At 46.7% G+C, this 72,089-nt stretch overlaps 1 long non-coding RNA gene across 1 annotated transcript; it reads left to right on the forward strand.

The window, feature by feature from the left end:
- Window positions 1-24,393: 24,393 nt before the first annotated feature.
- Window positions 24,394-42,767, forward strand: LOC119544425. The gene is made up of 3 exons (XR_005218834.1): window positions 24,394-24,529; window positions 33,360-33,448; window positions 42,641-42,767. It is a non-coding gene; the product is annotated as an uncharacterized LOC119544425 (long non-coding RNA).
- The last annotated feature ends 29,322 nt before the right edge of the window (window positions 42,768-72,089 follow it).

Raw genomic sequence — 72,089 nt, forward strand, 5'->3', positions numbered from 1 at the left:
GGCAGAGTGGTCTCCATCGAAAGGGGTCCGTCCTCTGAAAAAGACTTGCAGGTATGAATGATTGGAGGTGAAAACACAAAGCAGCTGGGGGAGGTGTGCACCGAAAAGGGAAGGTGGGGTTCTGGGTGGACCAATGACAGCATCTGCTACAGTGCTTGTGTCAATTCATGCTCCTACAAGCAATTGTGCCACATCCTTGTCAACACTTGATATGTCTGTTTTCAATTAAGTCATTCTGGTGGGACAACAGAAAGGGGCTTCCTTAACTTGATAGAGCTTATAAACCAAACCTACAGCAAATATCATACTGAGTGGAGAAATTTTAGATGCATCCCTTTTAAAATCCAGAACAAATGCCTTTCTCACTAGCAGGTTTTATGTGGTACTTTTATGTGATACAGGTAATTGTATCACCTGTAAAATTATCTAGATACAGTTTCCTGGAACTGTATGTACCCCAGGAAATCATGTTGTTAAAGCTAATCCATTCCTGTAGGTACAAACCTATTGTAGGTACATTTTCATGAAGTTACTTCAGTTAAGGCATGGCCGAGGGTGGATCTTAATCTTCTTACTGGAGTCCTTTATAAACAGGATGAAGAGGGAGGGAGGGAGGGGGAGAGAGAGAGAGAGAGAGTGAGAGAGAAAGAGAGAGCCACAGAAGCAAGAAGCTGAAAGCGATGAAACCCAGGAGGGAAGGGAAAAACCAGTAGATGCCACCGTGTGCCTTGCCATGTGGTAGATGAGCCAAGGGTTGCCTGCAGCAGGTTTTCAGGAGAAAAGCATTGCCCTGATGATGCCTTGATTTGAACATTTTTCTCAGCCTCAAAGCTGTAAGCTAATAAATTCCCATTGTTAAGCCAACCCATTTCATAGTACCTGTTTTCAGTAGCCTAGCAAACTAAAGCAGTACTGATGGTGCTCGAAAATGCTATAAGACAAGAAAAGGAATAAAAGAGATAAGAATTGGAAAGAGATAAAACATTATTTATTTATAGATGATTTTATACATAGAAACTCCAACAGAATCACTAAGAAACAATGAAATAAGAACAGTTGTCAGGGTTGCATTTACCAAAGACATCAGTGACCATCCCAAAATACAGTAGAAAATAAGATATCATTCAAGATAGTTAAAAAAGCTATAGACAGTTAAAAAGACTATAAAGTATCAAGGAATTGACAGATACTATACCAAATGCCAATAGAGAAAAATGTAAAACCTAATTAAAGGGCATAAAAACATTTGAATAAATGCTCAGGATTGAATAAGTTAATGTCATAAAGATGTTAATATTCTCTCCATTAATCTGTGAATTCAATAAAAACCCAACCAAAATTCTAGTTTGATATTCTGAGGACTTCAACAGAATTATTTTTAAATTATAGGGAAGATTAAATGTTCATAAATAGTTAAGATGATTTGGGGAAAGAAGAGCAAGGAGGAAGACTTGTCCTGCCAGATGTGAAGAGATATTACAATGTCATCATAATAAAAAGTGTGTGTTACTGGTGGAGGCACAGACAATAAACCAATGCTATAGAGGGGAAATTTTCAGGAACAAACCCATGCATATGTGGGATATACAGGACCCTGATATTTAATACACATAAAGCAACAAGTAGATACTGTTGGAAAAACCAGCTACCTTCCTTAACCCTTATACAAATGGGGAATCCAGTTATATTAAAGACCTAACTGTGAAAAGTGAAATGGTAAAGCTATAGAGGAAATCAAAGAAGAGAGTAACTATCACCAATGGGTCATGAAACAATTTCTTAAAAAGAACAGAATGCTTACAGAGAAGGAAATACAAATGCCTCTTAAGCTGAGAAAAAGACTGTCAATTTCAATCATGTTGAGAAAAATTCAAACTGGAACTATAATGAAATACGTTTTTTTTTTTTTCTCACCTATGAGGTTGGCAAAGATGCCAACACTCAATAAAGCTTAAGTTGCAGACAACAGAATTCACCTAGCTGGTTTAAGCAGTCAGTTTTAATGCAGGGAATTGAATGCTTACAAAATAGTTGGAAGGGCTGCAGGAGGAAAATCTGGATCAATTTCCCAGGAAAAACTCCCAGCCCTTAGAAGCACTCTGCCAGGATGGAGAAGGCTGTGGCCATGAAGCACATCCCCTTGTTATAATATGGAAGGCTGCCACTGTGGCTGCAGAAGTTGCTGAATCAGGGAATCATGTAGCAAATTAGGAAGCTGCCCCCTACAGCAGCCGGCTCTAGTACCCGCCCCTCTGTCATAATCTACTCCAGCCCAATGGATGCCTCATGCTTTGATTCTCTGCTGGTGGGACTCTGGATCAAACCAGTCTTGTGGCAGTGTGTCTGATTGGCAGAAACTAAATGATGTCCAGAGGCCAAGCCACTAGGGCATCTGGGAGGCAGTGTTTTAGTGCTCTAGCCTCGGTGTGCTGCAGTGGGGCAGGACTGATGTTGAACAAGCCAGTCAATGGGTCTGCCATTGCAAGTGGATGGGGAAGCAAGCACTCCATGCCCCACCTGAGGAGCTCCCTCTTGCACGTTGCGTGCACAGGGTGGACTGTGGGGTTGGGTATTTGCAAAGGGGCTGAGTTATCTCTTCCGATCCGTCTGTCCCAAATAGAGTGTTTTATGTTTGCACATAAATGTTGTGCTTGTGGAAATCTTCCAAAACGTCCTTTTCTTTGCCAGAGAGTTTGCTTTGCTTGCTTGCTCTGGAGCTTGGAGAGATGTGAGCAGTGAGAACTACGGTGTCACAGCAACTGCCAGTGCACACATACCTTTCCTTATGCTTTCTACTCCTCTTGGGAAAAAGTAACAGGAGTCCTGGGTTCTGGTCCAGACTCTGTTGCCTTTCCCCAGGGCAGGACTGACATTTCCCAGTCCCCATCTATAAAATGAGATGGTTGGCCTGGGCTGGTATTTTCGTATATTTTTTTAAGTCACAGAGTTCTGTGGTGGTGAATGGGATTTTAGGGACAATACTTACACAGAACATAAAAGCAGAACAGCCCTAGATGGGGTAAAGGGGGAGTAGGGTGTGGAGGGGGAGCCGTGTCTTTTCTGCCCCTGCAGAAACTCTGAGGAAGCTTTGCAGAGCTCACTTTGAAAACCATGGGAACTGCTGCTTTCCAAGTTGCCTTCAGGCTTTAGCTGTTGTTTAAACCTCTCTTGCAGTCAAGAATCCAAAGGCCGATTCCATCAGGGGCAGCAGCATAGAACATCCAGCCAAACAGATACACTAAAGAGCACACAGTTCCAAACATGCAGGTGGGAATTTGCTCTAAACCCTCAAGCACGGAAGCCATCAGTTTGTTTTATTTTCCTATATTGGATGAAATCGTCATGGTTGGAGATCCCTGCTTCTCTCCAGGGCTCCCATGACAGGTGTTTTTCCAGGAGCCTCTGAGGTCTGCACTGCTCCCCTGGCTCCCTGATCTGGGGTTTTGAGATGCCTGGTGAGGTTCTGCAGACAGCCCAGGCTACCAGGTCCTACCTGCAGCCAAATGGAGCAGCAGTGGGGGGTGTCTCTGCTCTTGTGGGAACCCCTGAACTCCATCCCCTTCTCCCCACCCCTCCAACCCCCCGATACACACACACCAGCCCCCACCCCACCACCCCAGCTTAGTCCCCTGCTTTAATGGGCCTGGGCTCTCCACATAAGTCAAGATAGAGGTTGTCTGCAGGGTTCCGGAAACTACTGATTTTTGGCTATTTAAAACTAAAAGGCTTTCAGGACCCTCAAGGTGAGAGAAGCTAGATGGTGGAGCTCCAAGAGGACTGGGGGGAAGGGAGGGATTGGGGTTGGAGAGGTGAATAGGGACGCCCAGGGATTCACATTTTCATTCTTCAAAATACCTCATAAGAGAAAATCTGATTGTACTATCCTGCTATATGTGCTTTATTTAAAGTTTGTACAATAAAGTGAAGTTCAATAATAAAACCAAAACCACCCATAACTCCACATCCAGGAAATAACCTACTGCCAACATTTTGGTGTGTTTCCTTCGAATTTTTTTCCTAAACATGTCTTTCCATCATTAAGATCATGCTTTGTAGGCACTTTGCAAAATTTTTTTCTCTGTCTTTTAAAAATAGTTAAAATCCCTCTTTTATCATTTTAGGGGTGTTCCCTGGGTTCTTCTAGTGTAGGTGCTGGGGATTCAGAGGGGAGTAATAACCCCACTGGCCTCCAGGGCTTGCAGTTGGGGGACAGGGGTGGGTGCTAGAGGGAGGGTGAGGAGCTGGGAATCAGTGGCCTAAGACTGGGGTTTGCAATCCCCAGTTAATGTCCCTCTTGAATTGAATGCAAAGTTTTGTGTGGGGGTATGTGCAATTTTTTTTCCTGAAGATTCCCAGCTTTCATCAAAATTTCAAAGGGACCCCAAAAGTTCAGAGCCACTGATTGATGTTCAGTGGAAGGCATGGATATGATGACCCAGGCCAAGAGGGACATGCTGGGGACATTTTGAGGGGCAGGTGGTAGAAAAGAAGACCAAAAAGGACTGTGAGAATGGCTGGTTGAAGAGGCAGGAGGCATTCGATGCTTCACCCCACATCTGGCATGAAAAGTGGGCCACGGGAGTGAAGGAAGCAGAAAATGTCAAGAAGAAATCAAATTAAACAAAGGACTGAAAGGCATTTGGATTCCGCCTGTGCTATTGCTTTTCCAAAGGGCATCCCACAGGGTCACGTGGCTTGTTGTGGATACCAACTCTGCTTGCCCTGGGGACTGACAAGTCTCATTTCTCACTGGTTGAGGACCCCATGTCCACCCCTGGGCTTGACCAGCAGAGGCTAGCCAGGACACTCAGTTTTGCAGCAAAGGCACCTGCCAATATTTCCCACAATGTTTTCAGGGCTTTTCAAAACAGGGTTACCTTAGCCACGGACTGCATCTGTCATCTGGAATCTTGTTCTGGGCCAAAAGACTGAGTGTCCCTTCTGGTCTGCAGTGAAGTAACTCTCTGCTAGTCACGCAGATAATCAAAGGAGCTGTCTCATCTTTCTTTTCGACTTTATGATGCTTGTAGGTCACCTTTGATCAGCCAGGGCTTGGGATCTGTGCCTTTCTTTGAATGTGTTGATAAATGCCCAGATTTAAAATGGGGCCTTGGAAAAACCTGCACAATAAATGCTTAATTCAAGCTGGGGCTCAGGCATCAAAATGTATGTACCCAGGCAGTGGAATATTTAATTGTCATGTTGCTGAATCGCTGGTGTGCATAGATGACGTATTTATTTGTGTCTATTAAAAAAAAAAAAAACTGACCCCAACCACCTTAAATTGATCTTTTAACCTCAGCCGAGAAGAGTGAAGATGGGTTGAGCAAAACCTCTGTGAGCTTCTGCAATTGTCCCTAAGGATAGTAAAGGGATCTATACAGCTCATACTGCCTTCTCAAAATGCACCTGTTTAGGGGTGAGGCTCAACTAATGAATGGGGAGAGAAATCTCACATGCTGGGGAAGCCTCAGCCACTGCTAAGTTGCTCAGATCACAAGTGCTGGAGCTTTGGACTGGTTCATGATTAGCCTTAATTACTAACCTTCTTTAATATTTCAGAGGGTCTATAATAAAAGGCCTGGTGCATTTAATTTGTCGTTATACAGTCAGAGATTGTTAAAGCTGAAAGATTCCTAGCTCATTGCGGATGGCTGGTGGTTCTGAAGCTTTCATCTTCTCCAGCATACATGAGAGATCCCACCCAGCTTGTCTTGGTCATGCAGGCACTGGAAGGCACTGATTCCTGTGGTTGAAGAGTGTAAGTGAGAAATGGGGAAGGGGCTGCTTGGGAGAAATAAAATCTCTAGGTTTGTGTATAGTTTGAAAAATTCTCCATTTAGGAGCTTCTAAACTTAAAAAAGAAATCATTTGGAATACATTCATCATTTATTTTAGGTATTCATTTATCTCAGTTTATAAACAAGCCATACACCAAAGACTTCTACCTTTTATTTTCATTATTAACCCCATCCCTGAATTCCAGACTCACAGTGGATGCATAATAGACATCTGAAGATTATATTGGCTGAAAATGGACTTGATTTCTTTCTCCCACTTCTTCAATCTAATTATCCCCAAGTTTTCATCATTGCAGGAGAGGGCACTCCAAGGCACACTGGAGACTGGAAAGATGGTGGTCTGTGATAGGTGGTGGGGAAACATTTGATGGTATCACTACCTGTGGTATCTTGCAAATGAGAAAATGTACCCAGTGAACTCATAGTTAAAGGTGAAGGGATTGCAAAACAGAATGGCAGTAGTGTATGTTATCTGCTGTTGGCTTAGAATAAAAGAGAATAGAGAGTCAAGAAATCTGGGGACTTAAATAGTTGGAAAAAACAACTGCTCCTCAATTCCAAACTACAAACAAATAACAACAAGAAATGCTTGCTCGAGAAGGCCAGTTAAAACTCAAACTTGTGGCCAGGACCAAATCAAGGGTTTGCTTGTCACACCCATTGCATAAAACCTCTGAATGGATAAGATGATCATCAACAGATCCTTTTAGTTCAAGAGAGACCTGAAATGAAAGAGAGACAGAGACAGAGAGAGACACAGAGAAGCATTTCTCTAGAACTGCAGCATGACAATGCACATGAAGTTGATTAGAATATAACAGGTAAGATGCTGACTGGGTTTCTGAGAGAGATGTTCCATCAAAGAAATCAAAAGTCTGGACTAAAATGGTTTGAGGCTGAGTCTTAAATAGATCATTGGATTCACTTCTTCCTACAGGAAAGAAATAGGATGAGATGCTCAGCCTTCAGAAAGGACAAATCCTCTAATGCCCTCATCAGATGTGGCCAAGGAGAATAGTAGAAAAGCAGGGTCCTCCCCAATAAGCATCTCTATCTCTTGGGGAATGGGTTCCCGTTAAGTCTTCCCAGCAGGATTTCAGAGTCCCAGTGGACCAGGGTGGCTGTAGTCTCCCATTTCCTCCTTTTCTACTGGCTGCATGTATTTTGGCTGTCCCATCTCTATTCCTCTATTGTATGTGTGTGTGTGGGGTGAGTGGGGGTGGGAGGCCAACGTTTACTCTGGGCCCTTGGGTCTCTGCACCAAGAGCAACCACACCTGGACTCAACACACAGACAGCCCTACCTCATCACCTGGCCAGATATGCTCCCTGGGGCATCTCTTGGATGCACAGCAAGTGCTCAAGACTTGACTGTGAATAAGTGAATGCAGGGCTGAATGGGCAAGGAAATGAATGAATGAATACATGCCTGCATGAATGAATGCACTTGCTTTTCCAGAGCGAATCGGGCATTGTCCTCCTTATATAGTATCTTACGGTGGCCGGTTTCCTCCCACCTTTTAAAAATAATGCATTTCTACTTAGCTTGCGCTGTCTTCTGGGATTAATTAGCGAGTGCACATGCTGCATGAGGTTTAGGTGGCCAAGTTCCTTTTGACAGCTGGCAGCTGGAAAAAAATGGGAAATGATCGTGGAGACGGTAATTATGATTTTCTGGATGTGAGAAGTATATGAAATACCTCCAGGGTTGAAGCTCCCACACAAGTTCTTGGGGCCGCTGAGCTCCATGCTTGGGCAGCAGCCATTTATTTTCCATCCTCAACGCTGGTTGGAAATGGCATTTCCTATTGCACTAAAGGAAGAAAAAAAGGAAAGGAAAAAAAAAAGTTGATTTATACAAAAGACTCCTGCTCCATAATTACGGTCTAGAATTAATTGAATACCCTGTAGCTTTCTGTACTGTATATGCTAATGATGACCAAAAATGGATTCTCTCCTATATTTCTTTATTAACTTATCTCAAAGTGACATATTGTGAATAACAACCTTCTGTACTGCTGGACTAGGCAACTTTATAATTTGCAATTCAAGCTGTTTATTCTTTTCAATTTGTTTAGGTAATTTATTTTTGTAGGAAAGGAAAAAAAATAAAAGGCTAAATTATAGGAACTAACAGTCCCCATTGGCTGTAAAGTGCGGGGTGTCTGGAGTGAATAAATATTCCTGAAATGAAATCACGACCTTGTACATTGGAGTGTGGCTAGTGGTCATGCTGGTTTTATTTTATAGACCATACTGGATTAATTTAATTATGGAATATCAGTGCTCTGCCTGGTAATTAACACTGCGGAGAATTCTCCAAGGTGGCATTCCGACGACAGGCGGGGCTGTGTGCTCGCCACGCTGCTGCCTGGCGCAGAGGTGGGATAAGATGGGGGTGTAGGTGCCGAGGCAGGAGGCAAGTTTGTCAGGTCTCCCCAGAGTGACAGTTTGGGGGTTTTGTCTTGGACTCTGATTGTTCACACTCTTGGAATTTCAGCCCCATGGACCCAAATCTCCCCTAGATGAGGAGGGTGAAGGGTGAGTCATTCCCCAGCTAGCAAACTCTCTCTGTCCCCACAGTGAGCCTTTCAAACCTGCTTCAGCTACCACCCACAACCTCCCACTTCTTTATGTTACCACTTCATCTCAGCTGATGGATGGCTTTTTCTTTTGCAGAGTAATTAGAAGACATTATCAGAAAAAAATTCCCCTGCTTCTCCAGAAAGTCTACAAAATGCCCTATGTTGACTTGCCTTGGTTCCCAGCTTCCCTCCCTCTCCCTCCCTCTGTCCTTCCTCCTTCTCTTTCTCCTTCCCTCCAAGGTGGGCTGCTGCACAGGATCCATTCATAGACCTTGCTCTGGATTCCAGCCTTTCCTGTCTCCTTGGGGATTTGACCCCATCGACTGTCCCTTCTCTATCCTGCATCTCCAGGTCTTTCCAAGTTGGTTCCTTCCCAACAGCACTTAAATACACATGAAGAAAATTCCACTCTGACTTGGGTTCTCCAGCTCCCACCTTCTGTCTTGCATGCATTTCAGAGCTGTGGACTTCTCTTCTTCCTTTGTTTCTTGCACCCACTGAAGTAGGGCATCCGGCCACCTCCTCCACCAAACCTGCTCCGGCCAAGGGCACTGGGACCTTCTGGTTGTCAGACGGGCCCCTTCCAACCTGCTTCTTCATGAATTATAGTGGTTAAGAGATGGGGGTCATAATCCCAGTGCCAGCCTCACTGCACTTCTGTTTTCCATCTGTAAAAAGGGAATAGTAAAGTATACATGAAAATACTTAGAAGGGTGTCTGGCATCCAATAAGCCCTCAGTAAAGACTATTGATTACTACCATTATTGACCACTCCCTCCTAAACTCCAGACTTGTATACACACCTGCCTCTTGGATGATTCTGGATATGATCTTAAGCATCAATGACAGTGTCGCCACCGTCCACATGCGCCTCCTTCAGACACCAGGAGGATACAGCCCGGATCCTAGGCCTGGTTCTCGATCCCACCTTCTCCGTTAGCACCCAGAGCTGATCAATAGCCAGGTCCCATTGCTGCAACTTTTTTAATATTTCTCAACTATGTCTGCATTTCCTCGTCTTCACTGCCATACCTAAGACCATGCTACTGGGGAGGGTGTCTTGAATGGCCTCTTGATTTTGAATCCATTTTCTGAAATGTAGGAGGTATATGTCAACGCCCCACAGGAAATCCTTCAGTGGTTCCCCATGGCTCCCAAAACCAAAATGGAAATGCTTTCAGAGGCCACACAATGCTGGCTGTGACCCGGCCTCTGTCTGCTTCTCCAGCCTCACACTTTTCCATTTGTCCCTCACACCCTGCTCTGGGCAGTCACATGAGTGTAGTTTGTTCCTGCAAATGACCTTAGAATCAGGGAGTGACAAAGACCTGGGGTGAATATGCAGTAGACCAAGTGGGAAATTGTCCAGAGGAAGTAGAATTAGAGAAGATACTTGCCCTGGCTTCCTTTTAAGGAGTTTCCTGAAAGTCTCACACACCATTTCCACACAACTGGTATCCAGACTCACTCATGCAGTCACATCTAGCTGCAAGGGAAGGGGCTGTGGTGGTTTGGAGCTTTATGTACCCCAGAAAAGCGTGTTCTTAAATTTAATCCATTTCTGTGGGTGTGAACCCATTGTAAGTAGGACCTTTTGACGAGGTTACTTCAGTTAAGGTGTGGCCCACCTCAATCAGGATGGGTCTTAATCCTATTACTGGAGTCCTTCATAAGCAGAATGAAGTTCAGACAGAGAGAAAGAAAACCAGAGAGCGTAACCAGAAGCTGAAGGTCAACAGAATCCAGAATAGAAGGGAGAGGGCAGGAGAGGCCGCCATGTGCATTGCTGTGTGACAGAGAAGCCCAGGACCAAGGATCACCGGCAGGCAGCCCCAGAACACCAGTCTTCAGGAAGAAAGCATCGCCTTGATGACACTTGATTTGGACTTTTCTTGGCCTCAAAACTGTGGGTTAATAAATTCCTATTGTTTAAGCCAAACATTGCATGGTGTTTACTTGAGTAGCCAAGGAAATTAAAGCAGGGTGCGTGTGTGTGATTATAGTGGGGGTGAGGGGTGGGGGAGGGTTGACCATGAGCCGGCTAGCAGTCAGAGTCATCTCATGGAGGTCAAAGGGAGAGAGGGTATTGGGGGTCCCAGCAGCCCCTGACAATGGCACTGGGACAGTGCACTATGACCCTCCCTACCACACACACACATGGAGTGAGTCCTGTCCGGGGGGAACATTTGGGGTCTCATCCTCTGTGGAGCCCCAGGGCTAGTGGGGAATTGGGATCACTCTGTCTTCTTGACTTCTTGTCTAAATGTCCCTTGACTGGCTTCTATGGTCCACCCCACACAGGTCCCTTCCATGGGATGCACTCCCCTCACCCTTTGGAAGCTCCTCGGGTCCCCTCATGTGGACATCCTTCATGATGACCCTTGTTGGACCTCCCCGGGTGGGACCCACATCCAGACCATGGGAAAGGCCTCTTGGTGTTGGGTGGGAGTTAGGGGCTGGTCCCTGTGTCCTCCTGGGGTATACGCCAAGCTCCCAAGGGGGGTCTCATGAAGCCCCTTTCACTCAGCTTAAGGCTTTCTTTAGAGAAATCTTCCAAATCTCTCGCATCTCTCGTGCTAGCGCCTGGAAAGGCCGCCATGTTTTTGGCCACCCCTTCTTGAACAGCAGTGCACCAAAGGATGGAGCATTCAAGCCTGCTGGGCCTGTTACAATAAAATCATCCTCCCCAGTGTTCGGGCCAGCGCTGTATCACCTTCCCTGGCTGGCAAAGCAGGTGCCGGTGGAGGAGGAGGGATCAGGCTGGATCACGACTCGTGGTGGTGTTGAGGAAGGATTGTCCAGCTCAGCGTAGCCAGCGGAAATAGAATTTGAGCCTCATGTGTGTGTTTAACTTTTCTTGTAGGCACGTTGAGCAAAGTAGAAACAGATGAGATTCTGTTCAGCAATATATTTTATTCAACCCAATAGATCAAAACTACTATTTCAAAGTACAATCCATGTAGAAGATATTAATGGGATATTTTATATCCTTTTTTTTCATAAGTCATTTAAATCCAGCCTGTATCTTATAGTGAATCTCGATTCACACCAGCCACCCTCCAGGGCTCATCAGCCACATGTGGATTGTGTCTGGGGTTGGTCCACACAGCTCTAGCTGGCTGGCAACTGGATTTCTGTTCATGGAGAGGGGCATCACTCTCTCAGACCCCATTCCCAGGTCTCTGAAGTGAGGGCAATGATACTTGCCCTTGGGATTGCTGGGAGGAATAAAGTAGGATGACACTGGAGAAAATAACTGAGGCGTCCGTCACCACATTTTGTGGAGTCCTGGAAGCCCTGGGTCCGCGTCCATCCTCTTTAGGAACTTTATTGCCCCCAGAGCATTCAGGGATCCAGAGAACTTATGCCAGAGGAAACTCAGAGAGAGCAGAGGACTCAATGGCAGTTCTAAATCTTAAAAGCTGACAGTTTTAGTGCCTGCTTGGTGCCTGGCACATTTGAGCACTTCACTGTGTTAACGTCCCCCGTTAACCCTCATTTGTGGAGGTGAACATTGAGACTCAGAGGTCAACAGGCCTCCCTGAGAACCTTGGAATCTGGCCCAGGGCCTCTGCTTCTTCCCAAATGCCTCTATCAATTTTTTTAAAAAAGAGTCTTAAAAAGATAATCCTCTTCCTGGTCAAAGCTCTTGGGTTGTACAAGCGCTGGGCGTTTGGAGGGAGAAAAGAGTTTTGAGTTCCCTGCTTTTGGACCTCTATAAAGGGTTCCAAGATGTAATGGCCCCAAAGATGCTGAGTCTAGACCATAGAAAACAGTGGAGGGAAGAATGCAGGATGGCAACAGGGTCTTCTTTCCCTCCAAGAAGGAGAAAATTGAGAGGCTGGAAAATCGGGCAGGGTAGGGTGAGAGAAACCTGGGTGAGATGTGCTTTGTCTATGCAGCCCCAGGCAAGGCAGGACTCAGGGTGCATCTGGCTGGGCTGGATGAACGTCCTGTGGACCTGGGGCAGGACTGGGGGTGCAGTGGTCCAGGAAGCTGCAGCGGCACCTGATGTCCAGGAGATGCTCTGACGGTGCTGGACCCGGGTGGGCCAGAAGCCCTGGCTCTCCCCAGCTTGCAGCAGAGTGGCCCAGGATGCAGAGGCTGCCCCTGTGTAGAAGGGATCCCTGGGGGCCTCCATCTCACCTCCCAGCTCACGACTGACCCTGAAGAAGGGCAGGGGGTGGGGAGGAAGGAAGGGAGGGAGGGAGAGTAAGTTTTTTCTCTCTTTAAAGGGGCAATCAACTGAATAACACTTGGGCCAGACAAGGGCAGTTATGGAGAAAAACATTTCGGATGCTTGTTCATCCAGAAATACCTGGGTCAGAAGGCTGACTCTGTGGATGCCGCCAGAATTCATCTTGGAGAGAGGCAGGTACAGAGAAATATTCCAGCTGATCGGAGCCATCGGGGTACGTGCACTCAGCTGATTAGGACTACAGAGTGTGCATGTGTGTGTGTGCATGTGTGATTACATGTGCATGTGTATGTGTGTGCAGGTGTGTACATGTGAGTGTGTGACTGTATGAATGCATATGAGCATGTCACTGCATGTGTGTGCATGCACTGTGTGTGAGGATTGTGTGTACATGCATGTGTGTTTATGTGTATATGTATGCATGTGAGATTGTGTGACCACACATGTATGTGTGCATGCCCACATGTGCACGTGTGTGCATTGTGCATGCATGTAAACACACACATGTTCATGTGTGCACACATGTATGTGCATTTGTGTGTGCATGCATATGTGTGTTTATTTGTGGGTGTGCATGTGTGCACATGTGTGGTGTGCCTATGTGTGTGCTTGTAGCATTCCCTTCAGTGATCCAGTGGCCCTGGGATAGCTTCACCCTGAGTCTGCCCAGGTTCCCGATGCTCCTTGAACAGGATGCCGCTGGCAATAAATCTGCAGATGTGACAGCTCTTGGGCCAGGCCCCATGCAGGTACCTCGCCTCTTGATCTGCAAAGCAAGTACTGCAGCTCCCATTTTATAGATGAAGAAACCAAGGCTCAGAGAGACAAACCATTTATGAGGGTCAGTGGTAGTCATTGCGGCTGTCAGTGTTTGAGCTCAGATTTTCCTGCAAAGCCTGTGCCTTTCTTACTGCTTCTCACCATCACCCAAGTCCAAAAACCGAAAGACTTAGAGCCATAATGGTGCAATCCTCAGAAATGGAAAGGCTCTTTTTGTTCAGGGTCCAGATTCAGACACCCCTCCTACGAGCAGTTCATTTCTTTGGCTGACCCTGGAGCCAACAGGGATAGAGACAGGGCTGTGTACTCCTGGTTTTGTCCAGGGCTCTGACAGCTCGAGTGGCCTGATACGCTCTCAGTCCAGGGCAGCAGGGGAGCCGGGTGGGGGTGTGGGATCCCCAGAACCCCTGGGTGGTGCTGAGACAATGCCCTCCCTGTCCTCCCTGGGCTGTTGGTGAAGGAGAGCGTGAAGGGCTAATTTCATGGGTGATAAAACCCTCTGTACGTGGGACTTCACAGACAAATGAGAACACTGCTCTTGCCTTTTGTAATATTGCATTTATTTTCTCCTTTCATTGCAGAGGGGCATGTAGTTCTCTGCTCCATCCTGTCTCAGTCCTGGTTGCCCAACCATGCCAGGAAGGAGAGGGGCTTCTGTGATAAAAATGATGTTGCACGAGAGGAGAAACCGCTGCCAGAGGTTGCCCGACCTGAGGAAGCCAAGCTGGCTCTGCACTGCCCAGAGCACACGGGGCTGCCTGGGGACGCTGTGGGGAGGTCCCGGGGTGACCTTCAGAGTACATCGTCACCCCGAAGGGCTGTGTTCTGATTGGGGTTTGCATCAAAGGGGCTTGGTTGAATGGAGAAAAGAACTCATTGGCCCATGTTGTCTCACACACTGCTTTGCAACCAACTCTGCAGGAGCCAACCCCAGCCCAATCTGATCCTCCAGGCCTTCCCTGAGTGTTGCAGCTCACAGCCGTCTCCCTTTTCCCAAATCCATAGCTGGTGCTGACTCTTCTAATCCTGCAGGTTGTCTCTCATGGCCAGGTGCTGCCACTGCAGTGTGTTTTCATTTGACACCTGTTACGGATTGAATCAGTTCTCCTGCAAAAACATGTTCAAGTCAACCCCTGGTCCTGTGGGTGTGAGTGAACCCATTTGTAAATAGGATCTCTGAAACTCCTTGTGGTTGAAGTTGTATGTTCCCCAGAAATGCATGTTCTTAAAGTTAACCCATTCCTGTGGGTGTGAACCCATTGTAAGTAGGTCATTTCAGTTAAGGTATGATCCACCTCATTCAGGATGGGTCTTAATCCTATTGATGGAGTCCTTTATAAATGGAATGAATACAGAGATAGATAAACAGATAGATAGATAGATAGACAGACAGATAGATGGATAGACAGATAGATAGACTGATAGACTGGTAGATAGATAGATAGATAGATAGATAGATAGATAGATAGACTGATAGACAGATAGATAGATAGACTGATAGACTGATAGAGAGACAGATAGACAGATAGATAGATAGATAGATAGTGTGCCAGTCTGAATGTATTGTGTCCCCCAAACACCATTATCTTTGATGTAGTCTTGTGGGGCAGACATTTTGGTGCTGATTAGATTTGCTTGGAATGTGCCCCACCCAGCTGTGGTGATGACTCTGCTGAGATATTCCCATGGAGACATGGCCCCACCCATTCAGGGTGGGCCTTGATCAGTGGAGCCATATAAATGAGCTGACTCAAAGAGAAGGAACTCAGTGCAGCTGTGAGTGACGTTCTGAAGAGGAGCAAGCTTGCTGGAGAGGAACATCCTGGGAAAAAGCCATTTTGAAACCAGAACTTTGGAGCAGACGCCAGCTGTGTACCTTCCCAGCTAACAGAGGTTTTCCGGATACCCTTGGCCATCCTCCAGTGAAGGTACCTGATTGCTGATGTGTTACCTTGGACACTTTATGGCCTTAAGACTGTATCTGTGTAAGCAAATAAACCCCCTTTTATAAAAGCCAATCCATCTCTGGTGTTTTGCATTCAAGCAGCATTGGCAAACTAGAATAGATAGATAGATAGATAGATAGATAGATAGATAGATAGATAGATAGAAAGAAAGAAAGCCATGGGAGCAAGAAGCTGAAATCAACAAAACTCAGAAGAGAGTGGACCCACCCATGTGTGTGGAGATGTGTCTGCCATGGCGCTTGGAGAGGGAGGACCTTCCAACCACTGTTCAGGAAGTGTTACCACCCCAGGTCTCTCAGATGCCTGGGAGATTGAGGAGAGCTTGGCCACCCAGTTCATAAAGAGTTCTGCCTCCCCAGGCTTCAGAGAGGGTGCAACATATTCCCTGGGGATGGAGGAGAGCCAGGCCATCACCCCAGGGTTCTTAGAGGGTGACACGTAGACACACAGACACACATAGACACACACACACCACACAAGCACAGACAGCCACATGCAGTTAAACACGTACAGCACATGGATATGCCCATGTACACCCCCCCGAGCAATGCAGGTGTGACAGGGAGTGAGGCTGTAAAAGGGGCTTTGGCAGAAGGCAGGACCAGGGATGTCCCTCCAGGCCCTCTCCACCTCGGCTCCAGAATCACCACTCGCTGGCCTGTGCAACTGGACAAGTGCCCGCAACTCTGCCAGCCTCAGTTTCCCCTTATGCCCAGTGTGGGCAGCTTGCCCTGCTCACAGGGTTACTGTGAGAACTGGATGAGAGAACAAATGCTGACGTGCTGGTTCCCCAGAAATGCACCGTCCCTTTCCCCCAAGCACGGGTCATGAAAGACACACCTCGTTTCATTGAGCTTTGCTTTGTTGCGCTTCACAGATACTGCATTTTTTTTTTTTTTTTTTTTTTACAAATTGAAGGTTTGTGGCAACCCTGTGCTGGGCAAGTCTATCGGCACCATGTTTCCAACAGCCTGTGCTGTTGTCATATTTTAATTAAATAACATTGTTTTATTATTTGAGATGTTGTACATTCACAAAAAAATCAGGCATAAAGTGCAGAGTTCCCATATATATCCTATTATGAACACCTTGCATTAGTGTGGAACATTAGTTCCATTTAATGAAAGAAGACTTTTATAATCATGCTACTAAAATGGGTTTTGCTGTTTGCATTATACAGTCCTGTACATTTAAAAAATTTTTATTATAGTAACATATATACAACCTGATGTTTTATAGATAAAATGCTGTTGCATACTTACTAGACTACAGTCTTAAGAGACTACAGTAACTTTTATATCTACTAGGAAACCAGAAACTTCGTATGACTTGCTTTATTGCAATATTTGCTTTATTGCAGTCTGGAAGTGAACATGCAAAATCTTTGAGATACGCCTGTGTTCAGAAAGCTGCTACTGTGGCCCACGCTGGGGGCAGTTGGCTAAGAAAGGGAAAACATTGGCAGGAAAGGGGATCCAGAGCTTTCCACAAATTAGCATTTAAAAAAAAAGCAAATTGTGTCATTTATTATATTTTTTTCTTATTTCGCAGGTCAAATTCAATCCATTTAAGACATTTTGGACAATACAGAAGAATATTAAGAACATTTTGAAAAATCACCCAGGAGTACTTCACTAATGCAAGTTGTTAATAATAGGGTAGTATACAGGAACTCTGTATTTCATGCCCAATTTTTCTGTAAACCTACGACTTCTCTAACAGTTATAATAAAAAGCACCCAGGGTCCTAGTACCCTGGGCCATCGTGCATTTATTCACTCAACACAGCTTCCGAGCACCTCCAATGGGCTGGTCCCATTTCAGGCCGTTGTGTCACCAGGAGTGATGCAGGAGAAGCACCTGCCCTCGGGGACTCAGGTTCTGGTGGGGTCAGACAGGCTGCAGGCAGGCAAAATAAATATTGCTTCATTTCTAAGTGCTTCCCCCATGGTAGGTGCAGGGTGGGGAGCATTTCCATAAAAGCTGGTACCAGGCCTGTGGGGTGGGCTTGTCTTTTTCAGGGAATAATCACTTGGGCACATGGGAAGGGCCAGGAGCCTGGTGGGCAGGTCTGAGGCCATGAGGAGGGTCCAGACAGCCCCCATTAGTAGGGGGAGGGGTCTTGGAGGGGGCACAGTGGCTCCTTCCCCAACAGCTCCCCATTGCCAAGCTGCAAGACTGCATTAGCTCTAAGAGAGCCAAGATTCGGTTCTTTTCTGGCCACTGGTTGACCCTGGAGTTGTTGATGAGCAGCAGAAGGCAGCGAGGGCCCCACCGCCCCACCAAGGGGAAGCAAATGCATGACTATCTCTCTGGGGCATGGGGTGGAGATAATGGCTCTGGGTCCCACTCAGGGTGATCACTCCTTAGGAACATGGAAATTGTCAGGTTGCACCTTTAAGTGGTGGCAAGATCAATTATTGGCATCAGCCTCCTGAGAAGTGACACCCTGGGGACCATCTGGGGTCTGGACTGGTGGGGTCAGCCCCCCATTCTTCTTCCCCAAGGTTGGCTGTGGGGAGAGAGTGTTCAGGAAAGGCCTGCAGGGCTTTATGATGCCTCCTTAGGTGATGCAGATGTTGTAAAAGAGAACAGGGGCCTCCAAAGTATTATCTGAAGGGTGCGGAGTGGTGTGGTGGATTGAGTTCTGAACTCCAGAAAATACATGTCATAATCTTAATCCCATTCCTGTGGGTGTGAACCCATTGTAAATAGGACCTTTGAAAGATGTCATTTTAGTTAAGGTGTCACCAGATGAATCAGGATGGGTCTTAATCCTATTACTGGTAGAGAGGAAGCCATAGGGATGAGCTAGTGGCTGGAAGTCAATGGAACCCAGAAGAGAAAGGAGAAGACATTGCCACTTGATGGGAAAGCCAAGGAACCCAAGGATTGCCAGCCTGCCAGCATGCTACCGACCCCAGGAGGAAGCCAGCCTTCCAGCCACTGAACCCCTGAGCTGATTGTTAAGCTAACCCATAATGTGTTATCTCTCATGGCAGCTGGGAAACTGAGACCAGTGGCGAGGAGGAGGAGCTTCTGTGTTTGGAAAACACCCCAGGTGCTGTGTGGCCTTGGGCACATCTCTTCACCTCTGCCTGCCTGTGATGACTCAGTGCTGGATAGATGAGGCTGAGCTGGGACCTCAATCACGGGGCCAAGCCCTGACCCACCCATATTCCCAACCACCTTTTCAGTGTCACCCATCAGGAGGTCTGACGTGCAGGTTACACAAAATCGCCATGTTCCCAGAATGCACTGTGCCCTCCTAACCTCCCCCACCTTTTCTAGGGCCATTTCCTCTGCCTGAGAGCCCTCCCGCCTACAACCACCTGGCGTCCTTGCCTTTCCCACATGGTATCATTCCTTTTATTTATTTATGGGTGTGTCCATGTCAGATCCATATTCACAGCTTTGTTGGATCACCGACTACTTACAATGCCCGCCGAGCCTTGTATGTCTGTTTCCTTTAGCAGTTTTCACCCTGCACTGCAGTCATTTCCCCTTTTTGGGCTTCTCCAACTAGATGGTGAGCATCCTTTGGTCAGGGTGGGGCTGTGACTTCCCTGTTGCTGAGGGGGCTGCAGTAGGCATGCACGGGTGGGTCCTGGCTTTCTGCAAACCTGAGGATCCATGTTGAAGCCAAGGGGCCCCGTGGCCTTAGGGGTTTCCCTGAAACCTAGCTCAGATCCCTCCAGCTCCTGCAGAGGGCCCTGCTGCTTTCTTCTTGGAAGGACACCTAAGAGAAAATAAACACAGCCACTAAGTCAATTGTTTGGCAGCCCCACTGTAAAAAGCACTTATTCGTGAGCCAAGGAGCACATGCAACTAACTGCAACCAAGTTTCACAGCCAGTACTTACCGTCCCTCCTGCTGGTAGTTTCTATTCTACCTTTTCTATTTTTTTTCTTCTTCCTTTTTTAAAGCACAAGGTCATGACCCACTAATTTAATTTTAGGGCCACTAGTGGGCACTGGCATTAACTGGCAGAACCCCTTCCTCTTGAACCTCTCTAAGGACTGTCCTTGTGCTTAGCCCCCTCTCCCGAATCAGTAGGGTGAGAGCTTGCAAATTTGTGGGTGAGTGTGGATATTCATGAGTGTGAAGTTGTCTTTCTAAGTGTGTGCTGTTAAGCCTGAGTGTGTGTGAGCTGGTGAGTGTGCAAGTTAGTGCTTCCCTCACAGCAGAACAGGTCTGAGACCTTTCCAATCAACCATTCATTCATTCACTCATTCATTCATCTGTTCATTTGCTCATTCATTCATTCACCCATCTGTTCATTCATTCAGTCATTCATTCCACAGTAGCTGAGCCCCTGCTCCATGCCTGGCTGGGTGCTGGGTGCTGGGAGCAGAGTGAAGGGCAAAACAGACACCCTTTGACACCATCTCCAATCTGAGCCCCTGCCCTGCTTCTGACCCCTTAATTTGGTTGGTGAGAGACGCACCCAAGGTCAGATCACCTCTTCTGCAGCTGAGCAGTTTGAAGCCCACACTTGAGTCCTGGGGCTGGGAGGAAGGGTAGTGAGTGGGGGGAAACCACTTGCAAGGCCCTTTGGGCCTCCTGGCCCCCAGCAGCACCAGCCACCTGCCCCAGGGGACTGAGCACCAGCATCCCATCCTGGAAAGCCTCACTTCTGCTTGCCAGCCTCACCTGCCTGCAAGCAGACACCCCCTTCCTTGGCTTCTTGTCGGGGTTCCTGGTGGCACACCCAGCCTGGCCCTCCCTGCACCAGCCCCTTTGTCTCCCCCATACTTTGAGGGCCCCATTCATGTTGACAGCTCTGGATGCCTCCTCTCCGCCTCTGTGCACCTCTGGAATTGCACTTGTATCTCCCTCAGCTTGGAAGGCTCCGTCCCTTCTGGTACATGGCAAGAGGCTCTTTATTCTTTAAAGCCAGCACACCTATCAGCTCTGCAGAAAGCCTTGGCTGTACTCCTCTTCAGAAAATTATTTACCCCCATCTCTGCAGGACACACCTGCATTGTTGCATGAGCCCCCAGTGTGTATCCCCCCCACCTGCACCCTGGTGGTGTAGAAAAGCAGGATCAGCTGTAAGTACCACCCAGGCATGCAGCACACGCTTATCTAATTGGATTAACGCCCATCAGAGTTTGCCCAGGAGCCCTAACACAGGGATTTCCAGCGTCTCTCAGCAGGCAAGGGGGTCTTGGGGGTCTGGGCCTCAGCAAACTTCAAATCATGCCAGGAAGGAAGGGCCATGGCCCAAGGCTGTACCCGGTGGATGCTGCAGTCCCTGAGGTCGGCCAGCCCTGCGTGCCTCAGCTGTGTCTCCCTAGGCAAGTCGTCCCCCTGCCCTGCCCGGCTGTCATGGACAAATCAAGCCAGTCCTTAACAATGCGGGGTACTGGGGACCCCCACTCCTCCAGCATCCGGTCTCCTCACATTTCCCACAGTCACTTCTCCTCGCCCAGCCCTTGGACACAAATCACCGCCTTGCTCTCGGAATCCTGTGTTTCTCCTTGGGCAGAAAGGACAAAGCCGATTTAAGTGCAGGGAGCCTGTCAGAGGAGCAGAAGCGGGAAATGAGGAGGGAGACCATTACAAATTAAAGCTTGTCACTTCAGCCGAGTCCGCTGCTCCCCTTCCATCAGGATTAGTCAGCCCTGTTCTGAGAGGCCTGCTGGGGGGTGTCGGGGTGCCGTTCCACTCCCACCCTGGCTTCCTGTCCTCGTTCCTTCCTTCCTACACTCATTCATTTACTAAACAGGTATTGGTGGAGGGCCTAAGGTGGTGTTTGGTGGTGTCCCAGGGCCTGGAGATAGAGCTGTGCAGAAGACACAGGTTAGCTTCATTGGGGACAGTGACAGTTGGACCCTTTTGGCACATGGGCATTGGTCGCGCCAGGTGCTAGGAGAGCGGGAGGAGGCAGTCTGCAGAGAGAGGGTGAAGGGGGTGAGTGGCCCAGCATGTCCAACATCTGGGGTGACTGGGCTGAATGCAGGGGAGAGGACAGACGGACAGCCAGGCAGGGGTTCCCAAAGGACAGGTTCATCCGATGCATGCAGCTGGGAGAGCAAAAGGTCTGCTGGGGAAGGACACACATGGAAGAAGAAAAGTGGAAGCAAGATAGAGCAGGGGGTGGCCGCCGAGCTGATGGAGTCCCTGCCAGCCTCCTGGGAGGGTCCCGAGTAACACCCGCCTGCCAGAGGCGCTGGTTTGGGTAGGAAGGACCAGGCCCTCCCACCCAGCTGTGCTCTCTTATTGGCTGGGATGGGAAGAGCAGGACTTTGCCTCAAATGCTGAGACCTGAATCAGTTAGTGTCCAGGCCACCAGCTCCTGGGGCAGCCCAGCCAGTCCTTCTTGAAGCAATCTGAGTCATGCATTGCTGCGTTTGCCCCAAAAGAAGCAGACTTTATTGTCCAAAAAGAGGTGACATGCCCTGACCCCTCTGCCCAGAGCCCCAGAAGGTTCTGGCAAGGAGGGAAGGCTGGGCAGGAGCACAGTGGCTGGGAAGCCCTGGGCTTCCCAAAGATGGACTGTCAGGGTCCTCACCCCACAGAGCAGTCCCTGCTGGGGGCTTGCTGGGCTGGAGCTGGGAGAGAAACCCTGGAGGCCTCTCTGACTCAGGGCCTGCTGCGGAGGATGGGGACAGTGGAGTTGGACAGGGAAACAGTAGCTCCAAGGTTAGGGATGTAGGTTGGGGATGAGGGCACAAGATTTTCCAGGCTGAGGACCCTTGGGATTTTCTCATTACCCTAGAGCAGCTGTACAAAGACCATACCATGGGTTGGCTCTGCCAGTTTGAAGTCTAGAAGTCCAAAACCAAGATGTCAGCATGGCCAAGCTTTGGCCTGACGTCTGCAGCGATCTGGGGCTGGCAGGCCCCTGTCACGTGGGCAGCTGTCTCTCCTTGCATCTGCTCTTCCATTTCTGCTGGCTTCTGGCTTCTTCCTGGGGCTTCCTGTGACTAAATTTCCTCTCTTTTAAGTCCTCCAGTTGTACAGATGAAGGTCCACCCTGATTCACATAGGCCTCTCTTTAACTGTTTAATAATATCTTCAAAGTTCCTATTTATAGATGGGCTCACGCTCATAGGAAGGCAGGTTGGGACTTGAACAATGTCTTTTGGGAGGTCCATAATTCAATCCCCAGTACCCATGTTGAGATACTTTTTGGTTGGCATAGATGCTCCCTTGCAGTTTTTGTTCATTACATTTTAAAGTGTAGCAACAGGGAAAGTGCTTGGTTCTTCTTTTAGATACGGGGAAGAGGGCAGAAAATAAACTGCTGCCTGTCATGTCTCTCTGAAATTAATGACCTTGTCAGCTGAGGTGGTGGGACCCAGGACCACCCCAGCTGCTGGAGAGTGGGGGGTCAGAGGGGAGAAAGCCCCAATGGGGGAGGCCTGATTCCTGTGGATAAACCTGCCCAGATCTACCCATTGAACCCTGAAGCACGGGAAGAGCCCAGCTGAGGCTAAACGGAGATTCCAACAGCCCCTAGTGCAGGGGAGATGGCATTTCCAGTGTGAGTCTGGCCAAGTCAACTCCAGGGAGAAACTGGGTGCAACCTTTTCATCTGGAAAAAGAGAAGTGTCCTTCCTGGGACATGCCATTGTAACACACATAGGGTCACAGAATTGGTAAGAAATCTGCCTGGTGCATAGAAGGTTCACTGAGGGCCCAATGGAGGGGCTGGCTCCCTGGGGGCTTGGACAGCCCCTCCTCTGTCTGCGCTCTGGTTCCTAGCTGGCAGGTGAGCTTGTTGGTATCAACTCTGGGAGCTCCCTGGGCTGGGGGTGAGGTCACCTCTGAGGACCCCTGACCAGGCACAGGCCCCGGGCTCCGGCCTCCTAGCCTACCTGCTTTTCCCATGGCCGGTGGCCACCCCACAGAGGCCCTTCCCCAAGGTCACTGCCATGCTGGGTTAAATGAGGTGGAGGATGTTCAGCTTGGCCTTTCCCTCCTGGGCACAAACTCAGAAAGGGCAGACTGTCCAGAAAATTGGAAAATTGGATAGTCAAGCTGACGGGTGGTGCGTGGACATCAAGGATGAACCAAATCTGACCACACAGACAAGGAAGAGAAATCTACGGGCCCTTCCTGGGTTTTGCTTTGATTAGAGGAGATGGTGCCCCAGGCAGGAGCTCTTTTGGAATCAGGTGCTATTTTTATCCCATCAGAACCCTTTAATTGGGTCACACTGAAATCTGCCAGGCTCCCTGGGATACAGGGAGTGGGGAAATAGATCGAGGGGACTGGGGGTGATGGGGTCATTCTCTTATCCCTAGAGGCTGAAGGAAGCATCAAAGCCAATTACTAGGGTTCCTTGATCCTTGAACCTGGGGGATGCCAGGTGAGGCCAGGCTGCGGGGAGGCGGTGAGGAATGGACTGGTGTTTAACCCATGCCCCCCAGGCCCTGTACCCAGTGTTGGGGGCCTGCCAAGCTGCCTACCCCTTGAGGCCCGGACTGGCCTCTCCTGGCTCTGGTCCTTGCCTCCAGGTCCCTTTGCACAGCAGACGGGAGGGAGCAGTTTAAGCCACAGTGCTGGGCGCCTGGCAGGCCCCAAGGAAGTCAAGTGGCAGCCCCGAGAGCTAGGGTAGGAAGCTTCCAGCAGAAGACATAGCAAGTGCAGAGGTGCTAAGAGGGGAAGGACTCCAGGCTTTGGGGAACCTAGAGGAGCTTCACCCCAGGGCATAAACAGGTAAGACAGGCTGGAGGCAGCAATCCACTCACAAGGCCCAAGGGCTGCATATAGAATTTTTTTTTTTTTTTTTTTTTTTTAAGTTCCAAGTGACATGTTTGAAAATGGTCACCCACAGAGCCACTAATTGACTTGGCCCCTCTGCTCCTTTACTGGCTTGGTGCATGCATTCACCGTGATCCATTCTTCACTGTGCACTTTTCACTCACCTGTTTTCCATTCTGGGCTGCATCAGGCTGACAACTGTCCTCTCCCGCCTCTGTGCCCCCGGTCTCCTTCCTCCTGGCCCTCTGGGCACAGGGCGGGGCCTGCGCCGCGAGGACCCTGCAGCGCCTGGGATCGGGCACTAGAGGGCGCGCGCGGCACGCGCATCGCGGCGGACCCGCTGCTTCGCCCTGCGGAGCTGGAGCGAGAGGAGCCCGAGCATCCGCGCCGCCAGGGCCCTTAGCGACCCGGCCCTTCTGTCCCTGCGCTGCACGACTGGGGAACCCGAGACTCAGAGCAGGAGCGTGGCTGGCCAGGGTCACCCCGTGAGTAAGGGGCTGATCCGGGAGATAAAAAGAGATGGGGGCTCCTGCGCAGTGCACGGTGGCCGCGGAGTGGGGAGGGACGTCGCTGCGGTGAAAAGGCCACCTGCCTCGCGTCCTGAACCAACCCGAGGAGGGTGGCCGGGCACCGCCTGCAGCCGGCTGCTGTCTGCAGGGACAGGGCCAGAGCGCCCCCGAACGCACGTCCCCGGAGCGGGCTGCACGCAGTCCTATGGAACCCAGGGTCCAGCGGTGGCTGTTCCAGCCGGGATGGACCCCTCCGGGAAGGGGCAATAATCAGTGACGACCTCCCCGGTGGGGAGCCATCCACTTTTTCCTCTCCAGTAAACACTACTACCTCTACTAAAGGCCCTGAGAGGTCAAGCAATTAGCCCATAGCTGCACAGCATGTAAGCAGCAAGCAGCCAAATCTTTCCTGGGCCCAGAGCTTTCCCAGCCACTCAGCCAGGACTTGGAAGGAGAAGCAAGCGCAGATGGGGGTGCAGGATCAGACATGTTTGGTCCTGGCAGCAGTGACTTACTGTCCTGAGCTTCCTGGCTGGTCTTTCCCATCCTGAAGTCTCCAAACTCCCAGCTCTGGGAATCCCAAAGCCTGGTTGGATATCATGGGGAGGGTGGAAGGGCAGTTGCTTGTGGGTCACAGGGGTGGTTGGCAAAGGCCCCCCAGGAAGACAGGGATGGTGATGGGGGTCTCTGTGTGTGACCTTAGCCCCCTCCTGTGCTGGGAAATGGCTCTGGGTATACTGCCCTGGGGTGACCAGACTTCAGAGAACTGAAAGCAGCACCCCCACTTGTTTTTGTCTGGGGAAATCTAAACTTCGGGGGGAAGGGTGGCTGGATAGCTCTAAGCCAGGTGGCTCTGCAACGGGGTTCTTCTCACTGCCTTGCTGGGATGCTGCTGAATCCAGGTGGGAGCTGACTCAGCTCTTGATTTTCCCCAATCCTGCCCTTCTCTGATCTACACTGGTCCCCCAGACACCCCACCTTCAGACACCAGCCACCTGCCCAGCAACACACCCCCATAACCTCATCTTGTTCCAACCACCTTCTAGGCTGTTCCAACCACCTTCCAACTCTGACCTCTGCCTCCATCCCAGCCTGGCACATCTGTCCACTTCACAGAGGCCAGGGGGCTCTTCATAAAGCAGAAAGCTAAGGTGGGCGCTCATCCTGCCTAAAACCTTCTGTGACTCCTCAGTGCCTGCAGGGATCAAGTTAATCCCCTTAGCCTTAATTCTGGAGACCACCCCCCCCATTGCAAAGCACTCACACATGCCCACCCATGCCCCCATACATGTGCACACATGTACAGTACACACTCATGTTTACCACCATGTGCACATACAACGCAATGCCCATATACATGCACAATGCACACACTCATATGGGCACACACGTGCACTATATGCGTCTACTCCCACACATGACATACACGTACACACACACATACATACACACATGTGCTCCCATAATTTGCCATCTTCTCTCCCCTGAGCCTTTCCTCTTGCCTGGCACACACTTTACCTCCCCTTTTTAGTGTCCAATTCCTTCTTGAATTGACAGGAGACATTGGCTGAGGATGGACACACAGCAGGGACCAGTCAGAGACGAGGCCGTTGCAGGGCAGGTGTCCAGACTTGCCTCTGGGGTCTGTGGCTGTGGCTCTAGGAGTTGGGGCTTTATCCTCTAGGTGAGACCCCAAGCCTGGCACATGAGAAGCATTTTCTGCTGCAAATGAAGTGGTGGTCATGAACCAGGGCCTGGCCAGGAAGACCCCAGATTGAGAATGATGCCCTGGGTGGGTTCGTGGGGGGTGGGGGGATTTTGAGGGAGCCCAGTAGGAAGTAGAGGTGATAATCCAAGCCAGCCGTCTTGTAGGAGGAAGACTGAGGAGGGGAGGATCCAGAGCAGTGATTAGGCAGCAATGAGTGGATTCTTGGAATGTGGGGTGTGACAGACTGGGGGAATCAAGAATGATCTCACATTCTAGCTTGGGTGGATTTGCAAGGAGGCACGGAGGAGGAGCTGCTGTGGGTTTCTTGGGGGACACCAAATTTGAGGGGCAGGTGGTGGAGAAGTTCTGGAGGCAAGAAGAGTTAGAAACAAGAATGGATGAGACTGTCTTAAGAAAATCTGAGCAGAAAGAAGAGAAGTATGTCCCTGAAATCCCAACATTGAAGAAGAGGCTAGAGGTAGGATGGCCAGAGATGCCCATAAAGCCAGGAGAGAGAAGGAGGGTACTTGGCAGTTCATCACCCATTAGCCTCAGATGAAAATACCCATTTCCCCGATTCCCAGAACATAGGGATGGCTGATAAGATGTGAACAGAGCCATTAGGTGGGGTTTCTGGGAAAGCTTGCTTTTGCTTCTTTCCCCTCTTTCTTCTTCCTACTGCCTGGAATTTGGATATGATGTCTGGAGCTCCAGCAGCCACATTGAACCACTTGGTTACTAGAGGACCCAAAGCATATGCTAACAAGGGCAGAGCAGAAAGGTAGAGGAAAGCTGAGTCCATGGGGACACCACAGGAGATGTGGGGAGCTCAGCCCTGGGACTACTTTTATGTGAGAGAGGAATGATTCTCTGCCTTGTTTAAACACTGGATGTGGACTCTTCCTAGCAGTTGCGGACATGGCCCAGAGCAGTGGAAAGGTCCAGGCCAATGGGCTATGATCACTATGATCACTAGGAGGTGGTGGGAGGCCTTGCCAGAGCTGTGGGAGATGGATCAGAAGAAGGAGGGGGTGTGGCTTCTGAATGTCTTCCACCTTTGTCACGTCACTGAGATCTTGCTCACCCCCCTAATTTGTGGGAGCACCTTTCCACCACATGCAGAGGCTCTGAGGGTAACACAAGATAATGCGTATGGAATGTTCGTCTCTGTGCCCTGCACTTTCTCCATCTCTGACCTGGTCCCCCGAGGGTGTGCTCCAGACAGATAAAAGGCTAGACAGAGGAGGGGGCTCACACTGTGACAGTGGACAGGCTTGGGAGACAGGCTGACCCGCTTTCCAGCCCTCAGAGGGACCCTGGGCCAATCCCTCCACTTTCTGAGCCTCAGTCCCCATATCTGTAAAATGGGGTAATGCCTCAAAATATCTGCACAGGACTAAACAAGGTAGTACTGGCCATGCCTCCACCAGAATGCTTTCCAACAGGAACTTGACTGTGCTTGGGTGGCTGGAAAAGGGGACTCCACAGTGCGATGCCCTAGGAGACACCCGTTTCCTCTGGGCCTCACCAGCCCCCCAGCACCTGCTGTGACAGTCTGGAGGCCCCCAGTTCTGAACTGGCTGCTGAGGAATTCTTCAAAGGAAATTTGTTGAATTCATTTTCTGAAAAAGCCTGGGTTCTCAGTTAGAACAAGAATCGTTCCGGAGGTGACCGTGCCTTTGAACCTCACCCTCTTTGAAGGCTTGGTAGAAGGAAGAAGCAAGAACCGGCGGAGCCAGGTTCTCCTCACCTCGGGAGGACGCGGAGCTGGAAGGGCCCCCGCGAGAGGGTTAGCGTGACCATGCCCAGCACCTCGGGGTCTGCGTCAAGAGGAAACTGGCCAGACCCTTTATGTTCTCCTCCTCCTCCAGAACAAAAGGACCAAAGGAGAAGGACCGAGAAGGGAAAGGCGATCCTCTGCTCGGGCTCCGGGCGCGCTCCCCGGGGCTCCCCGCGCGCACCGCGGCGCGCTTGCCGTGGAGCTGCCTGGCCTTCCTGGGCCTTCTGGTCACCCCGCGAGGCTGCGGCTTGGCTGTAATTAGACAGGGCAAATCACTGGATCGACCAGGACGGGAGCCCCCATCCGCCGCCAGGTCGCGGTGCTTCCCCAGCTGAGCGTCGCCGCGCGTGCGCAGCATCCCTGGGAAAACGCGCCCAGGGCCCCGGCAGAGGCATCTTCCACCCAGGCGGGAGCCCCCGCAGCGGGGGAGACCCCAGGACCGCTGCCACCGCGTGTAAAAGAGAATCACGGAGGTCCAGCCGAGGGCGAGTGAAGCAGGAGGAATCACTGCTGCGAAGGGAAAAGTTGTCATTTAATTTTCCCACCGAATAGTCAGTCGCCGTGCGGAGATTGCTCCGGGAAAGCGGGGCAAACCGACATCACACCGTGGGCGATCTGCAGGGACTGCTGTCTCTTCAAGTTATGTTGGCAAATGCGATGGAGCTGCTAGGAGTCCGGCTCCACGTGTGTGGGAGCCGCTGGTCCTCCTCCTGGGCGCGGCTGATCCCACGGCCTCCTGGGGCTTCCCGGCTGAACTGTGCATCTCCTCCTTGGGGACTGGGGAGGGGCGGGAGCGATATCTAGCAGAGGACCAAGCCCTCGGCGCTAAGAATCTCTTCCAAGCTTTTTGCATCAGAGAACCCAGAGGTCCAGGGAGCTTCGCTTCGCGGAGTGTTCAGTGATCCACTTGAGCCAGTACCTAGAGAAACCTCACGCATCTTGCAATGCGTGGGAGGGGGGCAGTGAGGAGGTTTTCCAGGAAATTGAAGCCTCTAAGCACAGAGTTGCATCCTTGCCTGCCCTTATGTCTTTGGAATGGGTGGCCATATATTTTTTTTTTTTCGTGGTAATTCCTCTGCTAACCCCACTGCTTTTAAATTTAGAACACTACCCTTATCCCATTAAAACTAGCCCTGAAAACTGAAGCCTTTTGGACTCACTACTTGGGTGAAAGGAGGCTACCAGAGGCCAAAGGAGGCAAGGCTTACCTCTGGGCTTCTAAGATTAAAGGGACAGCAGGAGCTCCTGATAGATTTGGAATCTCAGGCTGTAGAAGGACTTGGTCCTCATCCAGGGGTTGGGGCTGGGAAGGCTTGGGGAGGGAGAAGTCCCTGGAGGCCCCCTGCCTTCCTGCCACCCCCCAGCCTGATACAGCAGCAGCGCAGTGAGGCTGGTCTAGGATGGAAGGACCCCAAAGCCCCCTGGAACATTCTGTAATGGGGCTGCCAGGGATCCAAGGGCTGCCTTGCATGGGGGTGGGGGGCTCACTCGTGAGAGAGAGGACAGTACTGGAAAGGACAGGCTGGAGGGGGTGGGAGCTCATCTTCTTGGTGGTCTCCAGAGTAGAAGACCCAGAGTCAAGTATGGGTCATCTAAGCAAGGTCCCCCAGAGCACCGAGGGCAGGGGCCGAGGACCACATGCCTGTCCACTCAGCCTTAAAGTTATTTACGTCCCTCCAGAGCTCAGATTCCACCCTGGTGAGAAAGGCCAAGAAGGAAACCCTGAGCTGCCTGGAGGAAAATGCCTCCCACACAGGAAATATATCTGATTGAATTTTCTGTGATCAGCAGAATGGGAGTTTGAGACAGAAATACTATTCAATTATGGGAAAAATATAGAAAATGTCTACTGTTTTTTTTTGCACACTCAAGTTTGAAGAACTGCCCCCCCCCGCAATACTTGCCACATCTTATGGTTATATCCCAGATGTCAGCTGGGGCCCTCCTGACCCTTGGAGGTCAAGGTCAACTTGGCTTAATCCCCCAATGCCAGAACCCAGCAGCTTAGTGAGTACTCTTGGAGCTTTGCCAGGTGTTTGGAGTTCAGTCTTGACTCTTACGTTGTATCCTAAAGCATTTCTTCAAATATCAACAGTGCTTTCCAGTGGAATTAAGCAGCATCCATTTTTTTCTACCTTATTTTCTATAGCCCTACACTCTTATGCAAACGATGTGCTCATTTCACATGGCAATGTTGTCTTAACTGCATTACACTCTTCCTGTTTCAATGGACAAGAGCTGCCCCACCAGGACTGCCTCTCTCCTGAATGCCTTGCTCAGCATAGTCTTGCCCACTGCTGCTTGGCTCTGCCCCTGGTCCCTGATGCTAGCTGAGTGCACAATGGCTTGCTTGCAGATGGGAAGTCCTGGTGCTGTCAGTGATTCTGCTTGGTTAGGTGGAAACAGAGCAGAGCACTCGAGAGCCCAGAGAGTAATTAGGGTGAATTCCAGGTCTGTAACCACAGGCAAGTCCTGGTACTGCTCGTAGACTCAAGCTCTCCTCCAGTAAACAGGCTCTGGATCTCACCCATCTCAGGGCTCCTTGAAAGGTTGCATGAAACGATGCATGTGCAGTACTTGTCTCGATGCTGGTCCAGAACGCATGCTCGATACATGGTGACCGGCTTTATTCTTACTTATTGTTACAAAGGAAAAAACTGCAGCCTCTCCAAAGAGATTAAATAAGCAAGAGCTTTTCAAGTTTAAAGGAGAGAGAGATGATGAAAATCATTAAGAAGTTGAAATCATTTTTAGAGATGTTTTTTCAATTTTATAGAGTATTGATTGACTCCCTGCTATGAAAAATGGAAGCTTTCGGGGCTATTTACATTATTTTTCTAGATGCCGTCTAAACACCTTCCCACTGTCATTTGTTACATTAGTAGTTTTATTTTAGCTGGACATGCAACATTCTTATTCTAGACTATAAGCAGAATTCCTATAGTTGTTTCATATTAGTTATCAATGTAAACAGATTCATTACCAACTATTGGTCTTCTTGTCATTTTCCCATCCCCGAACTCTTTATTTTGATTTCTTTCTTAATTGCCTACATTATTATTATTATTATTATTTTGGAAATTATAAGGAAAGACTCTTGGATTTGGTAATCTCTGAGTTTTTTTTTTCTTCATGTTTTTGTGTGTTGATCTACTGCCTGATTGATGTTAAATGATATCTTGGCCTTTCCGTGTAAGCATTGCCTTGGATAGGTATTTCTATTCCATTTTCTTTCCCCTAGGACTTGTTGATTTTGCTCCATTGTCTTTTTAGTTTTTAGAATTGTGGTAAAATACACATAACATAAAATTTAACATTAGTGACATTTAGTACATTCCACTCTCTAGTTCCAGAAAATTTTATCACTCCCAAAGGAAACCCCACCTCCATTAAATAGTCACTTTCCATTCTCCCTTCCTTCAGCCCTTGGCAACTTGTCTGTTTTTTGACTCTAAGGATTTGCCAACTCCGGACATTTCATGTAAATGGAGTCATTCAATATGTAGCCTTTTACATCTGGCTTCTTTCACTTAGCGCAATGTTTCCATGTTGTAGCATGTATTAGTACTTCTTTCCTTTTCATTGCCTAATAATATTCCATTGCACAGATAGACCACGTTTTTTTATCCATTCATCAGCAGATGGATATTTGGGTTGTTTCCTTCTTTTAGCTGTTGTGAATAGTGCTGCTGTGAACATTTGTGTATGAGGTTTTGTTTTTCTATTGTTTGCTATTGCTTTTTGTTTGTATTGCTTCTTTTGTTTCTAGTCTTTCATCTATCTCTGCTCTAATCTTTATTATTTCCTTCCTCCTGCTAGCTTTGGGTTTAGTTTTCTTTTCCTTTTTTTTAGTTCCTTAAGCTGTAAAGTTAGGTAATTGGTTTAATATCTTTCTTTTTAATGTAGGTGTTTATAGCTATAAATTTCCTTCTGAACATTGCTTTAACTGCATCACTTACATTTTATTACACTGTGTCTTCATTTCCATTCATGTCAAAGTGTTTTCCAATTCCTCTTTTGATTTCTTCTTTGACTCCATTGGTGGTTTCAGAGTGTATTGCTTAATTTCCATGTTTGTGAAATTTCCTGTTTTCCTTCTGTTATTGATTTCTAGTTTCATTCCATTGTGGTTGGAGAATAGACTTGGTATTATTTTAATGTTTTAAGATGTGTCAAAACTTGTTTTGTGGCCCAGGATATATGATCTAGTCTGGAGAATGTTCCATGTGCATTTGGGAAGAACATTTATTTATGCTATTGTTGGGTGGAGTGTTCTGTATATATTTGGTAGGTCAAGTTGTTTTATAGTGTGGGTCAAGTCCTCTGTTCCTATTGATTTTTGGTCTGTATCTTCCATCCGTTATTAAAAGAGGGGTACTGAATTCTCCAACTATTATCATAGAACTGTGTGTTTCTCCCTTCAGTTCTGTCAGTGTCTGCTTCATATATACTGGGTATCTGTGATTAGGTGTGTGAGTGTGTGTGTGTGTGTGTATAATAACTGGTATCTCTTTTTGATGAATTGACCTTTTCTCAATATATATGTAAGTCATTCTCTATGTCATGTAACAATTTTTGATTTAAGGTCTATTTTGTCTGATTCTGGAATAGCTACCCCTGCTTTTTTTGGTTACAATTTGCATGTAATATTTCCCATCCTTTCACCCTAATTTTGTCGTTGGATCTAAAGAGAGTCTCTAACTGACAACTATTTGGATATGGATATGTTTTATTTTTATTTTTAAATTTTTTAACCCTTCTGTCAATCTTTGTTTTTTAATGGTGACCTTAATCCACTTACATTTAAAGTGGTTCCTGATAAGCAAGGACTTATTCTACCATTTTGCTATTTGTGTTCTATATGTCTTCTATGTTTTCCTTCCTCAGTTCCTCCATTTCTGCCTCATTTGTATTTGATGGATTTATCTAGTGTACCATTTTGATTTCTTCCTTATTTCCATATACTTTTACTGGTATTCCATATATATTTACTGGTATTCTTTATTTTTTTGTATGGCTTCAAGTTACTATCTATTGTCCTTTCCTTTTAGCCTGAAGGACTCCTTTTAGCATTACTTGTGGGGTGGATCTACTAGTAGCAAACTTGCTCAACTTCTGTTTATCTGGGAATTCTTAATTTCTCCTTCATTTTTGCCCTATTCTCTGACCCTTGCCTCAGGTGTCTGTAGACTGTATATGACTTTAAATGACTTGAACAGAAGCTTCTCCAGCCTGAGTGGGCAAAACAAAAGCAAGTCTCAGGGAACAGGCAGAGAAAATGCACAAGTACAATTTTTTTTTTTTTTTTTTGAAACAAGGTCTGTATTGTCTCTACTGGCACCAGAAAGCTGCACCAGGAACACAAAGTTCCCTCTCCCAGCCATCGCTGAATTGGGTATGTAGAATGGTAAGTGGGTTAGCAGAAATGCTATAATGCTCTCTTACCAAAATTTAGTGACTTCTTTCTTAAGTAAGCACTCCCCTGGTTACTGTAAGCTTTTGATTCATTTAGAGATGTGGGGAAAAGCTGATTCTGTCTGTTTTTTTCCATCTTAATGGTTACTTCACTGGGAAGACCAATCTCGGAGCCCCCTACCCCACTGTTTTCGATGACATACCATTCTTTCATCTTTGACATTGCTATTGGGGTAGAGAAATTTGTAGCCAGACTGATATTTTTTTCACCCTTGTAGGTTATTTACTTTGTCTTCAAGGGTGCCTGAAAAAGTCTTTCTTTATCCTTTAATTTTAATAGCTAATAGGAAATAAGACATTTCAATATTATTTGATTTACTTAAGTTTTCCTTGATCAGAGTGTTTTTTTTTTTTAACTAAGGATTATTTCCTCCTCAATTTCAGAAACTTTTGCTTGTTTGTTTTTGGAAGACATTATCTGTTCCTTATGTTGGAACATGCTTTGATTGTTTGTTTTTAATCTGTTTTCCCTAGTTATTACCACTCTAATCTCCTACTCTCTTTCTCTTTTTCATCATGCCCATTGTCCAGCAATATCACCTAACTAAGCCTCAGTTTTCTGCATTATTTATTTGGGATAATATACCTATCTCACAGGTCAGTTCCCAGGATTAAAAGACTTAATTATATGTAAAGTTCCTAAACAGTGCATCACCCAAAAGATGGTAACAATGATTATTATCATGGATTTTTAATTGTTATTATTAATAGAATAGTGCTTAACAGTGAGGGTGCTGGAGTCAGATTGCCACCTATGTGTGACCATGGGCAAGAAACTTAGCTTTTCTGTGACCTGCTTTCCTCATTTCTAAAATCCCTATCAGATAGGATTATTATGAGGATTAAATTGGTTAATATTCATAAGGCTCTTAGCACCGTGTTGGCAACATCATAAGTGCCACGTGTGTTTGTTAAACACCTTCTCAAGTCTTTCCTGCATGGGAGAAATAATTTTCAGTGGTGTTTATTCTGTTTCTTGCTGCTTGTAATGATGTAATGATGTTGTTTTGTCTATTACTTTGCTTCCATATGCCCGTAATCTCCGTTTTCATTTCATTCTGTTGCGTCCTCCTGTCATTCAACTCTCTTGTTATATACTTTAGCTCTTTTTAAGTTTTTGTCTAATTGAAAGCAATTGTGAGGCATTTATTTTAGTTCCCTGAATTACGCTTTCTTCTAGGTCAGGTTCTTTGTTCTCAAATGCTGTGTCCCTTTTCCTCCTCCTCCTCATTATTTATTATTGTTATTATTGGTGGGGAATGGGTGTGTCTGTTGCTTTTGTGTGGTTGAATCTCTTCATCTTGGCTCCTGCTCAGGCGACAGTGCCCTGAGCTCCTGCCAGCCTTCCTCAGCACCACGCCACGTCTCCATTATCCGAGGCCTGTTTATGCCACGTTCTCCTTATCCAAGGCCCGTTTACGCCATGTTCTCCATTATCCGAGGCTCGTTTATGCCACGTTCTCCATTATCTGAGGCCCGTTTACTTTACCCCTCAGGGCGACTATGCTACAAGCTTTCTTGGGCTTTTGCAGCCTGAGGACCTAACAGAGGGGCAGCCTGCAGTGTAGACTCTGAGAATATGCATGTCCACGGCCAGCCTCAGATTGCTAAAGTATCTGATCCTCGAGTAAACGCCCAGCAATGAGCGAGTTCCCCATTACTGGGGGTAGGGGTGGTGGTGGTGGGACCTCAGATCTCACTTCGTGTGTCTCCCCTGCCCGCAGGGACAGTCCAGCCCCAGGCTCATCCCTTCTCCCCAGGAGCCCCCAACCACTTCCACTTTTCCTCAGTAAGAAAAGGGAAGGGTGAGTACCCCCTCCCAGTTTGCCTCACTCTGGGTTTGGGGGTGTTTGTGACAAGCCTCAGAGTTTTGTAGAATCATCAGTGTGTTCTTTGGGGTCAGATGTGGGGTGGAGGGGCCCCACCTCCTGTGTCACTTGCCTTGGCTTCCTGTTTGGGAATGCATCACCCTAGGTTATAACCCACTCCTCACTTCGTTCTTGTTGGAGAAAGTTTTTTGGAGAGGTAGGAGGCCTTTCATTCAAAGGTTCACTGTTTTTTGCTAATGTTGTTAGGCATTGAGCAGGGAAGATCTGTGATGCAGTTCTGTCAGCCAATAGAATGGGACCCCCTGAGTGTCTTTTGGTTAATACTTTGCCTTTCCTGTCACTACCTCCCCAGTAATCTTCAAAAGACTAATACATTATCAAATATATGAAGTGAGCCAAAAAAGTGCCTCTGAAACTTGAATAAGGGCTTTAAAATATGGCTAATATATGCTCTTCCCATCTTCTCCCCTGACTGAATGAAGCAAAACAATCACCCTGAAACTGGGTTGATTCCAAAGCACTCCCAGGTTTGCAGAGAAACATAAATTCTCTTAACTGTCTTACAGGCTTGAGTACAGCAAGGGCCAGGCTGGCTAATATTTTTTTTAACAGTTGTTTTTATTTTTTTTTCACAATGCTAAAAGGGCCATTCAGAATTTTCAATCTATAAATAGAAGACACTCCTATGCATACATAGTGATATGGTATGTTACCTTTTTTTTGTTTTTTTGTTTTTAAAATTTTAATTTTTATTGAGGTTGTTCATATACCACACAATTATCCAAAGATCCTAAGTGTGCAATCAATTGCCCCTGGTACCCTCATATAGCTGTGCATCCATCACCGCAATTAATTTTTGTTCAACTTTTCATTACTCCAGACAAGAAATAAAGACAAAGAAGTGGAAAAAAAAAAAAAAAAGAAAAAAGAAGAAAAGGAAACTCAAATCTTCCTATACCCCTAACCACCCCACCTCCATTGTTGACTCATAGTATTGGTATAGAACATTTGTTACTGTTTATGGAAGAATGTTGAAATACTACTGACAGTAGTACATAGTTTGCAATAGGTATATATTTTTTCCCTATATGTCTCTCTATTATTAACTTCTAGTTGTATTGTCATACATTTGTTCTGGTTCATGGAAGCGATTTCTAGTATTTGTACAGTTGATCATGGACATTGCCCACCATAGGATTCAGTTTTATACATCCCCATCTTTTGACCTCCAGCTTTCCTTCTGGTGACATCTATGACTCTGAGCTTCCCCTTTCCACCTCATTCATACACCATTCAGCACTGTTAGTTATTCTCACATCTTGCTACTGACATGTCTGTTCATTTCTAAACATTTAAGTTCATCCTACTTGAATATTCTGCTCATACTAAGCAACCGCTCCCCATTCTTAAGCCTCGTCCTATATCTTGGTAATTTATATTTCATTTCTCTGAGTTTACATATAATAATTAGTTCCTATCAGTGAGACCCTGCAATAATTGTCCTTTTGTGTCTGGCTTATTTCTCTCAGTATACTGCCCTCGAGGTTTTGTCATCAACCCATTTTTTTTTTAATATGGTTTGTTCACTCACCATATATTCCATCCTAAGTAAATAATCAGTGGTTCTCCGTATGGTCATATATTTATGTGTTCACTACATTCACCACTATCAATATAAGGGCATCTAAATTTCTTCCACAAGGCATGAGGGAGAGTCAAAGAAGGTAGAGAGGCAAAAGAAAGAGGAAAAAAAAATGACAGCTAGGAAGCAGCAAAAGGAAAAATAACCTTAAATCAAAGTAGAGTAAAGAATCAGACAATACCACCAATGTCAAGTGTCTAACATGCCTCCCCTATCCCCCCCTCTTATCTGCATTCACCTTGGTATATCACCTTTGTTACATTAAAGGAAGCATAATACAATGATTCTATTAGTTATAGTCTCTAGTTTATGTTGCTTTCATCCCTCCCCCAATGCCTCCCCATTTTTAACACCTTGCAAGGTTGACATTTGCTTGTTCTCCCTCGTAAAAGAACATATTTGTACATTTTATCACAATTGTTGAACACTCTAGGTTTCACCGAGTTACACAGTCCCAGTCTTTATCTTTCCTCCTTTCTTCTGGTGTCTCACATGCTCTCAACCCTCCTCTCTCAACCGTATTCATAGTTACCTTTGTTCAGTGTACTTACATTGCTGTGCTATCATCTCCCAAAATTGTGTTCCAAACCACACACTCCTGTCTTCTATCACCCTGTAGTGCTCCCTTTAGTATTTCCTGTAGGGCGGGTGCCCTGTTCACAAAGTCTCTCATTGTCTGTTTGTCAGAAAATATTTTGAGCTCTCCCTCATATTTGAAGGACAGTTTTGCTGGATATAGGATTCTTGGTTGGTGGTTTTTCTCTTTCAGTATCTTAAATATATCACACCACTTCCTTCTTGCCTCCATGGTTTCTGCTGAGAGATCCACATATAGTCTTATTAAGCTTCCTTTGTATGTGATGGATTGCTTTTCTCTTGTTGCTTTCAGGATTCTCTCTTTGTCTTTGATGTTTGATAATCTGATTTTTACGTGTCTTGGCATAGGCCTATTCAGATCTATTCTGTTTGGAGTACGCTGTGCTTCTTGGGTCTGTAATTTTATGCCTCTCATAAGAGATGGGAAATTTTCATTGATTATTTCCTATATTATTGCTTCTGCCCCTTTTCCCTTCTCTTCTCCTTCTGGTGTCCTCCCCCAGGCTCTGGGGTCTGGCCCTGAATGTAAGGCAGGTAGTGGAGCTGGGCCCTTCCTCTTTCCTCTTGGGAAGCTATGGCCCCTCCAGAGTGGTCATTTGCATATACATAGATTCTTTGTTTCTCTGACTCTGCTACCTCCACCCTTGTCTGTGTCTGTGCTGTGATTAAAATGGCTGAGGCTTTCTCTACTGCAAAGCTCTGTGAGCTGAAGGTGGCTGAGGCTTTCTCCACTGAGTCACCCAGGTTGACAGAGAGAGAAAGGAACAGAAAGCTCCTAGATTCACCCATCGGCCAGAGATAGCACCCAATCCTCTGGGCTCCCCATTCTGAGAAAGATATGTCCCCTGTCTCTCCCAAGGTCAGTCGTCACCAAAAGCTTCTGGCTGCTTGTTGGGGATTCGCAGTCTGTATTGAGTGGTTAATATTAAAACCCCAGTTGGAGCTGGGCTGAGGTACACTAGCTTGGTTGGAGAGTGCTGCTCTTTAGCACTGTGAGGCTTCCACGAGGAAGGGGCTCTCAGCTCTCTTTGTGGGTCTGCAGTTTTTACAGATTTTATGCTGTGATCTCGGGCATTTCTCCCAGTTCAGGTTGGTGTATGATGAGTGAACAGTCACATTTGTCTCCCCGCAGTTATTCCAGGTTATTTACTAATTTTTCTATCATCTATGAATTGTTCCAGGGGGGAGTAACTAGCTTCCACTCCTCTCTATGCTGCCATCTTAGCTCCTCCACATTACTGTTTTTTACAGAGACTCGGATAAGTCCTTTAACTTAAAAACAGAACCAAAACACAAAAAATCGCTAACATTGAAAACTGAAATTGACTTGATGGGTCAGATAACACTTAGTTCTTGATGGACAGCTAAAGTTGCATGGTAGCTTGGTGGCCCATAGTTTAGCATTTAATTGCCACTAAAGTCCAATAGCAAGCAAAATCTGCTACTCCAAGGGAGAGTAATTACCTGCTGAGGATGGCAGGGATTTATTCCAAAATCCTAAGGGTCAGAGCTGTGATTCACCTATAGGGGCCTGCCAAAGACTCTAATTGGAATCTCTATTTGCCGCTGACACTTCAGGTACCATTGGATCTGCTGGATCATATGGCCCAACTGGCAGAGCAGCTTGCACAGCAGCCTGGACCTGTTGCTGAGCCTTCTGTTATTCTGGGACCTACACAAACTAGCAGCTTTTAGGATCATTTGGTAAATGGGCTGGCATAGTACACCAAATGGTATATATTGCCTTCAAAATCCAAAGAGACCCACTAGGCTTTGTGTCTCTTTTTGGTAGTAGTAGGAAGGACCAGATGCAAAATGAGTCTTTCACATTAGAATGTATATCTCAGCATTCCCTAGACCACTGGATCTTTAGAACTTTTGCTGAGGTGGAAGGCCTCTGAATTTTTGTGGGATTTATTTCCTACCCTCTGGACATAAATGTTTTACCAATGTGTCCAGAGTGGATGCTATTTTATATTCCCTAGGTTCAATAAGCATAATATCATCAATGTAATGGGCTGGAATGATGTCTTGTGGCATGGAAAGAATATCAATTTCCTGGCGTATTAAATTATGACATAAGGCTGAAGAGTTGATGTATCTGAGGTAGGATAGTGAGGACGTAGTGGCCTTGCCAACTGAAAGCAGATCACTTCTGGTGGTCTTTACTGATAGGTATTGAGAAAAAAAGCATTCACCAGCTCTAGAATGGCATACTAGGTACCAGGGGATGTGTAAATTTGCTAAATCTGGAAGAGCAGCTGCAAGTGGAGTCACAGCCTGTAAGGTTTACAATAAACCACTGCCAATCTCCAAGATTCATCTGTTTTCTACACAGGCCAAATAGGCGTGTAGAATGAGGATGTGCCTTTGATGGTGGCACTGATCTCTGTAATCCCTGCAGGAATGCAGCACTACTTTAGGTTTGCCATTAGGAAAGGCAGTTATAGCGGCTTCCACTTATCCTTTCTTACTGCAATAATCCTCACAAGATAGGTCAGGAATGGGAAGTGGGGTCTCTGCCAGTTGCTGAGTGTTGCTATGACCAATACTATACACTGTTGGCTTAAACAACAGGCATTTATTGTTTCACAGTTTTTGAGGCTCAAAGACCAAATCAAGGTGTCAGCAAGGCCGTGCTTCCTCCAAGTCTGTAGCATTCCTCCTTCAAATGGTGATCACTCTTGCTGGCTTCTCCTACTTCTGGCTTCTTACTGTTGTGCCCAATTTCCTCTGTTTATAAGGACTTCAGCCATACTGGATTAAGGCTCATCTCATTCAGTTTGGCATCATCCAGACAGGATCTTCAAAGGTCCTATTTACAAATGGGTTCACACCCACAGCCCACAGAAACAACCCTCAGTTCTTGGGGCATCAAGATTAAGACTTGAGCATGACTTTATGGGGGGCATGATGCAGTCACCAACACTGAGTATATCTATTCCAATTAGGCATTCTGTAATTGGAGAAAAAAACATAGGGTAGGTTCAGGGACCCACGGGGCCAGCTGGGAGATAGCGGGCATCTGACTTCCAAAATCCCCTACTCTGAATGGTGGACTGTGCTCATGTTTTGGGTCTTGAGGAATTGTGTCAGTTCAGAGCTGGGGCCCAGTTTTCCCCCCAAATTCTGATGATTTCCCATTTCCACCACATCCAGTCACCCTGGTAAAAGGCATTTGGGGAAAGCTGGGAGGAAGATGAGCAGTATAAATTTTTAGCAGTGTGGCAGGGTCCTTCCTTAATGGGACCTGGCTCTTCTTCATTCTAGAGCCTCTGGGCCTGTAAACTGGCTCAAATCTGGGAATTGTTTGGGGAGGTCACAGCTCTCTGTTTTGGTAATTCAGGTTAGACTCTGTCTGCGAGCCTTACGACTCTTCTGCTTCTGCAGATCCAAGAAGATGTTAGGAGGCTGCCCACCTATTTCTTTCCCAGGACACTATGTCAACTAGCCAACGCCATAGGCCTCTGTGAGTCAGACTATACTGATTACTGCTTTGGCTCTGCTGTCCAATGAGGTCCATTACTCAGCCTGGAATGCACGTTGTCCATGAGCTGGCCCCCATCCTCCCTTTCCAGCCTCATCTCTCTCCTCTCCCTGTCTTGAACTCTGGGTTCCAGCACTGAAGAATGCAGACCTACACACTTCCTCAGTCAGGCTAGTTCTCACCTCTGGGCCTTGACTGGTGCTGTCTTCTATGCCGAGAATGTTCTCTCCTGCCTGGTTCTCTGCCACCCACCCTCTAGGAGTCCACCCAGGAAGTCACTCCTCTGTGCTCCTAGAGCCCCTTTACATTTCTGACCCATGTTTCACCCAGTGTGTGGTGCTTGCCTCTTCATCTCTTCATTCATCTCTTTCTGCAAGTTCCCTGAGGGGAAGGCTGTGTGTGTCTTACTTTTGTGTCCTTCTTACTCATTGGCACTCAGCCAGCATACCACGAATGCTTGTTTATGGTAGCATGATGGGGTAAATGATTTTAAACTCATGCTGAAAGCATCTGGAAGATGCATCTCACCACTCTACTGACCTGTCCAGGTGAGAGATGCAGACACTAGAGCAATTCTCATGGATTTAACTGGGATGTAAGTCACATTACCAAATTTCACTTAAACTCTGCAAATCCTGTCAGTGAAGATGGAGACTTAACACACCTGGCATGATTTTTTTTCTTTTCTTTCTTTTTTTTTTTTTTTTTTTTGCTTTTGACAGCTTTTGCTGTCTGTCAGCATAATTTCCCATAACTCATTCTAATTTATAAGGCATTTCACAGTACAGGAGACTAACAGAGCAGGAGCATGGGGGGTGAGGGGAGAGGGGGAGCCAGCTCTGGGTTCATAGAGCTGTTTGTGTTCATGTAGAGTGTTGGAGAGGCAGCTGCTCCCCTGACTGGGCTGGGGGATCAGTGCTGGCCAGGAACTTTAATTAAAGGCAAAAATTTGGCACTTCAGGTCTTCACCACTTCCACTAGCTCCCAGCTCTGCTCAGCAGCCCTTGGAAATTCCTGCACCAGGCAGTGAATTATTCAACAAGATAAGGCAGGTAAACAAAGAGGTAGAAGTGTTCTCCGTAGCCGGGTGTGCGGAGGTGAGCACAGAAATTCCACACTGGCAAGAAGAATAAACCTAGTATGGAGAAAATGAGAATATTTACAATGCAAATGATTTTTAACCAGCCATATCCAACCAGAAGCAAAAACTTTGTGCATGGCTTTTCGACTACTTTTGTTAGTCTACTGATATTTTATCTGTCTGTCCTCATTAAGGGCTGCTAATGTAGCATATATATGTTTATTTGTTTACATACCACTATTATATTTTTAGAGATTTAGCAATTTGTTGTTATTTTAAGGTCAGACATTGAAGGTTATTGCACAAAACAAATGAGGCTTTATTTATATGGTTCCCAGAAATTAAACTGATAAAATTTGCATTCATCATATAATGAAATTGTCTTCAATATTTAATTGTAACAGGTCAAGGTTGCAAGAATCATTTATTAGGCTTTTGGTGGAGTGGTGGTGGTGGTGGTAGTGTGCAATATGATATTCTTATTTCAGGGTTTTAAAAAAGCAGCAACAGATGTGGCCCTCTCTCTCTGGTTAAGCCAACTTGAAAGGAGAAATCACTGCCCTCCCCCCTACGTGGGATCAGACACCCAGGGGAGTGAATCTTCCTGGCAACGTGGAATATGACTCCCGGGGAGGAATGTAGACCCGGCATCGTGGGATGGAGAACATCTTCTTGACCAAAAGGGGGATGTGAAAGGAAATGAAATAAGCTTCAGTGGCAGAGAGATTCCAAAAGGAGCCGAGAGGTCACTCTGGTGGGCACTCTTATGCACACTTTAGACAACCCTTTTTAGGTTCTAAAGAATTGGGGTAGCTGGTGGTGGATACCTGAAACTATCAAACTACAACCCAGAACCCATGAATCTCAAAGACAGTTGTATAAAAATGTAGCTTATGAGGGGTGACAATGGGATTGGGAAAGCCATAAGGACCACACTCCACTTTGTCTAGTTTATGGATGGATGTGTAGAAAAGTAGGGGAAAGAAACAAACAGACAAAGGTACCCAGTGTTCTTTTTTACTTCAATTGCTCTTTTTCACTCTAATTATTATTCTTGTTATTTTTGTGTGTGTGCTAATGAAGGTGTCAGGGATTGATTTAGGTGATGAATGTACAACTATGTAATGGTACTGTAAACAATCGAAAGTACAATTTGTTTTGTATGACTGCGTGGTATGTGAATATATCTCAATAAAATGATGATTAAAAAAAAAAAAAGCAGCAAATTCATTTCTGAGATCATTTTGGTAAGGTGATCTAGCAGCTTGTTGAGGGAAGGGTCATTTTCCACACTAGATCTTCTCTCCCCTTGTCGGTACCCGCCCCCCCCCACCCCCCCCCGCCACAGGTCCCCAAGGAGCTTGGGATCCACCCTACCACCTCATATAAATGAAAACCTCACTGAGCCACAGTGTGCACGAGTGGTAGGCTGGGGGCAGGCACCATATGTTTTGGTACTTACAGGAAGAACAGTGGACAAATGGATCGCTTCAGACGCTTTACATTTCTGTATTGTCTCCTCGATTAGCATAAACTTCTCGCTCTTCCTTTCAACTTTTCACCTTTGTTCATGCTGTTTGTTCTACTTCCAAGGCTCTTGAGCAAACAGATCCTCTCAATTAGAGACAGCCTTTTCTCAAACGCTTGGCTCTCTCCCTTACACCATTTATCTCATTCTTTATTTTAATTTTTTCACATACTTTCTCTCTCCAGGCAGACCATAAGCTAACTGCCTGCAGAATTCATAGCTGATTCATTTGTATATTACCCATGAAATTATTTCTAATAATAATAACCAGAGGTCTTCTATGTGTACAATGAGTGAGTGAATGAATGAACAGATGAAATCTTAGATGTTAATATTTGGAAAAAATCTTATCTGTTACAAATTTATTTTTAAGTTAATAATTGGCTCAGGGATAAAGAAGTAGATGGGCATATTTATTACTCTGTTTTCCATTTTTTTACATGCAATTTTATTGAGATATATTCACACACCATACAAACCATCCGAAGATATTTACTGCTTTTTATTAAAGAAGTTGTAGGTTTACAGAAAAATCATGCATAAAATACAGAGTTATATATCACCCTTTTATTAACACCTTGCATTAACAGGATACATTTGTTACAGTTGATGAAAGAATGTTATTATAATTGCACTATTAACTATATGGTCCCTGGTTTACATTAGGGTTTACTGTTTGTGTTCTACAGTCCTATGTGTTTTTTTAAATTTTTATTCTGGTGACATATAGGTAACCTAAAATTTCCCATTTCAACTACATTCAAATATATAATGCAGTACTGTTAATTATATTTACAATGTTGTGCGACCATCACCACCATATTTATTACTTCTGTTGGGAATAACTGACATTGTTTTAATGTGCAGGAGCTCTTTTAAAGGATGACCACTGTCAATTAAATGTGTGAGGCATCACACTGAGATGTGGAAAATAAGATGTGTGGCTTTGTCCAAGGCTAGTCACATGCATTTTGGGAGCCTGGTGACAAGAAGAGGGTGTGAGGACAGACAGCTCAGAGCTTCTGGAAGGTGCTATAGGGGCCCAAAGGCCTGACAGATCATGGAACTAGAAATCTGAATCGACCAGCAGCATTTGTAAGGTGTTGGGGATGCTATTGAGAAGGCTCCAGAAATACAGAATAGATTCAGGATTGAAATAGATTTGGCAAACACTCCATGAGTAGGAAATGGCCCCTCATCCTGGGAGCTCAACCCAGCAAGGGCCCATCTGCAAGGAACTCAAAGGGGTCCCTTAGCTGTAGGGACAGGGGTTCTGGGAGTCACGGAGGTGGCTGAGGGGGTCAGGGATCACTTTTTAAAGTGGGCAGCATCTGAGTTGAGAGGTGAAGGGGAGGTTAAGAGTTTGTTGGAGGACTAGGGAGAAGGAGGGCTTCCTGGGAGGAGGAAATGGCACAGGAAAAGTCAAGAATGTGTATGTGTGTTTGCGTGTATTTGCATGTGCATGTATAGTTTATGTGTGTTTTCATTATTTGCATGTGTGTTCATTTGTGTGTGTATATGTATTTGTGTGTGTTTGTGTGTTTATGTTTCAGTGTTTGTGTATGTGTATGTTTTTGTGTGCATGTTTATGTTTGTACTTGTGTGTGTGCTGTGTGTACAAGTGTTTCTGTGTGCATGTGTTTCTGTGTATGTGTTGTGTGTATACCTGTGTATGGGGGTGCAGGAGAGGCAGAGAGAGAGAAAATGGATCATTTGAGAACTCACGTTAAGTTTCAACTTGTTGGAGTATGATATGGGCTGTATTTATATTTCACCCTCAAAGAGAACGCACTCACTTACACAGCTGTTTTCAGAAGACACTGCCTGAGGCTTACAATGGTGCATCAAGCTTAATACATGGGTTGTCTCATCCAGCACATTTATAGTACGCAGGCTGCCACACACCAGGCAGTGCTCTAAAGACCAGGGCTACATTTGTGGACAAAGCAGTGGGAAATCCCAAATGGCATGGGACTACATGTCATGGGAAAGAAAAACGATAAACAATACAAAATAAGTAAAATCTGTACAAAGTCAGATGGCAGTAGGTGCTCAGGAGAAAAACCCAGCAGGAAGGAAGATGGAGGAGGGGAGGTGTGAAGGGCGGGCTGGGGTGACATTGGAGTCAGGAGCTGAAGGAAATGATGCCCCCAGGTGCCCTGTCCCTGACAAGCAAATGACATTGGCTTAAGCCCCATCCCTGTGAGAGGGGAGCCCCACACCTCCCGCCGCTCCCCAGGGACTTGCTGGGGGCTGAGCTCCCTGGCCGCATCATCTGGTTACCCTGCAGGCCTCTCTCCATATCACTTCTCTCTTGAGACCCATCTTGCAGACTCCCCCTCCCTAATAGTCTTTACAAGCAGCTTTCCTGTGTGGGGCAAACATTACTGCAAGCGAGGACAAGAGCAGTGTTTTACCTGGCTGGGTTACCTGGCCTCCTGCCCCCCTCTAGAGGCTCCGGCCACTCTTCGCCTCAGGCTCACGGTCATTACAGGACGTGTCCTCCTTCAACTCTCCAAAGGGTCCAGGCACCGTGGAAAACCCATTCCTGACCCACAGTGTGACCCCCTCCCCAGGCCCACGAGGTGGTCCGCCGTGTTCCGTCCCCCAGCAGTCTGAGCGCTGCAGTCCACAGCAGCATGGCCCAATCAAACTTTCCAGGATGATATTCTATATCTGAAAGGTGGCTAGGGTGACTGAGGACCTAAATTTTTAATTCTAACTGAAAGGCCAAGGTTTGCAACTCCACGTCTGATTCCCTTCAAGGGATCCTCACTGAGTCAGATGTCCCTCTAAGTGTCTTAACTACTGAATCAAACAGACAGACAGACACACACACATCCTTCCAGTTCATGCACTAATTCTCCGAGTGATTTCAGTGTAACATCCCATAAGGTGGAAGGCTGCCTCTCCCGCAGTGGAATTGCACTGAGCATTCATTCATTTATTCATTCATTCTCTCCCCTACCTTCACAGGTACTCCTTTGGTCCTTCTGGGAAATGGGGATTTGCCCTTTTTGTGACCTAATACCTCTTAATGACCTCTTCCTTGGCCACACAGGGCCAACAGGAGCTCGGAGGCAAGGCTTTGACTGCATTTAGGGATAGAGTGGTGGGCTGCTTAAAATAACGGAGGAGCTGGTTAGAAGAGGCAAAGAAGAAAGACAAGGGCCAGGAAAAACCAAGCCAGGAATAGGACTCAAAATGCAAGCAGTGCCACAAATGGGACTGTAGGTCGTCCAGGTGTCCCCATGAGAAGGGGACCCGGGCAGGTAACTCACAGCTTGCTCAGCAGGATGGCATAGCAGGTAGAAGCAGAGCCTACCAAGCAATGAGACCCAGCAGAAGCAACAAGCTCATTGGGTGCCCAGGTCTTGGTTTCCAAATACTGTTCTCCACTAAAAGGAACCAGGGCTCCTTGGAGAAATGGAGATTCGAGGCTGGGACAGGGAAAGTACAAGATGAGCCTGGAATAGCTTTTATGTTCAAGAGAAAATGTTCAAAGAATGATAGGACATGTCAACCACAAGAGCCATGTGTGGGGCAATTTGAGCATCAAAATAAATAATGTAAGTAATGGATTATAACACATTGGGAAAGATAAGAATCTGTGATAAATAAATAAAAGCAAGAAAAATAATTAATTACAGTAGGAAGTCAACCAATAAATGTAGAAAGCCACCTTTTACCAACCATCTGCCTGTCACTTGATTTGGGTAAGAATTGTCAACAGATGCCGTTCTGGCTTGCTAATGCTGCCATTATGCAAAACACCAGAAATGGATTGGCTTTTATAAAGGGGATTTATTCGTTTGCAAATGTACAGCTCTACAGCCATGAAAATGTCCAAACTAAGGCATCAACAAGAGGATACATTTACTGAAGAAATTCTGACGGTGTCCAGAACACCTCTGTCAGCTGGGAAGGCAAGTGGCTGGCATCTGCTGGTCCTTTGCTCCTGGGGTTATGGTTTCAAAATGGCTTTCTCCAAAATGTCTCTGGGCTTGTCTTTCTTAGCTTCTTCAGCTCCTGTGCATCTAAGCATCTGGGTTACTCTCTTAGTTTCTCCAGAGCAAACTCTGGGCTAGCATCTCCAAATGTCTCCAAGCACCTCTTAGCATCTCCAAGTGTCAGCTTTTAATGGCCATCTCCAAAATGTCTCTCTCAGCTTCTCCTGGGGTGTTTTTTCTATCTGCTCTTTATGTGAGCTCTCTTTAAAGGACTCCAGTGATCTAATTAAGAGCCACCCTGAATGGGTGGAGCCACACCTCCATGGAAACATCTAATCAAAATGTTTCACTTACAGTTGGGTGAGTCACATCTCCATGGAAACAACCTAATCCAAATATCCCACAAGATTGGGTTAAAACATGACTTTTGGGGAGACATAATATATCCAAACTGGCAGATTGCTGTCATGCAAAATACCAGAAATGAACTGGCTTTTATAAAGGGGGTTTATTTGGTTACAAATTTACAGTCTGAAAGCCATAAAAATGTCCAATTTAAGGCATCAACATGAGCATACTTTCACCGAAGGAAGGCCAATGGCATCTGGAAAACTTTGTTAGGTGGGAAGGCATGTGGCTGGCATCTGCTGATCCAGAGTTGTGTTCCAGCTCCTCTACATTCTTCAAAATGTTGCTCTTTGGGTGTTTTGTCCTCTCTTAGCTTCTCCACAGCAAACACTGGGCTAGCATCCCCAAAGTGTCAGCAAAAGTCTGCTTTCAGCAGCCATCTCCAAAATGTCTCTCTGAGGTGCTCTGAGGTCTTTCTGTTTGTGAGCTCTTTTATAGGACTCCTGAATGGGCAGGGTCCATATCACCATGGAAATAATCCAATCAAAAGTTTCACTCATAGCTGGAATCCGAACCCTGTCACTTATGGGCTGTGTGCCCGTGGGCAAGTGACTCAGCCTCAGCTTCTCCAGCTGTAATGTGAGGATAATACAGTCCCTTCCTCCGGGCTGTGATGAGGTGAAAAGGCACTTTAAATGGTGTCCAGCACACGACAAACACAAGCCGGGCCATTGTCGCTGTTCGTGAGTGTCTAAAAGATGAAATCACTGCAACTCCTTGGGGTGGGTGCAGTGCAGAGCGGCTGCTTTTGGTCGGAAGGTGAGGCAAGGGTTTCTCCTGGAGGTTCTCAGAGCGAGGGTACCAGAGGAGGTGAGCACCCTGATGCTTCCAACTCAGGCCCTGGAGCCACCCGAAGCTCAGTCTGGGCATGGAAGTGGGGTCCGGAGCCTGATCAGGGTCCCGGGTGTGCCCCTGTGTTTATTTCAGAGCCTCAGCGACGGAGGAGCACAGCTGGGGAAAGCTAGGCCTCTGTATGCCCTGCGTCAGCTTCTTGACGACACCTGAGCAGACACAGTTGTATCTGCTGAGGGTACCTGTGGCAGCCCCGGCCATCGGGTGGCCAGTCGACCCTCATGGCTGCTGACCTGCCTCTTCCGAGCTTCATTTCAACGTCTCTACAATCAGGGCTGCAATGCCCACCTCCAGTGGTGCGCTGCAGCTGGTAATAAACAGGTGATGTTTATTGAGAACGTCGGACGTGCCAGGCATTGGGTGGGGACGATCATTTCATCCTCTGAGGGACATACTGTCATTATCTCAATTCGAGACACCAGGCGTGGAGGCTTGGGGTCGTTAATCAAATGGCCCAAGGTCACACAGCTAGAAAGTGAGGAAGTGGATTCACCCTTGCCTGTTGGGGGGTAACCGCTGTGCTCTTATTACTGATAATAACCTTTTCTAGGTTTTGAATATTTTATTTCCCCACCTCCCCCCACCCCCCCAACTTTTTTTTTTTTTTGTGAAAAGGAGCAAAAGCGCCCAGGGAGGTTAAAGCCCTTGGTTAAGGACGCAGAGCATGCATGTTCAGCTCAGGAGACTCAGCCTCCAGCTGCCTGATCCTGCAGGGGCTCAGGGAGGTGTCTTCTGACTTGCACCCCGGACTCAGTTTCCCCTTTGGCAGGGAGCGACCGAGATCCCCCTGGAGACCTTCAGAGCAGGCTGGAGCTGCCTCTGGGTGCAGTTTCCCCTGAAGCGCCTGGTGACAGGCAGGGCTTAGCCCCTGGGCAGGGGTCTGGGAGGCGGAGGGACCCGCTTTGCCCTGCTCTGCTGACTCATCTGAAGAAGGGAGCACTATGAAGCCCGGTTCCTCGCTCCCCAAATCCTGGCAAACAGCGTAAGCAGGGCTAACAGCTCTCGAATTTCGCAGACCTGAGAAAGGATGCTGGCTCCAAGCTGCGCGCCCCCGGGGTCTCTTGTGGCTCGGGAGCAGCCCCGAAAGGCAGAGAGTCTGGGCGGTGTGGGTGTGCGCGCAGGCCCGGCACCTCTCCACACCCCCAGCCCCATGCTCACACACCCTGCATCCACCCACCCACCCACCCACGGACCCACGGAGGCCGGGACGAATGTGCCCAGCTGGGAACCTCGTCGCCCCTGCTCCTAGACCAAGTGGCAAAGTGGAAGGTTGCTGCCCGGCCCGGGGCGGGGAAGAGCGCAGGTGAGCCTGGTGCCCCCCTCCACCATTTGCACTTAGGAACCAATCGCCCCTGCCTCGTAGGCCTGTGGGGAAAGGAGGCGAAAGCAGCCGGCGGCTGCAAGGGGGAGGCACTCTTTTCGGCCTGGGCACTCCTCCCCTGAGCGCGCAGGGATCCGGAGCGGGGGTGGGGTGGGGACTTGCAGACATGCTCAGGCAGACGGATCCTTGCTGCCCCCCGAGTCAGAGATCTGCCCAGCTAGTCAGCCCTCTGTGGACCCCTCGACATGGCTCTCCTCTGCCAGCCTCCCCCTACCCCACCCAGTGCCCCATGTTCGTGTCGCGCGAGGCCAAGTCCCTGGCTGCTGCCGAGCCTGGTGCTCGTGAACCACGGGGAGAGGCCCGGGCAGGCAAAAAGTAGGAGGCCGGGTGGGGAGCCGGCGGCCCGCGAGCAGGAGCACCCTCCTGTCTTCCTCCCCTTGAGCCAGGGCTCTCGATCCAAAATGGATGGCTTCCCCTGCTCCCCTCAGCCTCACTTACCCCAAGGTTTGGGGGTAGCCTGCGTGTTGTGGTTTGCAAAGCTCTGGTTTGGGCTCCTGCGCTGGGGTGAATTGTGCTCCCTCAATATTCATGTCCGTCCAGAACCTGTGCATGGGACCTTACTTGGAAAGAGGAGCTTGGCTGGGGTGATTAGTTAAGCTGAGGTCATGCTGGATGAAGGCAGCCCCCAAATCCAATGACTGGGGTCCTTATGAGAAGAGGGGAATTGGGATGCAGAGATACAAACACAGAGAGCTTCTCTCTCTCCTTGGAAGACAGAGTCAGGTATTGGAGTGATGAAGACAGGAGTCAAGGATCGCCAAGGATTGCCGGAAGCTACCGGAAGTGGGGAGAGAGGCCTGGGAGAGAGTCCTTCCTAGAGGACATGGAGGGAGCATGATTCTACCTACACCTGATTTCAGACTTCTGGCTTCCAGGATGGTGAGAGAATAAATGTCGTCGTTTAAAGCCACTTGGTTGGTATACTCTGTTTTGGTAGCCACAGCTCCCTGTCCCCAACACTCTCCTCTGCTGCTTTGCCATGGCCTCCAGTGCCTCCATTTGTCCTCAGTCCTTTAACAGTGTCTGCCCATTGGCCACGTGTTGGCTGGAGCAATCAAGGCAGCTGGAGCAGTGGCCTCTTGCTTGCTGACCCTGTGTCTATGTGTAACACATGCTTCAGCATCCAGGTCTACCCACGAGGCTGGTCACACTGCCCTCTACTTTCCTGGCCCTGCCCTGGCTTCAGCTGCCCATGGCCCCCCTAAGGGCTGCCTCTTGGCTGCTGCTCACTAGAGCCTCTCAGGCTGGGGCAGGGTCTAAGAGGAGCATTCTCGAAGCTGGAAGATGTCCACTGAGGAGTAAAAAAGTATTTACACTCAGTGCTTGTGCCATGAGAGGCATGAGCAGGGAAGCTGCAGGCATTCCTGCTTCTTAAGAGCTATGGAGTGCAGGGCCCTTTTATCTCGGCTAGCCCCTTTAACCCTCACACCCTTCTTGTGTGTTGGCTGCTTCTTTGATTTTACATGTGAGGTGATCTGCCGAAGGTCAACCACTAGTAAGGGAGACCCCAAAGTCCATGCTCTTTCCAGAACCTGACTTGCTGGGGGGCTGGGAGGTGGGGTATGGGTGAGGTCTGTAGGAGACCCAAGAGATAGACATTACAGGGAAGAAGAGCTTAACTTACAAGAAGGAAGATGGTTCCCGCGTTTAGAACTTTCCATAAAGCAATGACACCCTCCCCCCAACTCCAAATTTCACTTGGTGGGAGGCTAGATGGCTCCATGTGGGGCCATACAGGGAGCTGCATGCCTGGACTTTAAGAGTCCATCGGCCTAGGAGGTAACACACCAGCCACTCTCAGTCCTTACTCTTTTAGTGAGAACTTGCTTATCATGCTGGAAGTCCTGTTGATTTTCCCTCCCAAATATCTCATGAGTTTATCTACTCTTCTCCATCTCCAAGTGCTGGCCCACTCTAAACGTGGCTTCCTACCTTCCTAGCCTCCTATTTGGTCTCTTACTCACCTTTCTCCAGGTTGCAGCTACAGCGATCGCTTCAAAATGTGAAACTGTCAATGTCCCTCCCCCACCTAGCCCCTTTGCAGGATGGTGTTCCATCACTCCTAAGACAAAGTCTTGCTGTGACCACAAGGCCCCAGGTGGTCTGCACCCCTGCCCAGGCTCACCTCATGTCCCTCCCCCTGTCTCCTCATTTCTGCCACACTGGCCTGTGGGACAACTTGGTCTGGCACTGTCCCACCACAAGGCCTTTGCACATTCTGCTCCTTTGCCCCGGACCGCTCTCCACCACCTGCTTCCCTTATGCATCTCTCAGTTAACTCCTACCTATCTTTCACTTCTTCCCAAGGAAACGTTTCTGGACGCCACCCTCCCCGACTGTTCGTGCTTTGTAGCACTCATGTCCTGTTGCATTTGTCCATGGTTTAAGTGACTGTTCCTCTAATTCCTGTTCTCTGCCAGGGTATGAGCTCCATGAGAGCATGTCCCAGGACTGTTTTACTCACCATCTATCTCCAGCAGCTGGCAACATAGCTGATACCCTGAACATACTTACTGAATAATATGGTGGCTATACTCCCAGGCAATGGAGCTTTGACAGGTGAAGGGGATCTGGGGTCTGGGATCCAGGCTGCTGGTGATGGCAAAAGAGAAGACCTTAGAGGTGGGAGGGGTTGGGGGTCAGACCCCAGAGCCAGGTGGGCCCACTCCAGATTCTGCAAGCTGAGGAGGCTGCGGGACCCCCTGGGAGCTGGTCCCACTCATCCACTCTGCAAGTTTCACCCTAGCCCTGACAGACTTGGCAGTATTTGTGTAATCATGCAGCCATTCATTTTTTCTGACATCCATTACTCCTGTCTTCCTTGATCATCTACTGGATGGACAAGAGGGAATAATTGTGCATAGGGGGGTAAATGCTTTACAATAAGGTTAATTCAGGTGGATATTTTTATTTCCTTATAAAATTAAAATAATAGTTTACCCTTTTTCTGTCTCTCACACATGTGCAAACATGGTTTACTTATCAACCTAAATGATTCTTTCTGAGGCTGGTTCAATATTCAGCTGTAACAAGAAACCAAAAATCTTGCCAACCTGTCTCCCTGCTGCTGGAGAGCTGACACCTGGACATCCGGCTGATGGAAACGTGATCCCAGCGGTTACCTGTGTTAAGCCCGGAAGCTGGTGCTGAATCAGCAGTTTAACCCACCTAAATATGTAATGTGTCTAGTTCACTTTATCTCCCCAGCACTGAGTTAGTGTATCCTCCAACATAATCTAATCCCAGCCTTCCTTTATTGGAGGGTCTTCCTTACAGAGCAGATGGCTAGGGGCTGGAGGGATTAAGTAATAAATATAGTGCAGTACTGCTCAGCACCCTTGGATCCAGTGCCTTCTTTTTATGAAATATTTTGTAACACATCTTTTACTACCCCCAAGTGAAATTTATAGGTAGGATGACTTACCTGTACACATAATTTTAAAAAGTCATTACTTTTTTACTATAGTAAAAAGGGAGAAATCAAAGGAAAGCAATTTATAATAAAATGCTATGTATTACAATATGGAAATGCTCAGCTCTGACTCTATTAGAAAACATAATGAAGTAATCAGATGTTTGCACCTGCTTAAGATGAATAAACAGGGATGAAGAGAAATGAGACCATAATTTGTTGTGGATTTTCCTCATGTTTGACATACTGAAATGAGGGCTGCATAATTGAACTGATATGTGGAGTCACTATGATCACGTCAGCCAAAAATGCAGATGTTTCCAGGTGTTGCAGGCTGGAGATAACCCTGGTGCCTTGAAGGGCATTGTCGTCATGATGGGACTTTTCCAAAACAAGAGTAATTCTTGGTAAGGAAGCAGATCTTCCTGTGATAGACAGGGACAGTGCATTTGAAAATTCAGTGTATGTGAAATGGGGTAACAGTACTTTGTGTGCATATGTTAAACCAGGTGAGATTATAGGCTCAAGTAGCAATAAACAGGTCTGTTGCTTAGATGCATGTCCAGCATGAGAAAATGGGGTTCATTGGAGCTTGCATGCATCATAGGAGGGACAACCCATAAAGCTCCCAAAGACACCTAGGGCTCAAGCGCTGCTCCAGTTTGGGAGGACTGGTTCAGAGCCGTGGATGCCAGTGTGATCTAGTGGAAATGGTGCTGGAGTCAGGGTTCCTGGCTCCTGTCTGTGCTCTGTACCCTGGCTGTGCAGGGGCCCAGCCGAAAAAGCAACGCTGCGTTTCCCAGCACTCACTACCTGCTGGCCACGTTCATCACATGAGGGACCCCACCAGCCCCTGAGGTTGGAGGTATTATCCCCATTTTAAAGATGCAGAGACTGAGGCTTTGACGTTGGGTAATTTGCTTAACTTCTTTATTCATGACCTTTCTAGTCTATCAAAAGAGGAGAATAACCTCTATTTTCAATAGAGGAGGAAAGGAGAGAGTGAATATAAATATTTTCATCACAGTGGGTTATGGCCATGCTTCCATAGATTACTAGAGTGTTTTGATTTGCTAAAGCTGCCAGAATGCAATATGCCAGAAATGGATTGGCTTTTACAGTGGGGGTTTATTAATTCACAAATTTACAGTTCTAAGGCCATGAAAATGCCCCAATTAAGGCATCAACAGGATGATACCTTCTCTGAAGAAAGGCTGATGGCATTTGGGGTTCCTGTGTCACGTGGAAAGGCACACGGCTAGTATCTGCTGATCCTTCTCTCCTGGGTTTCATCGCTTTCAGGTTTGGATTTTTAAGTTTCTTCTCCAGAGCATTTCTTCTTTTAAGTTGCTTCTCCAGGGCATTTCTCTCCAAGCTCTCTGGGCATTTCTTTCTCTGTGAGCTCTCTCTGGATGCTTCTCTCTGTCCTTGATCCTCCCATAAAGGACTCCGGTAAGAGGATTAAGACCCACTTTGAATTGGGTGGTCACATCCCAGTTGAAACAACCTAACCAAAAGGTCCCATGCACAATGTGTCTGTACCCACAGGAATGGATTAAAAGAACGTGGCCTTTTATGGGGTACATAACAGCTCCAAACCAGCACATATAGTCAGCATGAAATGATTGTACAGTAACCATTCTTGGCAGCCAGAAGAGATTTCCAGTGGGTACTGTCTTCATTTCCCGGCTGCTATGACAAATACCACACAATGGGTTGGCTTAAACAATAGGGTTTTACTGGCTCATGATTTTGAGGCTGGATGTCCCAAATCAAGATATTAGCAAGGCTTGCTTTTTCCCTGAAGGCTGCAGTGTTCTGGTGCTGCCTGCTGGTGATCCTTGGCTTTTATCTTTGTCTCCCATCACACAGCGATGTCCTCTCCTGTCATCTGGGTTAAGACCCACCCTCATTCCGTTGGGCCACACCCAGACTAAAATGAACATCTTCACAAGGTGCCATGTACAAATAAATCCACATCCACAGGGACAGGGGTTAAGACTAAGAACATGTGTTTTTTGGGTACAGAATTCCACATACCACACTGATCAGCAGGGGCATAGTGGAATTCATGTTTTCACGTCACATCCAGGAAATGACTTGTGACAGTTTAAAACGTCCTTCATGTTCTCACAGAGTGGAGGACGTGGGTGGTGCCAATGGGTTCCAAGAGGAAACCTTCAGTTCAGAAGGCACCATGCTCACCAACGGCAGAGCTGCTGGGGGGTGCGTTAGAGCCCGGGGGAGGAAAATGTACACTCTGAAGAAATCAACTGCTCCTTAAGGGCTGTATGCTGAGCAAGGCAGATGCAAAATCTAAGGAAGCTGTACGATTCATGATGAGGATAGCGAATTAAGATGTGGGTGCTTGAGAGTTCGCCATCCAGAGCAGACTGGAGGCCCAAACACTCCAGTCTCCTTGGGGTGATGGACTCTGGTGGTGGATACACAAACCTACACATGAGATAAAATAGTATAGAATTAAATGCACACACACATGTGTACATGCACAAATGATAACAAGGAAAACTGGGGAAATCTGAATAAGACCTGTGGATTGTATGATATAGATATCCTTGCTATGATATTTGTACTATAATTTTGCAAGATGTTATCACGGGGGAAACTGGAAAAAGAGCCCATGAATCTCCCTACATTCTTTCTTATAGCTGCATGTGAATCCACAAGTATCTTAAAATAAAAATGTTTCATTAAAAAAAAATCCCCCCTCTTCCCATATCCAGTGACCTACATCCTTGTGGGCAGATGAGAAGCTCAGAGAGAGTTTGGGAAGCCAAATGACTCTCCTGCTGCAAGGGTCTCCACAAACCTGGAAAGGCCACCGTGATTCACTGCCCAGTGTCGGTGCCTACAACATTTTGCTTAGGGTGTATGATTTTGCATTAGTCTCTGGACTAGGGATTAGTCTGGCCTCAAGACATTCTTTGCTCCTTCAGAATCGGGAATTTTTATACAATTCAACATTACATTTTAATATACTGTTCCTCCTAGTTTGAGTGACAGCCCCTCTGCGGTATTCATACTTGGGCTTTGGAGAGGGAAAAGGAGAATATAAATTTCTTATATTGTCTCAATTCCTCACCTAGGGAAATATAAAGTAATGAGGGGCAGGCAAAGCTGCTCTCCTAAATCCTGCATACTGAAATTCATTTATGTGAGGTTTATAAAGGCCTCATGTAAGCTCATTCCTTCCCATTTTACATTGAGCCTTAAGAAGTTTGCATTTCTATTTTCCCCAGTTCACTGCAGGTTCATGGAAGGCATGCGTATGCCTCCTGGTGGTCACTGGGGGGGGGGCTTACATCCAAATGACAGCGGGGAACTGTGCTGCAGGCTGGCCAAAAGGCAAAGGACAGAAAGAAGGAAGAGGTCCATCCATGCCTGTTTGGGTTCAGCTCATTTGAGTACACCCAGCACATGCGTGTTGGTTGCAGGTGAACCCCTATGAAGCTGCTGTGGCCCTTCTGCTTTGGGGCATTCTCGGGCTGGCTGTCTGCCTACCGCATTGGCTCTCCCAGCTTGCTGCCTGTTGCACCCCATAATGTATGCCCACCCACGTTGACTGGCAGCTCTCATGCTTGTACCACCCTCGGACCTTGCATTCCTCCCATCTGAGACTTTGGGATTTGCTCTTTAGCCCCATTCATTGCAAGTAAGAATCTCCCGGCCCCCAGCTCCACCTCTAGGTGCCCTCGCTCCCTAGATGGGGCATGGTCCTCAGGTGGCCTGCAGAGAAAGGAAACCTGCCCAGTGGAAGGCCCCAGAAGCATCGAGGAGACCACAGCAGCATCACTGGAATCCAGAAAGGTGACTCTCAGTCATCATGACACTTTCAGTTGAGTGTGGGCAGCCAGAAGGCAGGGTGGTGAGGAAATATCTCCACCACTAAAATTAAAGAGGAAAAGATGTTTTCAATCATAGAAAAATAATTTTTATTATTTGGCTCCGCCTTGGCCATCTTTGCTCTTAGAGAAGGTCTTATGACCTCCATTTGAAATAGCAGGAACTGTGAGCACCCCCAGAGGTCCAGGGCTGTGATTTTAACCACTCAGTTGTTTTCTTTTTAATGCAGCAAAGGATGGTATCTAACAGAATTGATGATAACTACCGAATATCATTTAATACCCAGCCTATATTGAAATGTCACCAATTGTCTCAAAAATGGCTACTTCCATTCTTCTGTTTGGATCAGGCTTTTTGGTTATTTTGGTTATGTCTTGTGTGTTCTCAGTTATCCTATGAGGGTCCTCTTCTCCACCTCTAGTGGCTGGACTGGCTGATAAAACTGGGTGACTTGTCCTGTAGAATGCCCCAGATGCTGGATTTGGCTGATCGTGCCCTGTGGCACCTTTGCCTGTCTCTCCTGTCCCCCACGTGTCCCCTGCAGTGGTGGTGAGATCTGGAGGCTGCTTGTACCCAGTTCTGATTGGGCAGGGGTCTTTCTTAGTGATGCTATAATTGGTGCAAATCTCTTGCCTCACATCAGGGAGCCCGTCCTGTCCGGTTGTCCCTCCTTAGTGATGGAAAGGGGGCTCAGTGGGTTCAGGTGTGCCAGGCTGAGCCCCCATTAAAAAACCTCATCTGAGGGATCTAAAAACACACTTCTATGGGCTCCAACCCCAGGTCAGACATGGGTATGTTTAAAAATTCCTCCCATGATTTAAATAGTTGCAGCCAAGATTGGAGACTCCTGGTTTGACTCCCCCAGTCTTAGTCTTCCAGGTGGCTATAACAAATATCCCTCCATGGGTTGGCTTCAACCCAAGAAATTTCTGGCTCATGGTTTCAGAAGCTAGAAGTCCAAAATGAAGGCATGGGAAACACCAGGCTTTCTCCCCAGTCTGCAGTGTGCTGGCATTGGCCTGCCATAATCCTTGGGGGGCCTTGGCTGGCATCTCTGCCCCTGTCACCTGGTGAGCTATCTTTCATGTCTGCTCCTTTCTGTTTCTGCTGACTTCTGGTTTTTCTTCTCTTGATGTGGCTTCCAGTATGATGGATTAGAACCCACTTGATTCAAGGGGCACACCTTAAACATAACATCTTCAAAAGGTTCTATTTACAAATAAGTTCACATCTACAGGAAAAGATAAAGACTGAGAACAGGTCTGTCATCAGGATACATAATTCAACCTGTCACAACCACACTCACTTTTCCAGTGAGGAAAAAGGCATGGGACTGCCCCAGGGTCACACAGAAATTTGGGACAGAGCTGGACAGAGCCAGGCCCATGCATCATCGTATGCTCCCTGAGCCCACCCATCGGCCCCCTCCTCTGGCAGAGACAAACTCCAGGCTTTCCATATTCCCACCTTATTATGGAATCAGCACTTCCCTGTGACATATGATGACTGTGCTGGTTTGGATGTATTATGTTCCCCACAAGGCCGTGTTCTTTAATGCAATCTTGTTGGGGCAGACGTATTACTGCTGATTGGGTTGCAATCCTTTAATTGAGTGTTTCCATGGATATGCATCTCAATCAACTGTAGGTGAAACGTTTGATTGAATTATTTCCATGGAGATGTGGACCCCACCCTTTCAGGGTGGGTCTTGATTTAATAACTGGAGTCTTATAAAAGAGCTCACAAACAGGAGCTCAGAGCAGCTGAGAGAGACATTTTGGAGATGGCCATTGAAAGCAGACTTTTGCTGACACTTTGGAGATACTAGCCCAGAGTTTGCTCCGGAGAAGCTAAGAGAGGACAAAATGACCCGAGAGCAACATTTTGAAGAATGCGCAGGAGCTGAGAGAGGAGCTGGAACACAACCCAGGATCAGGAGATGCCAGCCACGTGCCTTCCCAGCTAACAGAGATTTCCGAACACCATTGGCCTTCCTTCGGTGAAAGTATACTCATGTTGATGCCTTAATTTGGACATTTTTATGGCTTTCAGACTGTAAATTTGTAACCAAATAAACCCCCTTTATAACAGCCAGTCCATTTCTGGTATTTTGCATGATGGCATCTGTGCCAGTTTGGATATATTATGTCCCCGCAAAAGCCATGTTTTAATCCAGTCTTGTGGGATATTTGGATTAGGTTGTTTCCACGGAGATGTGACTCACCCAAATGTAAGGGAAACATTTTGATTAGATGTGAAGGTATACTCATGTTAATAACTTAATTTGGACATTTTCATGGCCTTCAGACTGTAAATTTGTAGCCAAATAAACCCCCTATATAAAAGCCAACCCATTTCTGGTATTTTGCATTAGCAAACTAGAACAATGACCACTAGTAAGAAAATAGGGACAACACCTGCTGACCGTCAGTCTAACTTCCTGGAAAGCCTCAGTTTCTGAGACGTGGTGGATGGAGGGGCTTGGGAAAGCCAGTGGGCTGAAGGGGCACTGGAAACTATGCTATGGTCCCTGGGTCCAGCTGGTCCTGCTCAGAGGCCCACGGTCCCCTTGAGCTGAGAGGGATGCAGGTTCTCGGAGAAGTCAGCTGGGTGGCTTTGGTCTCTGCTGCCCTGGGAGGGGTCCTGGGCACCCCATGCTGGCACCTGAAGGAATGATTCTTGCTTGCAGGACTTTGCACATGTTGCACCAGGCCTGGCCAGAAGGCACTGTTCCAGGCTGCCCCACTTGCAGTGTGTGCCTTGTTTCAGCATGTCCTCCCAGCACGCTGGGCTGGGCAGATGTCTCCACCCCTGTTTCTCACAGCAGCAGCCCTGAGCTGATCCTGATGCTACTGGAACCAGCCCCCTGCTGTCGGAAAGGCCCTCGCCAACACCTGTTGCTTGGGGGCTGGCACAGCTGGCTGCCAACGTCCCAGGAATCCTCTTGCAGGGCTGGTTCTAGAAGGGCTCAGGCAGCACAGGGGCCTGGTGAGCAAGGGGTCTATGCTCCTGCACGTCTGCTACCTTGTTGCTGCTTCTCTGCGGAGACTCCGGCTTGGGAGTGTCCGTGGGGATGGGAGGGGGGCACAGCCGGGGGCCTTGGTCCTCATCAACTCCCAGGCTCCTCCTCACCCCATCTGTTTTCATAGGGCCATGCAGCGCCTGCCCCCAACACTAACATCCCCCTTCCCTCGGGTCCCTGAGAGCTGGGAGGCTGGCTCTGCCTGCTCTCCCCACCCCACTTCAGGCAGGTGTCTCTGTTAGTCTGGGGCTTCTGTCCGGGGCTTTCCCCAATCCCCCCAGCCCTTCACTGCACATGTTTTACTGGGGGCTATGGAAGTTTCACATAATCCACATCCTAGAACAACAGGATAATAAGAATAGCAGAAAAATTACATTGAATGAGCCTTTTATTTTTTTTGCCACACCTTGCTCTAAGCCTTTTAGCCTCTCAGCAACCTGCTTAAACAATCTCACCATGATTTGACCCACAGTAGAAAGAGGCACAGAGAGGTTAGGTAAGTTACCCAAGGTTAAACAGCTGATAAGTGGTAGAGCTTGAGAGTGAATCCAGTTACACGAGAGTCCACAATGCCAAACACTGTGCCGCAGGGGGCCTTGCTCCAGGTGAGAGTTGTCCACACTCACTGCGTACAGCCCATGGAATGCACTGGCACTGGACGGGCAGGGCAGCAGGCCCTACACACCAGGGGCCTGGGAGGTAAGGGACTGGGATGTAAGGGGCCAGGAGCAAAGGGGCACAGAAGATAAGGGTCTAGGAGGTAAGGGGTTGGAAGCTAAGGGGTCTGGGAGGTGAGGGGCCATGGCGGGGAGAGTAAGGGGCCAGGACGTAAGGGGCATAGAAAGTAAGGGGTTCAGGAGGTAAGGGGTCTGAGAAGTGAAGGACCATTAGGGGGAGGAGAGTAAGGGGAGCAGGAGGAATGGGACCCATCAGGTAAGGAGCCCGGAAGGTAAAGCCCTTGTTATTGTCCCAGACTGTAAAGAGCCTGAACCCCCAGGGGCTTCCCAAAGGACTGTCACATCAGCAGTACTTTGTTTCTCCCGAGAGCAGCCTGTGAGCTAAGTACTTAAGGGACTGTCAATTTACTCTAGTGCCTCAACCCTAAGGTCCCCAACCACAGTGGGTGATTTATTGCCTTACTCTTTCCTGGGAGACAGTGGATGCACAGCAGTGTGTATCTAGATCCCTCCAGTGGAAGGTGGCCTCCTCTCCCTGCTTCTTTTCTGGATCCGAGCTCCCAGTGAGGCGAGCGTCTGCTCTCGTCCCCAGGCCTCTCTGGTTCAGGGTCAGGCATGGCTGTGCCACTGAGCCGCCGGAGCCTGCGGGCTGCCAATGCCCAAGCAGTGATCTGGCTTTGGCTGAATTGCCTGAGCTCTGCCTTGCTTAGTTTTCCCATCTGTGGCATGGGCATGTAGCTACTTTATAGGATGCTGTAAGCTAATGCGTGGGAGCCTTCAGCCCGGTGCTGGAAAGTCGCAGCCCTCAATAACCATATAAAATACTGTTACTGTATCCAGAAGCTGCCAGCCCCAGCCACACACATTTTTCTGGCCATTAAATAGAAAACTAGAATGGAAGGGTGTGACTGGCTTTGTTTGACAGGAGACCCTGCCCCTTTGCATTCCCTATCTGTCGTATCCAGAAAATCTTAAGTGTCTCCTGCAGGCACTGGGCTGGCTCTTACCTCCTCTGATCCAACACCTTTGGGTCCTGCACCTTTGGGTCCTGCACATGGGAGGCTAGTAGGGTAGACTGGGTCTTACCACGGGTGGGTGGGTTGCGGAGGTGAAGGCCAGCCCACTAGCTTCTCAAGCAGGGGACTGGGGACCGAGGATCCTTATGATGACTCTGCAAACAAATGTTAAAATAATCATTTAGGCCACTTTGGGCTGCAAGAACATCAGACCCCACTGAAAGTGGCTTAAAGAGTGAGGAAATGTGTTAAGTACCATATGGAAGCACAGGGAAGATGGATCGGAGTTGGTGCAGTGGCTCCAAAGCTCCCCAGGGATTCTCCTTCCTTTCCTGGGCCATCCTCTGCCTAACTGTGGCACCTCCCAGTGGTTGTGGGATGATGTAGCCTTTCCAAGAGTCAGGAGAAGAGAGCTCCCCTTCTCAGCAGCTCAGCAATCCCGTTAGTGGCAGGGGGTGGGCCTCCCCAGGAGACCCTGGCAGGATCCCCACAGAGCGTCCCTGGCCGGGGTTGGCTGAGCTGCCCCGCTCCCTGTAAAGAGAGCGAGGGTGAGAGTTTGGTTTCTTATGGTCTAGTGTGGAAGGTGGGCCAAGCGTGCAAAGAAGCTGGGGGTGGGGGGGCTGTCGGGTAGGTTCATGGTGTCGGTTGTTTTCCTTCCAAACGACAGCCCCTTGGGGTTCATTTCTGTGGTTGAGATTCTTGATGCAAGTTACAGAAGGGAGAGCATATTTTTAAGGGGAATCCCAAGGGAAACTCCAGACCCCTGTGTATCATTCCAGGGGGGAGAGGGAGGCAGGCTGACCCTGTGGGAGGGAGAAAGGGGGCACTTGGGACTCCTGAGTGGATCAGGGGTTTGATCCACATCTGCAGTGGACAGTCCTTGGCCGCAAGGAGCTGACAATAGCTACCAGTTTTTGTTGGGCTGTGTGCTGGTTTGGATATATTATATCCCCCAAGAAAAAGCCATGATCTTTTTTATTTTATTTTATTTATTTATTTTTTTTATTAAATTCAGTTTTATTGAAATACATTCACACACCATACAATCATCCATGATATATAATCCACTGTCCACCGTATAACATAGTTATGTGTTCATCACCACAATCTGTCTCTGAACATTTTCCTTACATCAGAAAGAACCAGAACAAGAATAAAAAATAAAAGTGAAAAAAAACACCCAAATCATCCCCCCATCCCACCCCATTTGTCCTTTAGTTTTTTTTTTTTTTTTTTTTTAATCTTTATTTTATTGAGATGTATTCACATACCACCCAGTCATACAAAACAAATCGTACTTTCGATTGTTTACAGTACCATTACATAGTGGTACATTCATCACCCAAATCAATCCCTGACACCTTCATTAGCACACACACAAAAATAACAAGAATAATAATCAGAGTGAAAAAGAGCAATTGAAGTAAAAAAGAACACTGGGTACCTTTGTCTGTTTGTTTCCTTCCCCTATTTTTCTACTCATCCATCCCTAAACTAGACAAAGTGGAGTGTGGTCCTTATGGCTTTCTGAATCCCATTGTCACCCCTCATAAGCTACATTTTTATACAACTGTCTTCGAGATTCATGGGTTCTGGGTTGTAGTTTGATAGTTTCAGGTATCCACCACCAGCTACCCCAATTCTTTGGAACCTAAAAAGGGTTGTCTAAAGTGTACATAAGAGTGCCCACCAGAGTGACCTCTCGGCTCCTTTTGGAATCTCTCTGCCACTGAAGCTTATTTCATTTCCTTTCACATCCCCCTTTTGGTCAAGAAGATGTTCTCCGTCCCACGATGCCAGGTCTACATTCCTCCCCAGGAGTCATATTCCACGTTGCCAGGGAGATTCACTCCCCTGGGTGTCTGATCCCACTTAGGGGGGAGGGCAGTGATTTCACCCTTCAAGTTGGCTTAGCTAGAGAGACAGGGCCACATCTGAGCAACAAAGAGGCATTCGGGAGGAGGCTCTTAGGCATAACCATAGGGAGGCCTAGCCTCTCCTTTGCAGCAACCGTCTTCCCAAGGGTAAAACCTGTGGTAGAGGGCTCAACCCATCAAACCACCAGTCCCCTATGTCTGTGGTCATGTTAGCAACCATGGAGGTGGGGTAGGTGAATACCCCTGCATTCTCCACAGGCTCCTCAAGGGGGCACTACATCTTTTTTTTTTCCTTGTTTTTCTTTTTTCTTTTTTCTTTTTTTTTTAACTTTCCCTTCTTTTTTAAATCAACTGTATGAAAAAAAAAGTTAAAAAGAAAACAAACATACAATAAAAGAACATTTCAAAGAGACCATAACAAGGGAGTAAGAAAAAGACAACTAACCTAAGATAACTGCTTAACTTCCAACATGTTCCTACTTTACCCCAAGAAAGTTACCTAATATAGCAACATTTCTGTGAACTTGTTCCTACTACATCCATCAGAAATTAACAGACCATAGTCATTCCTGGGCATCCCCAGAACGTTAAATAGCTTATCTGTTCTTCTTGGATTATTGTTCCCCCTTCCTTAATTGCTCTCTATCGCTAGTTCCCCTACATTCTACATTATAAACCATTTGTTTTACATTTTTCAAAGTTCACATTAGTGGTAGCATGTAATATTTCTCTTTTTGTGCCTGGCTTATTTCGCTCAGCATTATGTCTTCAAGGTTCATCCATGTTGTCATATGTTTCATGAGATCGTTCCTTCTTACTGCCGCGTAGTATTCCATCGTGTGTATATACCACATTTTATTTATCCACTCATCTGTTGAAGGACATTTGGGTTGTTTCCATCTCTTGGCAATTGTGAATAATGCTGCTATGAACATTGGCGTGCAGATATCTGTTCGTGTCACTGCTTTCCGATCTTCCGGGTATATACCGAGAAGTGCAATCGCTGGATCGAATGGTAACTCTATATCTAGTTTTCTAAGGAACTGCCAGACTGACTTCCAGAGTGGCTGAACCATTCATTATACAGTCCCACCAACAATGAATAAGAGTTCCAATTTCTCCACATCCTCTCCAGCATTTGTAGTTTCCTGTTTGTTTAATGGCAGCCATTCTAACCGGTGTTAGATGGTGTCTCATTGTGGTCTTAATTTGCATCTCTCTAATAGCTAGTGAAGCTGAACATTTTTTCATGTGTTTCTTGGCCATTTGTATTTCCTCTTCAGAGAACTGTCTTTTCATATCTTTTGCCCATTTTATAATTGGGCTGACTGTACTATTGTCATTGAGTTGTAGGATTTCTTTATATATGCAAGATACCAGTCTTTTGTCAGATACATGGTTTCCAAAAATTTTTTCCCATTGAGTTGGCTGCCTCTTTACCTTTTTGAGAAATTCCTTTGAGGTGCAGAAACTTCTAAGCTTGAGGAGTTCCCATTTACCTATTTTCTCTTTTGTTGCTTGTGCTTTGGGTGTAAAGTCTAGGAAGTGGCCACCTAATACAAGGTCTTGAAGTTGTTTTCCTACATTATCTTCTAGGAGTTTTATGGTACTTTCTTTTATATTGAGATCTTTGGTCCATTTTGAGTTAATTTTTGTGTAGGGGGTGAGGTAGGGGTCCTCTTTCATTCTTTTGGATATGGATATCCAACTCTCCCAGCCCCATTTGTTGAAAAGACCATTATGACTCAGTTCAGTGACTTTGGGGGCCTTATCAAAGATCAGTCGGCCATAGATCTGAGGGTCTATCTCCGAATTCTCAATTCGATTCCATTGATCTATATGTCTCTCTTTGTGCCAGTACCATGCTGTTTTGGCAACTGTGGCTTTATAATAAGCTTCAAAGTCAGGGAGTGTAAGTCCTCCCACTTCGTTTTTCTTTTTTAGAGTGTCTTTAGCAATTGGAGGCATCTTCCCTTTCCAAATAAATTTGATAACTAGCTTTTCCAAGTCTGCAAAGTAGGTTGTTGGAATTTTGATTGGGATTGCATTGAATCTGTAGATGAGTTTGGGTAGAATTGACATCTTAATGACATTTAGCCTTCCTATCCATGAACATAGGATATTTTTCCATCTTTTAAGGTCCCCTTCTATTTCTTTTAGTAGAGTTATGTAGTTTTCTTTGTATAGGTCTTTTACATCTTTGGTTAAGTTTATTCCTAGGTACTTGATTTTTTTAGTTGCTATTGAAAATGGTATCTTTTTCTTGAGTGTCTCTTCAGTTTGTTCATTTCTAGCATATAGAAACATTACTGACTTATGTGCATTAACCTTGTATCCCGCTACTTTGCTAAATTTGTTTATTAGCTCTAGTAGCTGTATCGTCGATTTCTCAGGGTTTTCTAGATATAAGATCGTATCATCTGCAAACAATGACAGTTTTACTTCTTCTTTTCCAATTTGGATGCCTTTTATTTCTTTGTCTTGCCGGATTGCCCTGGCTAGCACTTCCAGCACAATGTTGAATAACAGTGGTGACAGCGGGCATCCTTGTCTTGTTCCTGATCTTAGAGGGAAGGCTTTCAGTCTCTCACCATTGAGTACTATGCTGGCTGTGGGTTTTTCATATATGCTCTTTATCATGTTGAGGAAGTTTCCTTCAATTCCTACCTTTTGAAGTGTTTTTATCAAAAACGGATGTTGGATTTTGTCAAATGCTTTTTCAGCATCTATTGAGATGATCAATTGATTTTTCCCTTTTGACTTGTTAATGTGTTGTAATACATTGATTGATTTTCTTATGTTGAACCATCCTTGCATGCCTGGAATGAACCCCACTTGGTCATGGTGTATGATTTTTTTGATGTGTCTTTGGATTCGATTTGCAAGTATTTTGTTGAGGATTTTTGCATCTATTTTCATTAGGGAGATTGGCCGGTAGTTTTCCTTTTTTGTAGCATCTTTGCCTGGTTTTGGTATTAGATTGATGTTAGCTTCATAAAATGAGTTAGGTAATGTTCCATTTTCTTCAATGTTTTGAAAGAGTTTGAGTAAGATTGGTGTCAGTTCTTTCTGGAAAGTTTGGTAGAATTCCCCTGTGAAGCCATCTGGCCCTGGGCATTTATTTGTGGGAAGATTTTTGATGACTGATTGGATCTCTTTGCTTGTGATGGGTTGATTGAGGTCTTCTATTTCTTCTCTGGTCAGTCTAGGTTGTTCATATGTTTCCAGGAACTTGTCCATTTCCTCTACATTATCCAGTTTGTTGCCATACAGTTGTTCATAGTATCCTCTTATAATTTTTTTAATTTCTTCAGGATCTGCAGTTATGTCACCTTTTTCATTCATTATTTTGTTTATATGGGTCTTCTCTCTTTTTGATTTTGTCAGTCTAGCTAGGGGCTTGTCAATCTCGTTGATCTTCTCAAAGAACCAACTTTTGGTGATATTTATCCTCTCTATTGTTTTTTTGTTCTCTATGTCATTTATTTCTGCTTTAATCCTTGTTATTTCTTTTCTTCTACTTGGTTTAGGATTGGTTTGCTGTTCATTTTCTAGCTTCTTCAGTTGATCCATTAGTTCTTTGATTTTGGCTCTTTCTTCCTTTTTAATATATGCGTTTAGTGCTATAAATTTCCCCCTTAGCACTGCTTTTGCTGCATCCCATAGGTTTTGGTATGTTGTGTTCTCATTTTCATTCATCTCTATATATGTAGCAATTTCTCTTGCTATTTCTTCTTTAACCCACTGATTGTTTAGGAGTGTGTTGTTTAACCTCCAGGTATTTGTGAATTTTCTAAGTCTCTGATGGTTATTGACTTCTAATTGTATTCCATTGTGGTCAGAGAATGTGCTTTGAATAATTTCAATCTTTTTAAATTTATTGAGGCTTGTTTTATGTCCCAGCATATGATCTATTCTGGAGAAAGTTCCGTGAGCACTAGAAAAGTATGTGTATCCTGGTGATTTGGGATGTAATGTCCTGTATATGTCTGTTAAATCTAATTCATTTATCAGATTGTTTAGGTTTTCAATTTCCTTATTGGTCTTCTGTCTGGTTGATCTATCTATAGGAGAGAGTGATGTGTTGAAGTCTCCCACAATTATTGTGGAAACATCAATTGCTTCCTTTAGTTTTGCCAGTGTTTCTCTAATGTATTTTGTGGCACCTTGATTGGGTGCATAGACATTTATGATTGTTATTTCTTCTTGCTGAATTGCCCCTTTTATTAGTATGTAGTGGCCTTCTTTGTCTCTCAAAACATCCCTGCATTTGAAGTCTATTTTATCTGAGATTAATATTGCTACACCTGCTTTCTTTTAGCTGTAGCTTGCATGAAATATTTTTTTCCATCCTTTCACTTTCAGTTTCTTTGTGTCCCTGTGTCTAAGATGAGTCTCTTCTATGCAACATATTGATGGTTCATTTTTTTTGATCCATTCTGCGAATCTATATCTTTTAATTGGGGAGTTTAATCCATTTACATTCAACGTTATAACCGTGAAGGCATTTCTTGAATCAGCCATCTTATCCTTTGGTTTATGTTTGTCATATTTTTCCCCTCCGTCTATTAATATCCTTTATTGTACCCATACCGAATGTCTTTAGTACTGAACGTTTCTCCAAGTCTCTCTGTCCTTTCTTTGTTTCTCTGTCTGTAGGGCTCCCTTTAGTATCTCCAGTAGGGCAGGTCTCTTGTTAGCATATTCTCTCAGCATTTGTTTGTCTGTGAAAAATTTCAGCTCTCCCTCAAATTTGAAGGAGAGCTTTGCTGGATAAAGTATTCTTGGCTGGAAATTTTTCTCACTCAGAATTTTAAATATATCGTGCCACTGCCTTCTCGCCTCCATGGTGGCTGCTGAGTAGTCACTACTTAGTCTTATGCTGTTTCCTTTGTATGTGGTGAATTGCTTTTCTCTTGCTGCTTTCAGAACTTGCTCCTTCTCTTCTGTGTTTGACAGTGTGATCAGTATATGTCTCAGAGTGGGTTTATTTGGATTTATTCTATTTGGGGTTCGCTGAGCATTTATGATTTGTGTATTTATGTTGTTTAGAAGATTTGGGAAGTTTTCCCCAACAATTTATTTGAATACTCTTCCTAGACCTTTACCCTTTTCTTCCTCTTCTGGGACACCAATGAGTCTTATATTTGGACGTTTCATATTATCTATCATATCCCTGAGTTCCATTTCGATTTTTTCAATTTTTTTCCCCATTCTTTCTTTTATGCTTTCATTTTCCATTCTGTCATCTTCGAGGTCACTGATTCGTTGTTCAACTTCCTCTAGTCTTGTACTATGAGTGTCCAGAATCTTTTTAATTTGGTCAACAGTTTCTTTAATTTCCGTAAGATCATCCATTTTTTTATTTAGTCTTGCAATGTCTTCTTTATGCTCTTCTAGGGTCTTCTTGATTTCCTTTGTCTCCCATACTATGGTCTCATTGTTCATCTTTAGTTCTTTGAGTAGCTGCTCTAGGTGCTGTGTCTCTTCTGGTCTTTTGATTTGGGTGCTTGGGCTTGGGTTATCCATATCGTCTGGTTTTTTCATATGCTTTATAATTTTCTGTTGTTTTTGCCTCTTGGCATTTGCTGAACTTGATAGGGTTCTTTTAGGATTTGTAGACCAATTGAAGTCCTTATCTCTAATTTATCAGATCTATAGCTTCGTGGAGTACACTTTCTCTAACTAACCAGCAGGTGGCGTCCACGAGCCACCTGTTCTCCACAAGCCAGTTCTCCCCTGCTTAGCCTTTTTGGTGAGTGGGGGAGTGAGTCTTGTGGGGTCCAATTGGTGTACCAAGCTTGCGTGTGTAGTTGGTGCTGCCTGCCCTGTATATGGGTCGTGTTTCTGGGCAGTCAGGGAGGGGGGGGTGGCTCTAACAATCAAATCTCTCTGGTGATCCTAGAGTTTTAAGGCTGCTGCAATAGTCTAATCCTTCAGTTCAGTCCTGCCACAGTTTGTCTCTGCCACTGACCCACAAGTCCTTGGTATTGGCGTATGGCTCCTGAGACTTGCAAGTGGGCCCCTCTTCCAGGCCGTGCACCCCGTGGTCCTCTGTTGAGGGATGACTGTGCTATGTCACAGGTGAGTGCCGTCCCCCCAGGGCAGTTCTGGGCTGCTGGGCTGTGTAGGGAGGCTCCCAGTCTGCTGAAATGATGGCTGAATGGGGCTTTGTTAATTCACACTGCTCTACCTTCCCAACTCTGGGACAATCAGCTGAGGTTGCAGGGAAGGCTAATGTCCACGCCCAGTTTTGTGGTGCGTGCCTGTTATTTGAAGCAATTCCGTCACACTGGGTTGTCTGGGGCAGTTCTGGGCTATGGGGCTGGCGATGGGCAGGAGTGTTTCCTGTCCACCAGGATGATGGCTGTGAGCGGACACCCCTCTTTTCTTGGGAAGTTGTGGTGTTTAGTGAATTTTCTCAGCCACTGGATTATTGCGTTTTGTCTCAGAGCTCTCCTAGTTCTGCTCTTGACTTGACCTGCCCAAATTGCAGGTCTTTGAAGCTTTCTGTATTGGGCTTCTTAGAGTAATTGTTTTAGAAAAAGAAAAAAGGATTAAAAAAAAAAAAAAAAGGGCCCTCCTCAGAGATCTAATGGGTTATTGAAATGCTAAGAGACAAAGCAACCAGGGCCATTAAGGAAAGGTCCACAGGGCAGAGAGATCAGCTTTTCTTCGGGATTTGCATATGCGCCTCAGGGCCCGAGCTCGGGCCTGAGCTCTGCCCTTCCCCCTTCCATGCTCACCAGAACTCCAAAAATCCTCTGCTTTTATTTTGGAGTTTTTCGTGTTGTTTTTTTTCTATGCCTGTCTACTCTCTGCTGGGCTGGCTGCTCTCAGATTCTCTGGTGTCTGGTCTCCGTCTATCTATGGTTGGAGTTTGGATCAGCAGAATGAGTTTCCGATAAGGGCTGCCGCTGCAGTTCTCCCTTCTCCTTCCGGGAGCTGACAGCCCCTCCTCCCACGGGACTGAGCCTGGCAGGGAGGGGTGCGGGTCCCTTGGCCGCAAAAACTTACAGATTTCGCTGATCTCAGCAGTTCCACGTTTTCATGAGTGTTGTATGAAGTATGCCCAATGTCAGATTGCTCTGTGGTGTCCAGTCCACGCAGTTCCTGGCTTTCTACCTCCTTTCCTGGAGGAGTAACTAAAACATACAGCTCACCAGTCTGCCATCTTGCCCCGCCCTCCTCCACCATGATCTTTTAATCCAATCTTGTGGGATATTTGGATTTGGATGTTTCCATGCAGATGTGACCCACCCAACTGTGGGTAATAACTTTGATTAGATTATTACAATGGAGGTGTTACCCTGCCCATTCAGTGTGGGTCTTAAGTAATCACTGGAGTCCCGTCAGAGCTCACAGACAGGTGGACCTCACTGCTGCAGCCGAGAGAGACATTTTGGAGACAGCCATTGAAAGTAGACTTTTGCTAGTCTGGAGTTTACTGGGAGAAACTAAAAGAACACCCCCAGGCGCCTGGAGAGAAATGTCCTGGGAGAAAGCCATTTTGAAACCAGAACCCTGGAGCAGGTGCCAGCCATGTGCCTTCCTAGCTGACAGAGGTTTTCTGGATGCCATCAGCCATCCATCAGTGAAGGTACCCTGTTGTTGATGCCTTAGTTTGGATACTTTTATGTCCTTAGAACTGTAACTTTATAACCTAATAAACTGTCTTTATAAAAGCCAATTCATTTCTGGTATTTTGCATAGCGGCAGCATTAGCAAACCAGAACAGGCTGCTGTGTGCTGAGTGATGTGGACACACAGTACTTCTAATTTTAATCCTACTTGGTGGGGATGATCATTGCACCAGTTTGGCCAATAAGGAGTAAACAGCTCCTTCTCTGGGCTGCTATGAGGAAGTGTAGACTTAGAATTACAGCATGCCCCGAGCCCTCCATGGGCTCCCTTCACCTGGCATTGCTGAGGATCCCCAGACACCACCCA

This window comes from Choloepus didactylus, chromosome 9 (genome assembly GCF_015220235.1).
Source record: "Choloepus didactylus isolate mChoDid1 chromosome 9, mChoDid1.pri, whole genome shotgun sequence".
Lineage (NCBI taxonomy): Eukaryota > Metazoa > Chordata > Mammalia > Pilosa > Megalonychidae > Choloepus > Choloepus didactylus.